Consider the following 72,089-nt stretch of genomic DNA (forward strand, 5'->3'; position numbering starts at 1 on the left):
GGGGTTCTCCTCTCTTTCCCCCTCTCCATACCTAAAGACCAAGTTTCCCTCACAGGGTACAAACTTCCCCCTTTTATCTTTTTTTTTAATACAACCTGGCACACAGTAAGCACTTAACAAATGATATACACATATATATGAATGTATTCTCCATCTCTCAATCAAACCCAGATATAATCCCTGACTAATTCTACATCTGCCTCTGCCCTCTCTTTTTGTCAATATTTGTCTCTCTCCAGCTTTGCCTACTCATACATATCCTCTTCTTGAATTTTGGTGGCTTTTGCAAACATTATCTTGACAAGAATGTGTGGAGATTGATGTTGTTTTCATATTGCAGCCTGAGCCCAGTGTGTCTATGTACAAGTGGGTGAAAACTGGGCAAACATCCCATAGGAGGTCTCTCTGTGGTCAGCTGAGTATATGATATAGGGAAATTGTGTTAGATTTGGTGTCAGAAGGTCTGGGTTCATATCCTTGTTCTCTACTTGGTACTTGTGAGAGACTGAACAACTCAATTTTTCCTCTCAGGGCCTCATCTTCTATTTGGAAAATGGACAGATTGAATTAGATGCGCTCTAAGATTCCTTCCAGCTTGAGCATTCTATGATTAATTGGTCCTTCTCATGTGTTGGCTGAGGGGAGAAGGGAATGATTACAGTGGAAGGATAGGAGAAGGATTCTGAGGACAAGAGTGTAGATTTGGAGCTCACTCTTGAGCCAATATCTCACATTCAGAGACTATGTGAGGGAACCTGGTGCCCAAGACACTAAAATCCCAAGGTGGCTCTGGAAAGTCATTTTGCCTTCTATTCTTCCCCAAATATGCACATGCACATACTAATACTGGCCCTGGGAGGCATGTCTCTCTCAACATTAGACAGTCTAAGACAGTGATGGTGAACATGTGGCATGGGTGCCCCAGATGGCATGCAGAATGCTCTTTGTGGACAATTGACTGTCCCCCCTCCAAGTTTATTACTAGAAAGACAGAGGTCTTAGGTAGAGCTGCTCACTTCCCCCTCTCCACCTGCCTGATGACATTTTTTCACATGCCCTGCCCCTCCACCCAGCAGTCAATGGGAGCACACAGGGGGTAAGGTGCATGGCTTATAGGCACCAAAGCTGGAGAAGAACAGAGAGCTTGGGGCATTCCCCTCCCCCTCTCTACACTCACAGAGGACATTTCTCACTTCACTCATGCCTCCATCCAGCAGCCCAATGGGAATGCTCTCCCTTCCCTGTGTGGGGTAAGGGGTAGTAGGGCACACCCAACACTTGATGGGGGGGAGGGACAAAGCATGCAAATCTGGGGGTATGTGGTGGGGGTGGGGCCCAGCACTCTATCTCTAAAAGGTTCACCATCACTGGTCTAAGGAAAGGCACTCAGCCTCTTAACCTAGGAAGGGGGAACATCAGAGGGCTGTTCTGTCTTTTCCCTTGTCACTTGGGGAAAAGTCAGTTAATAAACATTTATAATGTTCTCTATGTGCCAATCACTGTGCTAAGCATTTTAGGGATCCAAAAAGAGGCCAAAGGCAGTCCTTGTCTTCCAGGAGCTCACAGTCTAATGGGGAATATGATAAACAACTATATAAAAGATAAATAGGAAATAGAGGATACACCTATACAGAATACAGAGGAAAATGAGAGGGAAGGCACTAGAGTTAAGAGGGGTTGGGAAAAGTTTCCTGTAGAAGATGGGATTAAAAAAAACTCAACAAACCCTTACCTTCCTTCTTAGAATCAATACTAAATATTGGTTCTATGGCAGAAAAGTGGTAAGGGTTAGGCAATTGGGGTTAAGTGACTTATTCAGGGTCACACAGTTGGAAGTGTCTGAGGCCAGATTTGAATCTTGGACCTTCCATCTCTAGGCCTGGCTCTTTATTCAGTCAGTCACCTAGTTGCTCCAAAAGTTGGGATTTTATTTAGGACTTAAAGGAAACCAATAGACAAAGATGAAAAGGGAGAGCATTCCAGGCATGAGAAGCAGCTAGAGATAATACCTAGAGCAGAAAGAGGGAGCATCTTGTTCATGAAACAGCAATGAGGCCAGTGTCAAGAGATAAAAGAGTATGTGGTGGGGAGTAAGGTATGAGAAAACCAGAAAGGTAGAAGAGTATAAGGTTACGAAGGGCTTTGAATGTCAAACAGATTCTGATTGTGGAGGTGACAGGGAGCCACTGTGGGACTAGGGTGTCTGGGAGGCCAACAAGACTAAGGCTTATAGAGTTTTTACTCTCAAGAGCACAGATGTATGTCCAAATGTACATATGTGTGGGGTGGCCTGAAATCTTCATGATATCTGACTCCATGAAGTTCTGAGGAAGTAAAAAATGACAACAAAAAGGGAATTTTACTAGAGGAAGGTGATCTTTCCTTTAAGGCTCAATTTGGAAGAGCAGAATTATTTGAGACTCCCAAAGAGGGTGGGACTTAAGAGAAGCATCAATCACATTGTGAGATGAAACTGCCTGGTTCCTCATGCTCCACATGACTGAACACTTGGAGAACAACTCTGTCACAGCTGTCCTGTATGCCTGAGGGGGCAGGACAAGATACAGAATCATTCAGAACATGCATGCTGTTATTCAAACCAGGACACGGGGGTTGGAAAAGAAATCTTGGGAAGCCCAGTAGGATCTGTCTGGTTTTCTTGTGTCAAGGCAACAAAACAACTGACTCAAGTTCAGATCCTGCCTCGGCTGTTCCTTTGTAACATATGTGACTTTGGGAAAATTATTTGACTTCCCAGGACTTCAGTTTCCTCATCTGTAAAATGAGGGAGTTGCATCAGATGACCTCTGAGGTCCCTTGTTTCAGCCCTAAATCTACATTAGTTATTCCCTCTCTTAAATAAAGATATCTGCCCTTGATGGAGACAACTCAGAGGGACCAAGGGCCTATAATAATAGCTAGCATTTACATAGCTCTTTATGGTTTGCAAAGCATTTTGCATGGATTATCTCATTTCATCCCTATGACAATCCTGGAGGTAGTTCCTATTATTATCTCTGTTTCAGAGATGAGGAAGCTGAGGCAGAAGTGAAATGACTTGCCCAGGTGTGGTAGGATTACGAACTCAGGCATTGCCTGACTCCAATTTCAGTGTTCAATCCATTCCACCACCTAGTGACCTTTCCCCTGGGAAGCCTTTGTCCCAGTTCCCTTTTCAGTATTGAAAATCCCAGAGCCTTCCATTAGCTCAGGAGGCTGCCACAACTGCAGCAGAGACGTCCTGTTCCTTTCTAGGTATATCTTGAGATGTGGCTTGGCTCAATTTGGAGTCTAGAAGATTCTCTCATTTGACATTTACTAGCTGTTTTAAACAAGGGCAAGTCACTTAACCTCTCTAAGCCTGTTTTCTCATCTTTAAAATGGGTATTCTTCTGCCTTCAGACTCTACCTTACAGGGTTGTTGTGGGGTTCAGAGAAATGTATATTATATATATATACACACATATATAAATACATTATGTATGTAAAGCACTTTGCTAGCCTTAAATGTCGTGTGAGATGTGATTGGAGACTTTATTACAAGGGAAGGGAATTATGCCTTGTACATGGGCCTGGGGGTTTGAGAGGTTTTGAGGGGGAAGTTCTTTTTTAGAGACTTGGGTGACTTCAGAGGACCAGACCTGGCTCAGGAAAGCCAGCTTTCCATTAGCCTAGTTCTAGGGTCCCAGCCTCTAATGTGTTTTCAAATGAAGTCTCATCTCTCAGATACAGGAAAGGGTATTCCAAGAATTTTAACCTTCTTCTGACCTCTTGAATGCAAATGAAACAATAATAATAGCTCACATTTATATTGAGCCGTAAGGTGTGAAAAGCATTTTATACCTCTTATCTCATTTGATCTTTCTAACACCTCTGGAAATTAAGCAGGGTAGTCATCATTATTGCTGTTTGCTAGGTGGGGAAACTGAGTCTCCTAAGGATGTATGTAGGTTTCAGACCTAAACTTGACCTCATTCATAGAATCAAAGAATATTGAAGTTATAGGAGACCTTAGAGATGGTTTAATCCTTATTTTACTGGAACATAAACTAAGGCAGAGAGGGAAAGGAATCTCCTAGCCCAATGTCAGACAGGGAGTGACAGACAGAATTTGAACCCAGGTCTCTTGACTTCAAATATATCACTTTTTTCACTGTATCATACCACATTCAGAAGAGATGATTTAGTACAGTGAGCATGGTTCAGACATGATACTGAAGCTGGTTATTTGGAATCATTTCTCTGTGCTGCTGTCTCAGATTGTAATGGCTATTGAAACGAATAATGGATTTGGAGTCTGGAGGCTTGCCTTTAAATGCCACCATGGATAGGAAAATAATTTAGATTTTCAGAGCCTGTTTCTTCATTTGCAGAATGGGGAGAATACCTACCTATAGGACTGTGATGAGAAAACCACTTTGCAAATTGCAAGCTACATATATATGATTAAAGCAAATACTACAACCCTTCCTTCTTTACTCTACAACCCCATTAGGTCATTCATTTATGGCAATCGCTTTGATTATTCAGTGATGCAGAACCCAGTCCCCAGCCCCTATCGCTAGAACCTATCACCTAGACACCAATCCGCTTGCTCTCCAATCCATCTATCCAAATTCTGAGCCTAGCTCCCAGACCAACATGGCCTGACCTAGAACAACCCCCAGAAGCTGTGTTCAGAGCAGCTCAACTCTGCCCTGAATCCACAGTGTGTTTTCCAGAGACATACTGCAGCTTGATCCCCAGAGCCTTGACCCCTGAGCCCAAAGGCCAACCCCAAAGGTCAGAACCCTTAACCCCGAGTCTGGAACCCAGCTTCCCACAGTCTAGAAACCAGTCCCAGCTCGCCTTCTAGAACTTGCCCTCTTTTTTTACTAGTAATACTGTAAACTAGTTATACTAAACTAGTAATACTGTAATTCTCTTTTGGCCCAGCAATGGCTGCTGACTACACAGACCAAAATGAGTTTAACCTGCTCTGACTGCTCTTGCCAGAAAATGCGCTCATAAAGGAGCCAATGGGCCTTCAATATTGCTGATGCTATCTGGGTGCTTGCTCTCCATCTCACCCAGCTCCAGAGACACCATGTTTTTCATTTAGGCTGACTGATTGGGTTTGGGAGGAGTGTTTTTGATCTGCAATAATCAGAACTTCAGTGAGTTGCCTGAAGGAAGCAGTGGATTCAGGTGTCCCCAATCTTTTCATTGAATTGCCTCATTATAGTACCAGGAAGAAGACTTTCCTTGAGATTTTCAAGGTCTCTCCAGGGTCTGAATGGACGCTTCAGCCACAATAAAGTTCTTTTGAAGGTGCTTATGCCAAAGATGGTTAGTGCTTCATTTCTAGCTTTTGCTTTGGAGCCAAGCCACTTTAATTAAATCCCACATCCTTTGCTTCCTCTCTAAGCCTTACCTCCCACTGTGGTGACATGGCATGTCATAGAAGACCAGACTTTATAAGAGGTGAGATCACCCTTCTGTTAGATGGAAGCTGGCCAGTCATTAACTGCTCCCCCCACTCCTAGCAATTGAATAGCTTAATCTCAAACTACTGATCTGAAGTCCTTGGATGGAAGGCATTAAAAAAAATACCCCAATTCTCGCAAGAATAATGATTCCATTTTGCTATTATTTGAAGAGCCACAAAGCATTTCTCTCACAATATTCCTGAGAATACAGTCAATTAGCAAGTGTTTATTAGGTGCCTCCTATGTGCCAAATACTGTGCCAGGCACTGAGTATATAAACATAATGAAACAATCCTTACTCATAAAGAGTACCATTACCTCCATTTACAGGTGAAAAAAACCCCAACTGGGATTAAGAAAAGTATAGAGGCTCATAAGAATGTAGAGATTAGCCTCTCCAATCCCCTTGTTTGTAACTGAGGATATTGGAGACCAAGGAGCACCAGTGGTTTGCCCATATGTACTGATAATTAGTAGGGCTGAGATTCAAATCCAGTCAAGTCTTCTGATGCCATCTCTATTGCTCTTGCTATGCTGGCCCATGGCCATACAGGTGGTCTGTATGTGTTAGGTGCCTAGAGCTGACTATTAGTCTCTTGACTCCCAGGACCAGGCTTTCCCCGTTATACTTCCTTTGCTTTAGGGACCTGGATCATAATAGTTTTTTCCTTTTTGTAACTTTTGGCTGGATTTTGTGTTGCTAGTCATAGTTCTTGAAGAGACCTTGAGAGGACATTTGGTCCATCCTACTAACCCTGGACATGATTATATCTCCAACCATCACAGAGACACAGCTGTCTATTCTTTTCCTAAAAATTATCCTAGATAAGGTTTTCCACAATGAAGGATGAATTGAGAACCCATACATTCACATTCTTTGAGCTGTCAAACACTAGCTAGAAGCAATTATTCTCCTTCCTGCACATTGGTCATATTGCACAGTTTTATTCTGCAATTTTTTCCACCTATGTATGTTCCTTATCATCCCAGCAGGTGCATGAATTCTTTGAGGCCAGAGACTAGGTCTCCTCCATCTTCAGCACCTCACATGTAGCAGGTATTCAATAAGGACTGGTTAGGAACAAAAAAACAACAAATTATGAGCTCGAGGGCTGAGGTAGATAAAGCTTTAAGTGCAGTACTATTCTCCACGGCTAGAAGGCTTCAGGATTGTACCTTCTGGTATTTGAACAAAAATATATTAATTCTTGCACATGCAAGGTGTATCAAAAAACATTGAATTTGCAGTCAGAGGACCTGGGTTCAAATCATACTTCTGTCACCTACTTACTACCTGTTTGTACTTGGTCAAGTGGTTTTACTAGTTTACACTAGATACCATCCCAGGTTTCTTTCATTTCTAAATCTATGGTCCTATTCTGTTGTTAAAACCACACTCCCTTATCTGCCTCTCCAAACGCTTTTCCTTCTCCTCCTTTTACGTGCTAAATATGCTAGTTAGTCTTTTGGGATGTACATTCAAGACTCAACTGAAATAATAGAGGAGCCTCAGTATGAATAATTCAAAAATATGTTTCCTTGGCTTTTGGAAACCATCCTCCGACTTTTTCCCCTTTCCTTTCAGTACTAACAGGCTCCTCTTTCCTCATACTTTATTGGGGTTGTAATGCAAATAATCTATCTTCCTTGAATTCACATTGACTGATTGGGGGGAATCAGGCATAAGTTGTTGCTATGTTGGAGGGCAGAAGAAGGCAGCCTGAAATAAAAACTCAGCCCCTGAGAACCACCAAGTGACATTAGGATGCTCACACAGACAATACCAACTTAACTGAATTCACAAGGTAGAACCTCACACTGGGCCCTGCACAAAGTTGGGGTTCAGTAAATATTTGTTAAATGAGGGAATGGAAGATTCTATTAGGGAGCCTTTTCCTGCAGCAGGGATTGACACCCATGGAACATCTTGGCCACCCCTGAAGGCTGGCCTCACTCAACCTCAATTCTAAGGCCTAGAATAATGCACATTAACTCGGCCCACAACTCCTCTCCGTCAGTCTAAATTTCCCCTGGGCTTTCTTTCTGCCCTTGTTAGGGTTTCTTCTTTTCCCTCCATCGAGATCTTCCTCCTGTGCCCCACTGTTTTCTAGCCTAGCGTTGTGTCATCATCCTTGTCCTCAGGGTCCTTTTGGCCTCTTTTTTTCAACTTGGCGATCCCCCCCCTCACTTGCCCTCCCCTGCATCTTCTCTCGCCTACTCTTCTCTACTAACCTTCTGCTGCCTCAGCCTCCGCCTCTGCCGTTTGTTACCTTTGCCTCCATCTCTGTCTGTTTCTGCCTTTGACTGTCTTAGTCTCTGTTGGTCTAAGGGAGTTTAATTTCATTCTCTTCCTCTTCTCTGTTTTCCTCTCTCTATTTCTCTCTCCTTGTTTCTCTTTCTGCTTTCTCGATTTCTCTCCGTCCCTCTGCTCCTGTCTTTCTGTCTCTCCATCCAGCCTCTATCTCCTCCTCCCCGCCCCCCCCTCCGCCCCCAGCCGCCGCCTCCGCTGCCGCCTCCACCTCCTCCCCCTATCTCTCCAGCCCTGTACCGCATTGCTGTAGTACAGGGGGTCACTGCATTGCGCCGTCACCGTCAATAGGTGGACCCCCTCCTAGGGAGATAAAACCGCCAGAGCCGGCGCCGCCAGTCCCTCTGGCTGAGACCTCAGCTCCGGGTAAGATCGCTTATGCCCCCCTTCCTTCCTCTTGGGAGGCCTCTTCGCAATGAGGGCAGCCCCTCGCCTCTGCTCCAGGTCCCTGGGGACTGGGAGGGGCAGGAGCCTAGGGATGGGAGAAAGCGGGGTTAGGACAGGAAGAAGGCGAAGGCACAGAAGTAGATTTTCTTGGGAGTGGGAGGGGGTCAGGGCTCCCCACATTAAGTTCTCTGTCCAGGGTCTGCAGATAGGGGCGCGGGGTGTGGGCGTTGGGAGAAGACACCTGCGGGATACGAGAGCTGGGGGCAGTAGCTGCAGCTTGAGATGGGTCGTGCTGCGTCGTAGCTTGTTTATCGCGTCCTTAAAGCGAGATGCGCCCTTGCGGGGTCTCCCGGGAGCTGGAACCCAGGAGAACGCACAGAGCGAGAGCAGAGGCAGCCTTGACCTTGCGGCTCTCAGAGGGCGGTCGCTTTGGCTACTTCTGAGAAAGGGTCTGAGACCAGGGCCTCTCCAGGGTCACCTCTGCTTTCCCGGTAAGACAATTGCTTGCCCGCCGCAGGGGATTCTTAGAATGGTAAACTGAAGTGAGATGGGGAGTGGAGTGAGGAGGTGGTGGGGTGTGGGGAGTGGGGGAGGCTAGACTGATCTGATCTGGGAACTTAAAAGTAACCTTTCCCATCTGCCCTACATCCTCAGGGTGCCCACTCCTACCCCCAAGAATCTCTTAGGCTTCTCTGAGTTCTAGATATCTGAGGTATGTGTCTGTTTATATGTATGAATTTCTATGCGTGGCGCTCTCTCTCTCTCTCTCTCTCTCTCTCTCTCTCTCTCTCTCTCTCTCTCTCTCTCTCTCTCTCTCTCTCTCTCTCTCTCTCTCTCTCTCTCTCTCTCTTCCCTCCCCATCTCTTCCCTACTCCCCCCTTACCTAGAGTGGGAGACTAACATTAGAAAAGTGTCTGTGGGTGAGACAGGTGGGAGTAGGTTTTGACAGGATCCTAGGGAACTGTCATCCTTTGGTGTCTTGAATTTGGGAACAGACTCGATCCAACCAGATCCTTGGCACCTTTTGGTTCTTAAGAAACCTCAACTCTGCATGGCTAGGATAGGATCTAACCCTAATTTCTCTCAAGGGGTCACTATAGAGCATCACTAGACTTCTCTTCCCAACCAGGAGCAGCTAGGGCCAACAAGATCCCAGCCAAGCAGGCTTGGGTGGTTGGATTTTTTTGGCTCTTCTGGCCAGCCCTGACCCTTCAGCTCATACCCAAGGAGAAAGGGCCAGAGCTGAATCTATTTTGAGTTGTGTCCTTATCTGGACAACACATTGTCACTCAGGTCATGAGCTCCCAATATTGCTTTGGGGGTGGTGGTGATGATGGTTGCTGGAGGAGAGAAAAAATGGCTCCCTTTCCAGAAGAGTCTTGAATTAAAGAGGTGTGTGTGTGTGTGTGTGTGTGTGTGTGTGTGTGTGTGTGTGTGTAATTGATGGGAGGAGAGGACAGCAGCCCTGGATATGTCATCAGAGAAAGTGTGTGTGTGTGTGTATGTGTGTGTGTGTGTGTGTATCAGATGGAGGTAAAGTCTAATTTAGCTGTATGGGAGGAAGGCAGAACCTAATCCTGTTCCTGGAACTGTTGGCCTGTTCTCCCTTGAGCACCTGACCAATGATGTATATATCTGTGGGTTGGGAGTGGGGGTGGGGAAGGGAATGGGAAGTTGTAGGGCTGGTAGAGGTTTCTGGAGCTGGGGTCCAGGAGGATCAGTCATTACCATGAGGAGATATGGTAATGTCTCTCTTGGGCTCTCTGGAATGGTTGGGCTCTGGAAGACTGCCTGACACCCTTGGGAGAGGTGGGTTGAGGCTCTCATCCTATTTCTTTTCCTGAGTGGTTTTAAACACAGTCACAATGAGGTCAGTTCTCAATGGACCCCACTGGCCAATTGTTTCAAAGATTGATTCTTCTTAGACCCCAGCTATTGAATCAGTCAGGACTGATTAGAGATGGCTTTTTATTTGTTTTGGGTTCCTCAATTATCCACTTGTATCGTGACCAAAAAGAACCAGGACACTCCCTTGCTGGCTTCCTACAGAGAGAGAGAAAGAGAGACAGACAGAGAGAAATAGAGAGGCAGAGATTGAGAGGGAGAGATAGAAAAAGGTAGATGAGAGATAGAGAAAGAAAAGAGATACACAGAAAAGAGAGAGATACAGGGGCAAAAAGTGAAGAGAGGAGAGACAGATAGACAAAGAAAGAAACAGACAGAGAAAGAGTAGACAGAGAAAGATACATACACACAGAGAAACAGAGAGATAGAGAGAAGACCGAGAGAGAGAGAGAGAGAGAGAGAGAGAGAGAGAGAGATAGAGATAGAGAGAGAGAGAGAAGAGAAGATAAGAGAGAGAGTGTGCAAGCACCCAAGCCTGTGCCAGTCCTAGAGCTACTGGCAAGGTCTTCCTGGATGGAGCTTTTGTTGGGGACTCTTTTGAGCCTTTGTTACCTATTTTCTCTTCCAGGCTACACAGAAACTCGGCTCAGTTTCCACTGTCTGAAGAGCCCCTACCCCACCTCATATCCTAACCTTTAGGTTGAATTGGCCCCTTCCCCTGCCCCCAACACACACCCTTCAAGATGGGTAAGGAGAAGACCCACATCAACATCGTTGTCATAGGCCATGTAGATTCAGGCAAGTCCACTACTACGGGGCACCTCATATACAAGTGTGGGGGCATTGACAAGAGGACCATTGAAAAATTTGAGAAGGAGGCTGCAGAGGTGAGTGAGATTCTAGTGGTTTGTTGTATCTACCCCATTACTCATCACCTTCTTCTCCTACTCTTCCCCTTTCACTTTTATCCCCATCCTATTCTTTTCTTCCCCCTCTTCTATCTTCTTCCCCTTGTCCCTCTTTATCCTCTCCCCTCATAGTCATCTCTCTCTCTTTTCCTGCTAATTTCTATTCTTTTTCTACATTTCCTCCTGTTCTCCTGTCCTTTCTCCTTCCCACCTCCCCACTCCTATAGTTTCTCCTCCCTTCTCCCTGTTATCTTCCCCTTTTTCCTCTTTTCTCCTCTTTTTCCTTTCCTTTCCTATTCCTATGCCTTCTTCTTCCTCTCCTCTCTTCTCCTCCTTCCCTTTTCTTTTCCCTGTCTTCTCTCCTGTGCCTTTCCCTATCTATTCCTATATTTTCTTCTCCCCTTCTTCCCTTTCTTCCTCCCCTTTCCTCCTTCCTTTCTATCTCCTCTGTCCTTTCCCTCTATCCACTCCTATATTTTCTTTTTTCCTGCTTCTTCTTTCCCTTATTTTACTTTCTCTCTCCTCCCCTCCTCTCCTCTCCTCTCCTCTCCTCCATTATTTCTACCCTCCTTTTTCTCTCCTCCCCTCCTCTCTTCTCTTCTCCTCTCTCCCCTCCCACCCCTTTTCTCTTTCTTCCCCTCCCCTCTCTTTCCCCCTCCCTTCTCCCTTCTTTTCTCCTTTCACAGTCCTTCCCCTTTCTCTTTCCTCTCATCTTCCCAAGTCCCCTCTTTTCCTTTTCTCTCTTTTTTTTCCTTATCCCCTCTTCCTCCCCCATCCTCCCCAGAGGACTGGTTTTCTCACAGACAGAGCAGATCAGTGGGCTTGACCCCACTCTGTTCTAGAGCTCATTTTACCTCTTTTTGAAGGCAGGACAAGTGTGGAGCTTTGTATGTTAAGTACACAATGCATGAAATCTGGCATCTATGAGTCTATGATATTATCTCTTGGGTTCTGGCTGGGGGAAAAAAGCAGCGAAGAACAAAGGTTTAAGATGAGGGAACTCACTTCACTGCTGTGCCTCAGGAGCCAGATTTGGCTGTTTGTCACTTTGCAGCTGAGTTTTTCAGGCTTTAAGTGGAGCTGGGAGCCTTTGGCCAGTGATGCTATTGAGTTTGCTCTGCAGAGAACCTAAATAGCCTTCCACAATAATTATATCTCACTTGATTGCCAACCAACGCTACAAACAGGGTGGTTATATTCAGAATGAACCTTGGTATTTGAGAAATATTTGTTGATTTTGTTGAATTCAGATCAAAATTGTTTTAATTGTGTTGGTAAAAATAAGATCCCCGAGGTCCCCCAAATGTTAATTGACCTTCCTCAAATAATGCTTTCTTTCTGGTGATTGAAAGCAGAGACTGGTGTACCCAAAATGCTTATGGGCTGGGCAGCTCTTCACCTCTCCCAGAGACCAGCCAGAATATGCAGGTCTCAGAGTTACTATTAATAGCCAATTGACTGAGCTTCCCGACTCCATTTTCTGATGCTGAGCTGTGGAAGGTTTTTCTTTCACAAGGTTGCATTACTAGGAAATGGAGGCCTGGAGAACATGTAAAAAAATCAGACTGCCAAGGCTAGAGAAGCTGCCCTAGCCAGGGAGCCCTGAAGCAGCTGCTGGGTGGGGGTGGAGAAAGACTGGGAGTTTTTCAAAGGTGGTGGGTCTGAGCCTTGCGGCTCTTGTTCTGTGTGGCCTTAAGAACACTTACCACCCATTGCTTATCTTAGCTAAGCTGAAAAGCCCTGTTGTCCTTCTGGGCAGAAATCAGTGGTTTCCTTGTATGGTTTGGTCTCAAATTGGCTAGGTCCAAGACTGTGTTTGAGGAGAACTCTGTACCTGACTTAGGGTGGGCATGGCCGACCTCAGAGTCCTGAGCAGAAATGGGGACTCAATGAGTCAGGTGGATGAGGCCAAGGGGTCTGTAAATATCTTCCTTTCTGTGGATAGGGGCGCAGTTAGGCAGTAAGTCTGGAGTTGGGAGGACCTGAGTTCAAATTTGACTTCAGGCACGCTTTTGCTCTTGGCAAGCCACTTAATCCTAATTACATAGCCCTTACTGCTCTTCTGCTTTATAATTGATAAGATACTTAGTATTGAGTCTAAGGCAGAAAGTAAAAAAAATTTTTTTAAGACTCTGCTGGCAGGAATGTGTATGCTGGAGTTGGTCAGATGGGCCCAAGGGAGAAAGTTTTCAAGATACCAGCTTGCATTTAATAACATAGTTGGCTCTCTTGAGATCAGTGTGCTGAGGGAAATGACAGTCACATGCCCATGACAAACTACCTCATAACCTTTTTGGTCAATTCCCTAAAGAAAACCGGGCACCCAGATGTTCTCAGCTGTTTGTCAGTAATTAGAGCATTAAGAGTGTCACTATCTCTGTCTTCTTTGAGGCCACATCTTTAGGAAAATTCAAAGGCATTTGTCCTGGTTTTTAGACTGGGGGCCTCAGAACCTCCTAATCTTAGGCTATAAGCCTTCTAAAAGCTGCCTTGTCATATGAGCTGTGTTTCCCCTCTTCCCTCCTTATGTTCCCTTCATCTGCCAAAGAAGGGAGAAAGTTATAGCATGCCCGAGAAAACAGGGAGCTCCCTCCAAAAGCTGAGACTTACTTCGTTGGCAGGAAGGCTTTATATTCCGAGGAAAGCAAGACCCATAGTGGGACACTATATCCAGCCACCTGTCCCCCACTCTTCTCAGCTCCAGTCTAGTGCAGTTTGGGGTGCTCTAGAACAGCTGATTTTGGGCTGTTGGCCTTTCTCTGCCTTCCTTTGCTACTTGGAGTCATTGCTCACCGAAATACTGTGTTCTGCTCAGAAAGTGTGAATCCTCTACCCCGGAAAGGGTTGTGCTTCTGGGCCAAGCAGTTGAGGCTAATGAGGGAACCATGATCACTACTTCTGCCCTTCAATTGGGCCTGGAAGAGGGATAGACACAGGAAACATAGATCTAAGTGGCAGCAGGTTGTAGAGGACTGAAGGACAGACCTGGCAGCAGGAGAATTGGGGTCAAGCTCTGACTTTGATGCTTATGAACTGTGTGTTCTTGGGCGAGTAATTTTACCTTTCCTGCCCTCTTTTCCCCTCTCCTATGGGACTGGATGATCTTTAAGAATCCTTCCATGTGGGGGCAGCTGGGTGGCAAATGGGAGGTCCTAGGTTCAAATCTGGCCTCAGACACTTCCCAGCTGTGTGACCTTGGGCAAGTCACTTAACCCCCATTGCCTAGCCCTTACTATTCTTCTGCCTTGGAGTCCACACACATTGACTCCAAGATGGAAGGAAATAATTTTTAAAAAAGAATCCTTCAATGTATAACATGCTAGGACTTCAGGGAAAGCTGGAAAATTAGTTGATATTTCTTGGATTCATAAGGTTTTAATGTTAGTTTAATAGATGGAAATACCTAGATGCATTATCATTTCTTAGATTGATGCAATATAACCCATGACCTCTGGGGAAAGCAGAGCACTTATCAACATTAGTTAATTTGTTTATCTATCTTTGTTTCCTCTACCATTTAATTCTTCTATGGTCCTGTTTGCTCCCCCTACTGGGGTATTTTGGAATGAACTCTATTGAGGAAATGCTGACTTGACAGTTGTATGAGCCAGGGAGAAGAGAAGGTGGGGAACACAACATTTCATGTTTTCCTAGATCTAGAGCTAGAAGGGACGTCAGAGGCCATCTAGTCTAAGACTCTCAATTTCTATATGAAGAAACCGAGCCCCAGGGAGGTCTTGTGACCTGTCCCTTGCCTTGCCCAAGTTCATGCAAATAGGAAGTTATCACATGAAGGGATTTGAACCCAAGCTCTGTGACTTCAGAGCCTACCACTTCTCTTACCAGTATTCCATATTGCCTTCCTAGAGGAAGGGTAGTGAGCCTTACAAATCATGTGGTCTAGTCCCCTCACTTGGTGAAGAAGGAAGTAGGTCTCAAGAGAGAAAACAGATTACATAAAATCACACAGCTAATGCCTTCACCAGGACTAGAATTCAGGCTTCCTGGAATCTAGTTTAATGCTCTTTTCCTTTAAAACCAACTGCCACTATTTACAAAGATATATTTTTTGGTCATTAGTATTTATTATCAATCACGTAAGATCATGCAGTATCCAGTGTCTCCTGATGCATCAAGATTGAATCTGTCACCCTGTTGTTTCTTTCCTAGGATAACTTATCTCTTTCTATTACTTCTTCCTTTCTTGACCAATATTTAGATGGGGAAAGGTTCCTTTAAGTATGCCTGGGTCCTGGATAAGCTCAAGGCTGAGCGTGAGCGGGGGATCACCATTGACATCTCTCTCTGGAAGTTTGAGACGACCAAATACTACATCACCATCATCGATGCCCCAGGACACAGAGATTTTATCAAGAACATGATCACAGGAACTTCCCAGGTGGGCAGTAACTCTGGCTGATGCTGAGGAAACTAGGGGATGGCAAAGGGAGAAAGTGAGAAACTGGGAATGGGTTTGAGAAAGTAGAGGTTTTGCTGTAACAGCATAAGTTCCATGAATAAAGATAATCATCATAACTAACAATAATAGCTAGCATTTATATTGCACCTACTGTATATCAGGCACTATGCTAAGAACTTTACAAATATTATCATATTTGATTATCATAATAACCCTGAGAGGTAGGTGCTGTTATTATTTCCATTGTACAGATGAAGAAACTGAGGCAAGCAGAAGTTAATTGCTTATCCAAGGTCACATAGTGAGTAAGTATCTGAGGACCCATTTGAATCCAGGAATTCTTACTCTAGGTATAGCACTTTATCCACTATACTACCTAGCTGGCATAAAAGTAAAGTGGATGTTGGTGAGATTCTTTGGGTATCAAACTCTTCAGTTACAGAGGAAGTATTCTTGCCATGTATGCGCAGCCGCCTCCTCTTCTCCCTTTTTCAGATATAAGATCTTACATCTTTTGACACTGTCAACTTATGCTAACCACCACCACCACCACCATTTTGATTAAAGAGAGATGGGTACACATAGTGCTAGTAGGGAGTTAATCAAGAGAACTTTATAGGATCTACCTAGGGGTTTATAATCAAAGACAAGTTAATATGGACACACACAGAAAGATTAAAGCATTAGTGGTGATGCTTTCCTGTACATTATCTCCAATAGTGAAGGAGGCAGAGTAGTAAGTATCAGTTCCTTCTAACTGACGAAGAAACTGAGGTCCATAAAGGCAGCATGGCAGCAAAGATGGGATACTAGACATAGAATCAGAGAACCTGGATTTGCCTCCTTGCTGAGCCACTTTCTGCTTGTATGACCTTGGGTGGTGCAATTAGATACAGCTTGGGGACTAGAGTTGGGAAGACCTGAATTCAAATCTGGCCTCAGAACCTGTCTGGCTTTGTGACCCTGGGAAAGCTCCTTAACTGTTTACCTCCATTTCCTCACCTGAAAAATAAGAAGGAAATGGCAAACCACTCCAGTATCTTTGCCAAGAAAACCCCAAATGGGGTCACAAAGAGTCACATATGACTGAAATGACTGAATAGGAAAACATAAGGGAAGTGGGTGGTCTAGAAGGCTGCTGAAGCCCCTTCAGGTTTAAATGGATGATCCTATGATCCTTGATACCTTCCTAAAGAGTGGCCTGAGACAATCATTTACTTAGTGAATGGATAAGCTAAGACTAGGCTATAGTACTTCATGTCATCAAGATACAGCATTATACTACCTTCCTCCCCAAATCCAGGCAGATGTCAATAAATTCATCCTGTTGGGTCTAGGTTCAGAGCATGTGGGAGTGGGAAGTAGGGAAGTAACTGAGATTTCTGTGACTAGATAGGGAAGATCAAGGGAGAGACATAACTTCTTCCCTGATTGTTCCAGAAAACTATTTTGGAAGACACAAAAATTTGGGAGCTATTTGAAAGGAAAAAAGCATCCTTTCAGGAGGAAGCACAGAAGTAGAAATAGGAAAAGGGGATGACCTGAAGCATCATGAAGGCTTTGAATGTGGATCTTGGCTGAGCAAATAGTATTTTTCTGGAGCCTTAGGACAGTTCTCTAATTCTATCTAGCCAGTACCTCTTTGTACCAACCATCAATGAGTGTGGGAGCTTTGGTTAGGCCATAGGGAGACCTACTTAGTGGTGAATTACAAAGTGGCCAATGATACAGGCCCATGTACATCTTAGCACATATCCATCACTGTGATTTAATTCAGAGCTGGCATTGAGAAGTCATCTGAGCAGGAAAAATGCTAATGACTCAAGTTGTTTGGAAACAGTGGCAGTGGTGTTTAATTGCTCTCAGGGAAGGAGGCTGCTGAGACTAACCAGAGAAAAATCATTGCTGCCTCTCCTATTTTCCAGTGAAGTCCATTTTGGAAATGGACATTAGAGGATTAGGAAAGCCTAGTGAACTATGCCCAAAGAGTGATAAAAGAGTGTCTGCCCTTTAATCCAGCCATAGCACTGCTGGGTTTGTACCCCAAAGAGATCATAAGGAAAAAGACTTGTACAAGAATATTCATAGCTGCGTTCTTTGTGGTGGCAAAAAATTGGAAAATGAGGGGATGCCCTTCAATTGGAGAATGGCTGAACAAATTGTGGTATCTGTTGTTGATGGAATACTATTGTGCTAAAAGGAATAATAAAGTGGAGGAATTCCATGGAGACTGGAACAACCTCCAGGAAGTGATGCAGAGCGAAAGGAGCAGAGCCAGGAAAACATTGTACACAGAGACTGAAACACTGTGGTACAATTGAACGTAATGGACTTCTCCATTAGTGTCAATACAACGTCCCTGAACATTCTGCAGGGATCTAGGAGAAAAAACACTATCCACAAACAGAGGAAAGCCTAGTAAGTGCCTGGTTCAGTGATGAACCACTGCTCACTTCAGTGAGCAGCAAATGGGAGAAGGATCATGTCTGGGAGGTGATGCCCATTTGCCAGTGTATTACTAGAATAGCTCTGCCCATGGGCATTCAGACAGATTGCTCCTCCCTTCCCATGATCTTCTTCTGTCTCCAGGGCTGAAGCCTATAAACCCATTCCTATTCAACTCTCTCTTCACCTTATGTCCCACAGTAGTAAAAAGTCTGATGGAGTCTGATGGCTGAATATCTGGCTTCTACATGCAGAAACGAGAGCAGATGTGGCAGGAAGGGTACTAGTTTGGTGTTGGTAGGGCAGTGACCTTAAGCCTTCCCGTTAGTGACCTGACTATTAGATCTGGCCTCAGTCACCAGGAAGCCAGAGTTAATTAGCTTTCTCTTTTTCTGAATAGGGGACTTGGAAGAGATGTATCCATTAGCAGTCTTGATCTATAGATAAGGGGAAAACATGGAATGCTTTGGAGGGTAGGGTTGGAAGGTGGAGGGTGATTGTAGGAAGAGGAATAGTAGGAGACATGATGGATACAGCATTGTTTTGAGTCTGAGAACTTGAGTTCAAGTCCAGTCCCTGCCATTTATTACCAATGTGACCCTAGGTAATAATAATAGATAATATTTATAAAGAATTTTAAGGTTGACCAAAAGTACTTTATATGTGTTATGTCCTTTGATTCTCACATCTACCTTGGAAGGTAACTGTGTTATTATTATCCCCATTTTATAGCTGAGAGAACTAAGGCAGACCAAGATTAAATGACTTGGCCAAGAGAAATACAGGAGGTATTGAACTTGGGACTTTTTGATTCCAAGTCCAGTGCTCTAATTTATGAAACCTCTCTGTGTCAGTTTCATTATTTGTCAAATGAGAGGGTTGGATAAGATGGACTCTGAGTTTTTTTTAGCTATGAATCTGATTCTCTGAATGTGAGACTAGGTCAACTGATCTCTCCCTACTACATGTGACTAAATAGTTCAGTGGATAAAGCACTGGGTCTGGAGTCAGGAAGGCTTGAGTTCAAATCCAGATTCAGATACTAGTTATCTATATGACTTTGGGCAAGTCATTTATCCTTAGTTTCCTCAACTGTAAAAGAGATACGATAATATTAGCACTGATCAACCAGGGTTGATATGAGGAGCAGCAAATAAGATAATATCTGTAAAGTACTTGGCACATAGTAGGAGTTTAATGCTTGTTTTCTTCTTTTCTTTTTCTTCTTGCCTCTCTGCTAGGCTGATTGTGCGGTGCTGATTGTGGCTGCTGGTGTGGGAGAGTTTGAAGCTGGCATCTCCAAAAATGGGCAGACCCGGGAGCATGCCTTGCTGGCTTACACTCTGGGTGTGAAACAGCTTATTGTGGGGATCAACAAGATGGACTCCACAGAGCCCCCCTACAGTGAAAAGCGGTATGATGAAATTGTCAAGGAGGTCAGCGCCTATATCAAGAAGATTGGCTACAACCCCGCCACAGTCCCTTTTGTGCCCATTTCAGGCTGGCATGGTGACAACATGTTGGAACCATCCCCAAATGTAAGTGGCTTTCCCAGAAATCCCCTGGGTACCTTGCCTTCTTCAGGAAGGGCCAAAGGGGCTTTTCTTGCTTGGATGGTCAGGCTTCTGACACCTGTGTGGGAGGGAGAAACCTTTACAACCCCCAAATCTGGGGTAGTGTCCACTCCCTCAACAGAGAAGTATCATGATTATTTCAGAAAAGACAGAGTGCTCCTGACCAAGGATTGGTCTGTTCTGCCGCGATACTGATTCAGAGTAGCCCAGCAAAGCTTTGGTTCAGACACATGCAGAGAGAAGCCAGACCATTTGGGAGGCACATGGACTAGAAAGGAAAGGTTGTGACATGGTCCAGTGATCGCCAACTTTTTTCTATGAAGGGCATGGAGAAAGGAATAAGTCAGGGACATGTTCCTGTTTATTGGCTGGCCATTTCACCATGGAGAGAGGCACAAAAGTGAGCTGTGGGATTTCCATTTCACTGATGTGGGTGCTTTCTCTCTTGACCCAGATGGTGACTCCTCCATGCCCTTCACCAGTGGACCTTCTACAAGTTTCTGTGACCAAAACTATTCAGCAGCTAGTGGCCTGCCTCCCAGTGTGCTTATCTAGACTGGCCCTCAGACACACAGATCATCACTGAGACTGTGCTTGAAGCGTTTCCAGCTAGTCAGAGCATCCTAGAACTTGTTAACGGAAGTCTTAGAGCTGGAAGGGAGCTTAGAAGCCAACTAGCCCAATCCCTTTGGTTTACAAATGTGGAGACTGACTGGGTCTGGGTTATCATGGTATAGGTTGTTTAGTTCTCTTTGCCACTGACTGGTCTTGATTTCTTCTCTTCTTTGCCTCTTTCTTGTATCACAGCAGGATAGAAATACCTCCCCAGAGCAGCCTATGCATTGGGGCCTGATATTCAGAGACTCAGGGCTTTGCTGTACAGTTTCTTCTAGGAAGCTGGACTAGGCAGTTGCTAAAGTTGCTTCCGTTGCTAATGTTCTATGCCTCTATGCTCTTTCCTTCCCAGGAAAGACAACAGGGCAGGCAGGCTCCCTCCCAGGACACATGCCCCATGTCCAGAACAAGCAGCAGCAGCAGCAGTAGCAATAGCAGCAGCTCCTCCCTCAGCTTTGCTCCAGGAAGGTGGCCTGCCAAAGTTCTCTAGTTGCTCTACTGGAAGATGATCCTGGACATTCCTTCCAAGAATAGCTTATGGGTGGAAATGATACCTGAGCCTGGGGACTGATTTGAATTTTGTTCTCCAGGAAGGGTCTGGCCAAGGGTCTGGGTCTTTTCTTCCTTTTTCCTTTCCAGTTCATGGGATTATAGAACTAGGAATGAAAGGGACATTTCATCCAAATTCATCATTTTGCAGATGAAGAAATTGAAGTCCAGATGGGTGTAGGTGACTTGCCCAAAGTCATAAAGGCAATAAGTGGCACAACCAAGCAAGATCTGACCCCAGGACCCCTGACTCCAATCCCAAGTCTCATTCCTACCACACCAAGCTCCCTTCTAGGCAAACACTAGCAGGAAGGAGGGAGGCTCATCAAAGCAGATTCATTACTCCTCTCCATTGGTGTGGTACTTGGAATAATAAGATTATTAGTTAGAGATGTAAAGCCATATTACCTGTTGTGAGTGCCTGAAAAGGGGAATCAGGTGGTGCAGTGGCTAGAGCAGTGGGCCTGAAGTCAGGAAGTCTCATCTTTCTGAGTTCAAATCTGGTTTCAGACGCTTACTAAACTATGTGACCCTGAGCAAGTCGCTTAATCCTGTTTGCCTCAGTTTCCTCATCTATAAAATGAGCTGGAGAAGGAAATGTTAAGCCACTTTATTATCTTTGCTAGGAAAACCTCAAATGGGGTGATAAAGAATCAGACACAACTGAATGACAACAAAATTTGGGGAAAGCAAGCATTCCTGTGATTTCATTCATCTAGGGAATTCTAGGCTGAGGAAGCTCCATCTGCTAATTCAGGTTGGTTCTTCCTCTTCAATTTATAGTTTTAGAATGCCACCTATAAGATAAGTGACTTGTCCAGGGTCACACAACCAATGTGTGTCAGAGGAAGAACTTGAATCCTGATTTTCCTGGATATGAGACTATCTAATCACTAATCAGTTCTATTATATTTAATATATATTTGTGTATAATATATATTCAAATATATGCATATTTACCTGGGTGCTTATGAGTATACACACATACCCCTAATCTCAATAGGAAGGACCCTTCTTTGTGTTCTCTGTCCTCTCTCCTTGTTGGAACCCAAACTCAGGTCATTATAGTTATTCCTTCCTTCTTCCTGTTTCCCTGAGTCTAGGCTTCTTAGATAATACAGATTGGTGGGCTTTGCTTCTTTCTTCCCTGTTCTAGGAGCCAGGCAAGGTGATTTTCCAGGGTGGCTGGGGCTCTCAGTCTGAGAATGCTGCCCATCTTGTCCTTCGGTAGCAAGGAAAGGACAGTAACTGTGAGCATAATTCAGCAAAGGGGGCTCTTGCTGGTCACCATGCTACAGATCTTATATTTAGTGGCAGCTTTGGAATCTGTCATTTTCTGGTAACTGGGAAGCCCAGCCTTCAGTATCTACTGGTCAGACAATGACAGAGGAAATAGGAATGGCAGTTTTGCAGAAAGCAGGGAAGGATGTGGTTCCTTAAGCCTCCTGGACCTGGGACAAGGAGAAGATTGTGTATTAGGTATGAAGGGGCACTAACTCTATTTCTGAGTGCAAGAAGGCCTCACAGGGGTATTGGAGGGTCATGAGAGCACAATGTGGCATAGATGGTGGGCTGATAATGAAGCCTAGTCTTTTGGCCCATCCTACCTTATGGGATAGAACTGGGCATTCTTTGATCTAGAAATCCTGAAACCCTGATGAATAATTTGGGTAGAGTTTCCAGAAGCTTTCATGCATGCAATATGGGCATCCCAGAAACAAAATGAAGTTTGGTGGTTAGTCTTCTGTGCCCCTCCTGCCTAATGCTCAGTTTATTTTTACTGTGCTCCCCATACTGAACTTCTTTTGCCTATGTCTTCTCCCAAGGTATTGGCTCCTAGGTAATATGGAGTGCGCTACAGTAGAAAGAGAGCTGACTTTAGAGTCAGATAAATTAAATTTGAGCTCTGCTGTCATTACTCATCATCTGCATAACCTTGGGCAAATCACAGCCTCCCTATGACTCAGTTTCCTTATCTGTAAAATGAATAAGTTGAACTAGATGGCTCCTAAAGTGTCTACTAGTTCCAAATTTATGATCTTATTATGGGCACCTTTGGGAGATGATGCACCTGAATGTTGTCTAACTGGTCAGGATTTCAGGTCAGAAAGGAAGGGAGGGTTGATACTAAACCCTGTCAGGTCAATGGGAAAGATATTCAAAAGTGGTTCAGGAGCTTTTACTTGTTTCCCAGATTATATCACATAGTCAGCCTCCAATCTAGGCGATATATAGGGACAATTCTTCATTAATGAATTGATCCATTTGACACAAACAAGTCAGATTGCTATGAATATGAATTACTTTCTACACTCTACTGCTTATCCTTTCTGCTATTTCTTTCCTCCTGCCTGGGTGAAGAGATTCAGGCTCAGCAGCCCAACGGTTAAAATGAGTCAATCTGCGTCTGCCTCATTCTTTCTTCTTTCCCCTAACTGATTTGCATTCTCTAGGTCTCCCTCATCTTTGGGTCTGAGAACTCTTTGGGGAGATCTTGGTTTCTGAGACTCTCAATGGAAATGCTTATTAATTTCTTCTGCTTCTTCATTGCCAGCCCTGATTTCTTTGAAGATAGGCCTTCCCTTTTGGCTTATCACCCTTGTAGATGAGTTTGGGGTCAGTGGGTAGGAGATGTGGCCACTACCCTGTCATTTAGGAAAACTAAGCTATCATTTTCCCTCCTCCTACCTTACCTTTTCCAATGTTTTCTTCTCACTTGGAGGAGGCCTGACCTACTTTTCTTCTCAGAGAAACCAGATAGGGACCTTCATTTCAGCCATTCTGAGCAGAGCCCTCTCTGGCTTCTTTTCTTTTCTTTTTTTTTTAATTAAAAAATTATTGTTTTTTTAAACCCTTACCTTCTATCTTAGAATCAATACTATGCATTGATTCCAAGACAGAAGAGCGGTAAGGGCTAGGCAAAGGGGGTTAAGTGTCTTGCCCAGGGTCACACAACTAGGAAGTGTCCGAGGTCAGATTTGAACCTAAGACCTCCCGTCTCTAGGCCTGGCTTTCAATCCACTGAGCTATCCAGTTGCCCCTAGCCCTTTGGTTTCTTATAGCAGTATATCCTGGGTGTAAGAATTAAATAATATTTCTACCCATATATATATTTTATAAAGTTTATTGGAAGTGTAGACAAATATTCCTAAGTAACCTGACCTCATGGTGCCTAGCCTGCCAGTCTCTTCCTCATTCCTTCCCTCACCTTCCTGCTCTGTTCTCTTCTTGGGTCTCCCCCATTCTCTCTAGATTCTCCCCCAAGCAGCCCCCACCCTTGACTTTTATTGATGTACAGAACATACACAGATGCAACCCTGGGGCAGCTGTGTTATGTCAGGAATGTTTGATAGACAGGTCAAGCTCTCAAGAGGGGGAGGGGATAAACTTCCTTGACACTTGGGTGTGGGACAGTTGCTTCTAAAGAGGTAACTGGAGAGAGCTTAAAGGCCAAATTCTCATCATATCTTACAAGTTAAGTTGGCTCAGTGACTACTGCTAATTAATAAGAATTCCAGAAGCACAGACTTCTGAGGCCATCTCTTCCAATTCATACCTAATCTTGATCAGTGACACATGTAAAACCCAGTGGAATTGTGCATTGGCTATGGGAGGGGGTTGGGGGGAGGGAGGGAAAGAACACGAGTCTTGTAATCATGGAAAAATATTCTAACTTAATTAGATAAAAATTTCCATATTAAAAAAAATAAATCAGTGAAACCAATTCATACCTGAGCAAGAATCCCTTTTATGGCATACTTGACAAGTAGCCATCCAACCATAGATTGAAGACCTCCTGGTAGAAAGTCTATTCCTGAAGGAGCCTGTTTCACTTCTGGACAGCTCTAATAGTTAGGAAATTTTCCCGTCACAAGGAACCCATCACCAATAATTGCTCCTGGTTCTCTGGTTAAAGAGAACAAGTCTAATCTTTCTTTCACAAGACAGTTCTTCAAGTATTTGCAGATAGCAATCATGTCTTGCTAGAAGGTCATCATTGGGCCCAGGTGGGAGTGGGAGAGAGTGAGTAAAGTTGGAATCAGAAAGATCCTGAGCAGCTTTGGAATTTACTCATGCTTCACACCATATTATTCCTCGAGATGCTGTGGGCCTAATAGTGAACTTCTCCCACCTTCTCCTTCCTTCTACTCCTCTTTCTCCTTCTTTTCAATTTTTATTGGTATTTTTCATTTTTATTCCACATTTCCCAAAGTTATTTCTCGTCCTTTCCCTAGAGCCATTCCTTATATCAAGGAATTAAAAAGAGGGGGGAAAAAGTTCAGCAAAACTAAGCAATATATTGAAAACATGGGACATTACTGGAAAGTCCAATACCTGTAGTCTCCTACTTCTGCCAAGAAGAGAGAGAAATGCCTTCTCTTATCTCTTCTGAGATCTTTTGGATGGGGACACTCCTTTGAATTGTGCAGGTCCTGTCCCATCCTTCCCTATCTTCTCATCCTGGGTGATTAAATGAATCACCCTGTTCTTATTTAATGCCTCCATAGGGAATCTGCCTGTCCATGGTGCTGGAAGCTTTCTTATGGAATCTTTAACATTCTACTCAGAGCCTCAGTGCAGCACTCAGGCTGTCTCTTAGCAAAGGATAAGAGAAGTTCTTCCTTATCAAAGCTTTTCTTTTTCTTTTTCAAATTTAAAATAAATTTTTTCCCAAACCCTTACCTTCTGCTTAGAATTGATACTAAATATTGGTTCCAAAGCATAAGAGTAGCAAGGACTAGGGAACTAGGGTTAAGTGACTTGCCCAGGGTCATACAGCTAGGAAGTATCTGATGTCAGATTCGAATCTAGGTCTTCACATCACCAGGCCTGGCTCTCTCTATTCACTGAACCATCTAGCTACCCCTTAAAGGTTTTCAAATTTTTTTTGAAACCTCAAAGGTTTTTGGATTTTCAATTTAGGTTTTGGGAAGCTTGCTTTCCCCACTTTGGGAACACATTTTGGATTTCGCAATGGAATACCATGGATCTCGCTTTACAGAAAATAATTTTAGTTGGCTTTGTTGGAACTGGTCCATATTATCAAGTCAAGGACTCTTGTGGATTGGGTTATACTTGCTTGTGTGCTATTTTGTGTGTGTCCCTAAATCCTTATCCCGTGCTTGTGCTGCTTCTTCCTTTAGATGAGGGGCTCCTCACCGGTCAGGGCCATATTTCCTCCCTTCCTTGGACCAGCCTGTCAGTGCTCATGAAAGCTCAGTCAGAGGTTTCTAAACTGTGAGCCCTAGGCCATAGAGGGTTGGAGTCTTAGTTCTAATCAATGGCCTCTCCTATGCCCAAGAGAAGGGAATCATCTCAGTGTGGGCCTTTCTTGTTCCAAGTGCCTATGATTAGCTGTTGAAGAAAGAGAGATGTGACTCTGAGTCATCCTGAGGGAGAGAAAGAGGACACCTCCTTCATGGTGCAGTTTGGTTTATCTTAGGAAGAAGTGACGTTGGAGGCATTTTGGGAACATTTCCCTCATCCAAATCTCCACCCTCCTTCATCTGTGTTGCAATTCCACTCTAACACTGTTCTGATGTGGAGGAAAAGCAAATGAACTTGGAATTAAAGATAATCTGGAAAGAACCCAGAGAGGTCATCTCATTTACCTCCTTACAACCCCTGTATTTCTAGCCACTAGATGAGCAACAGTCCAACTTTTGAAGTGATTACAGAGAGCTTTCTTTTCTTATTCTTTGTGAGCCAGGAAACCTCTCCATCCCAGCTCTCTCCCCTGCCCAACTGAGCCATCTGTCCTTAGGAGAAGGAAGCCATAGGGCAGTCAAGGTGAAGGGCATCTCAGGGATCTACTCCAACTCATCCCTGGCTGGGATCCCAGGAGCAGCCTGGGCTGCTCAAAGAACACCACGATAGAGGGGAGACATCTGAGCCATAGCTTGGGAGTGGGAGGAACAGAGCCTGGCAGAAACCCAGCTCACTGCAGTGAGAAGAGAAAATGTGAAGTGAATGTGAGGAGCTCCTGAGTACATCTGTTGCCCAGGGCACTAGAAACTGCTGGGATCGTCAGGAAAGCCAGAGTTGGGGAGAGTTGGGGGCAGCAGTGTGTGTGTGTGTGTGTGTGTGTGTGTGTGTGTGTGTGTATGTATGATTTGCTCCTAATATCACAAGAATAAGAATGTGTGCCTGCAAGGATGCTTGTGGGTCAGATCTTGCCTTTCCAATCAGAGCATTTCTTCACAAGGTTTTCAGAGGCATTCAGAGAATGTTATCTTAAAGACTAATGTTGAATGAATGGATTAATGATAACTTGAACTATAAAGGATGTTAGAAATAGAAGAGAAAGACCTTAGAGATCATATGGTTTAACCGTTTCAATTTATGATTGTGAAATCAGAAATGTGGGATAAGAAAGTTCCTATAAATCAAAGTTGAAAACCTTTGAGGGGCAGCTAGATGACTCAGTGGATAGAGAGCCAGGCCTGGAGATGTGAAGTCCCGGGTTCAAATCTGGATGCAGATACTCAGATACATTTATATAGCACTTACTATAAACCAGATACTATGCAAAGGGCTTTACAAATATTATCTCATTTGATCCCCACAATTTATGGAGGAAACAAAGGTCCAGAGAAATGGCTTGTTAATGTTACCCAGCAAGTTACTTTATATGCTTTCTATTTCTTCTTCTTCTCTTCCTCTGTCTCCCCCTCCCCATCTTCTCCCTTTTCCTCTTCCTCCTCTTTCTTCTCCCCTTTCTCCTCTTCCTTGTATCTTTCTTTCTCTCTCCTCTCTCTTTCCCTTTGTCTTTCTTCTTCCCTCCCTTTCTTTTCCTTTCTTTCCCTCCCTGCCTCTCTCCCTCTTTACTTTCCTTTTTCTTCTCTCCTTCCTTCTTTATTTCTCCTTCCCTCTCTCCCTTCTCCCTCCTTCTCTCCCTTCTTTAATTTTTGCTTTCTCCTCTTTCATTTTCTTTCTTTCCCTTCCCCCTCTCTCTTTCTCCTACTGTCTCTTTCCCTGTCCCTTCTCTATCTTCTATACACTCTCTTTATCTCTGTCTTCTTTCTTCTTCGCTCTTCCTTCCTCTCCCTCCTTCCCCTCTATCTCCTTCTTTCCTCCTCTTTCTTTCCTTTTTTCTCTTTCCTTCCCTTTCCCTCTCTGTCTATCTCTTTTTGTCTTTGTTTCTTCTCTTATCATCTATCTTTAAACGAGATTCTGAAGGTAAGCCACTAGGATTCGCCCTGGTAGGATTTGGAGGTGACACTTATTTTCCCTTTCTGTTGCAAATATCTTTATGCTAAAAGGCATTTTGTTTTAGAGAAGTTTCAAGAAAATAGGAATATTATTATAATAGCAATAATATTAATTTAACATAGCAACATATATTTTATTGATATGACATATCAATATATAACATAATAATATAATAATAAAACAATAATAGATAGCATTTATATAGCTCCTACTATGCTAAGGGCTTTACAATTATTACTTCATTTGATCCACACAACTCCACAAAATAGTTGCTCTTATTATCCCCATTTTACAAGTAAGGGAACAAGCAAATAGAAATCAAGTGACTTGCCCAAAGTCAAACAACTAGTGGCTGAAAGAAGGAAAGAGAAAAGGATGAGGAGAGAAGGAACCTAGAGAAATAGGAGAATTAGAGAGGTGGAGAAGGGAGAAGCAAGAGCAGGGGAAAAAAGGGAAGGAAGGAGAAGAGAAAAGAGGGAGAATAGGCAGGAAAAGGGAAGGGAGAAGGGAATAGGGTTGTTAAGGCTGCCACAGGAAATGCAGATGTGGAAATTTTTGAGCATCCAGTGTCTTCAAGAAATGGAAATGAAGCAAATTAAAACAAATATTTCAGCAATTAGCCATCTGTCACTGAGCCCAGCCTGAGAGGCATGAAAGGAGATAAAGGAGAAAAAGATGGAAAAGCAGGGAGGATAGGATCCAGTGAGTATTGGTGTTTTGCTGACTTCTGAGCTTGGAAGGGCTAGGATGTTCAGGCCAGGTTTCTTACTCCAACTACTTCCTTATTCACCTTAGCACTTATCCTTCTTCTATTTTTCTCTTATGTCTTCTGCCTCATGTGCTCTGTCTGTGAGCATATTATGCATATGGAAAAAGGGCTGGATGTGGAGTCAGATGTTCAGGGTTCAAATCCCAACTCTGCTACTCTGCCATGATAAATAAATAAATTTAATCAATATGTAATCTTTGGTAAGTTACTTCACATCTTTGGGGCCTTAGTTTCCTCATGTGCAAGATGTGGTGATATGGACTCAATCACTTTTTTCTTCCATTCTATCTCAACTGTATTTGAATCCTGACTTTTCTAGTCCTGGGCAAGTTACTTCAACTTCAGATTTCCTTTGTCTGTAAAATGAAGGAACTAAACTAGTTGGTCTCTAAAGTGTATCTATCTATCTCATTGACTTAATGGGAGGCAAGAGCTACAATGTCTCTGGAGATTAGAGAACTCTGTGCTTTTGAGGAGAGAGAAGAGCTGGCTGGTAAAGGAGCCATTAGGAACTGTCCATGATATCCTTGATTCATGAGTAAACTTTCCTAGGGATCCAGAGGGAATGACTTGTGGTTAATTGGTCCACCCTGTACTTAAGGATGACTAGCTCAGCTTTTTCTTGATTTAGCTCAGTTGAGCTCTTGCTGTGGCTTTCATTTCTGTCTTTTCTGTTCTACAGATGCCTTGGTTTAAAGGTTGGAAAGTGGAGCGGAAGGAAGGAAATGCCAGTGGTGTATCCCTGCTGGAAGCCTTGGACACCATTCTGCCCCCCACCCGTCCAACAGATAAACCCTTGCGCCTCCCACTTCAGGATGTCTACAAGATTGGAGGTGAGAATTCCAATCTTTTCTCTGCTGTTCCCTGTGTCTGGATTTATCTCAAAGAGTACACTATATGCTCCAGGAGACAGGGAATGGATTTAGTTTATTTCCTCCACCACAGTAGCTACTGTAAAAGTCTTATACACATTAGGCACTTGATAAATAGTTGTTGACTTGACCTAGACCTAAAGAAAGCCTAGATAGGACTGTGCTAAAGATAAAAGAACCCTGGATTTGGGAGTTCTAGCTTGTGGGTTGGCCAGAGTGAATGCATGGATTTCAGTCTGTTTCTGTTCCATCTGTCTGGCTATTTCTCTTTCCCAGTTTCTGGTTTCTCCTGCTACATTTTTATATTGTAGCCATTTCAGTTGATTATCATCATCTTGAGCATGATTTAATATACAGGGCGTTGGAGCTGGAGCTTCCTCATCTGAAAAATGATCAAGTTGGACTTGACCTTTAAGATCCCTATCTGTTCCAAATCTATGATCCTATGATCTAGAAGCCTTCTGGAAACAGGAACAAAAAATAAAACTCAAGTAAATTTATTTGACAACTGATAAAAAGTTTGGAAAAAGAGATGGGAAGTTTTGGCTGAAATGAAATCTTTGGATTATTGATGGATTTCCAATGACCCTTGTCCCAGTTTCATATTGGACCCTGGAATCTCCCTTCATAGACTTCAGGATTTCCAGAAGCTTCTCTTTTTGTGGATTATTTGTCTTTTCTTGATTTTCCTGTCCTTCACCTCTTACTGTTTCCTTTTAGGTATTGGAACAGTGCCTGTGGGCCGAGTGGAGACAGGGATCCTTCGGCCAGGTATGGTGGTGACCTTTGCTCCTGTAAACATTACTACGGAGGTGAAGTCAGTGGAGATGCATCATGAGGCCCTGAGTGAGGCCCTTCCTGGAGACAATGTAGGTTTCAATGTGAAGAACGTGTCTGTCAAGGACATCCGCCGTGGCAATGTCTGTGGTGACAGCAAATCAGACCCTCCCCAGGAGGCTGCACAATTCACCTCCCAGGTATCTACAACCATCTTGCTATGCCTTATGGTAGGCAGAGAACTTTGGGTTAGGTGGAGGGGGGGAAAGGGAAGGTGATGGGAAATATGACTGATGAGATAGGAAGAAGGCAATTGGTAGGAGGGATGGAATGTAGAGGACTGGCTGGGCTGGTTGTTGTTGGTTGTTGTTGTTCATCCTTTAAAGAGGACCAATGATATCTTGGGGGGGGGACTCAATTTTGGGGCCTCTGGAAATACTGGAGGGTGGCCTCTCAACATTAACAAGATGATTTCCTGTTACCTTTTCCCCAGTGATAGAATTTATGATATAACTTAGCCCTAGTGATTTCCCATAGAAGTCTGACTTACAGTTTTGGCTGTATTTATTTGTTAATTATTATATCATTTACTAAATATTATAAATAATAATTAAAAATGACCCAGCTTGGAGATGAGGGTAGGATACTAAAGGCTGGGCTGTAGAGTAGTGACTCAAAAAGGAGAGGGAAACTAATCTTCTGGTAGAACTATGGACTGTGAAGCTGGAGACTTGGAACCCTTTCCCCTTTTATGACATTGCCCCATTTTTGCTGCATGAACTTCATAGAGTCATTGGGTTTCAGATCTAGAGAAAGAAAGAATGTCAGAGGCCATCTAGGCCTTTTCATTTTATAGGTGATGAAATTGAGACCCAGGGAAGGTAAGTAACTTGCTCAAGGTCACCAAGGTGGTGACTTGGGGACAGGAATACTCTTACTCATGAGTGCTAGAGGCATGAACCTATAAGAGTTTTTGGAAGAAGGATATTCTCCAACTATCCAAGGTAGTAAGTGATATTCAAGTTCTTTTGGCTCCCCCCCCCTACCCACCATGGGTCATTCTACTACAATAATTCTGGGAACATGGATGGTAACCATCCAAACTCTGGTGCCCTAAGTGATCTTTGATACACAGAGCTTCTGATTTTCTAGAAGGCCCTCCTGGTGGTTAAGCTGTGGAGGCAGTACTTCTTCAATAAAGAGAACTTCTTCTGACCTCCCCCTCATTTTATTTCCTCCCCTCCCCTTCCTTCTCCCCTCTCTTTTTCCCTCTCTCCCCTCTTCCATCCTCTCTCCTCTTTCTTCTCCTCTCCTCCCTTTCCCTTCTCTTCCCTCCCCTCCTTTCCCCTCTTTCTCCACGAAGTCAAGCCAGGCATTCATGTGGCCTGGCAATGGAGGGATCCAGTATTAAGCTGCAGCTGTATATGGGAGGGACCTGGGGATGATTGATTTAAGAAATAAAAAAGAAAACACTCTTAGTTTGTCCACCTGGCTGTTTGCCAGTGGTGATTCCTTTGTTGTAGATGAGATCTAGTGTAGGTATGGTCCCCTCCTCAAGCCTAACAGGAAATTACAGGTTGGAGAGATGGATATAGCCAAGTTCTCCCAGAAGGCAATGAGAAGTATGCATAAAGGCTGAGACTTTCCAATACAGGAAACAGGACTCCTTGAGGGTTGGTCTAGGTCTCCCTTATCAGATTCAGGACTTCCTAATGGTTGGACTGTGTTTCTCCTCACACCAGGGATTCTCTGATGATTGGACTATTTCCCTTGCATTTCAGTCAATCTATAAGTACTTATTAAAACCTGACTACTAGGTTTTTGGGATAAAAATATTAAATACTGACTGCCTGGCACTTGGGATACCAATACTAAGAATGACACAATCTCCAATCAAAAGAGATGCATCGCTACATATATCACATTATATCTGGGGCAGCTGGGTAGCACAGTGTGTGGGAAATCCAGTTTTGGATACTTACTAGCTCTATGACTCTAGGCAAATCACTTAAGCTTTGTCTGCCTCAGTTTCCCTACCTATAAAATGGGGATAAATACTAGCACCTATATTCCAGGTTTGTTGAGAGGATCAAATGAGATAACATACATAGAGCACTTTGCAGACCTTGAAGTCTTATATAAATGCTAGCTATTATTTTTCTGATGGGAGAGACAACAAGTACATAAGAATATGCAAAATAAATTTAAAAACATTAAAGAGAAATCAGTTAAATCCAAGGTAGCCTGGGGGGAAAGGCCATTATCAATTTCAGGGTGGGAAGAGTAGGAAGCACTTCCTATAGAAAATGGTGTTTAATAAATATTCATGAAAGAAGAAAGATATCCTATGAGGTGGTCTTGGGGGAAACTTGGTCAGAAGCTGACCTCATCCTCCTCTTATGCTCCTTAGGTCATTATCCTGAACCACCCAGGGCAGATCAGTGCAGGTTACTCACCTGTCATTGACTGCCACACAGCCCACATTGCCTGCAAATTTGCTGAGCTGAAAGAAAAGATTGATCGTCGCTCTGGCAAGAAGCTGGAAGATAATCCCAAATCCCTGAAATCTGGAGATGCTGCTATTGTGGAAATGATTCCTGGGAAGCCCATGTGTGTGGAGAGCTTCTCCCAGTATCCTCCCCTTGGTGAGAGATTACTTGGCTTCTCTCTTTCATTCAACAGACATCTTATCAGGAGTGACAGAAACAGGGAGACTGTATTTATAACCAACTCTCCATTTTCTACACATGTGAAATAGATAATTGTAAACAACAGATAATCCAAAACAGCAGATAACTCCAAAGTAAATTATTTTAGGAGCATGCTTTCTTGTAGTATATATATCTTTCTATTAGATTGGGCTCAGAGTGTTGGTTTTCTCTTAGAAAGAATGCATGATGGAATGTAGGAGCCTGATAGGACCTGGGGCAGTTGGAGAAATTGACCAGAAATTAAAGATTTGCTGTGAATAATCCATCATCACTAATTCATACACTGAGGAATGGCTATATTTGGTGAAAACCTTATTTTGCTCATAGTTAACCCAGGCCACTTAAATGCCCACTGGTTATTAGGACAAAGAGTTATGTGCGTATAGTAGGGGTCAGTAGCCTGAGAAGTTTCAAAATGTTCTCTGATCTATCAGTTGAAAGCATTTTAGAATGTCCCTGGGCTTGAGAATGAGGGACCTATCTCTTGGGGATGACTGGGGGAGGATCTATCTCTTAGGAATCATATCCCTTCCTGAATTCCGAACTTGGCTCGACTCAAAGGTCTGGTATAGACTTTGGGAAGGGAGGAGGAAGAAGACCAGAGAGCAGAAAAGAGACTAGTTCCCAAACAGACAGATGATTCTTCAACTCAGTCTGTAATTAATTCTCTTGAACCCTGGTTGCTAACTCCATAGCCCATTTTTTTTTTAAACAATTTTTTAAACCATTACCTTCCATTTTCAGACTCCATACTGTATATTGGTTCCAAGGCAGAAAAGTGTTATGGGCTAGGTAATGGGGGTTAAGTAACTTGCCCAGGGCTACACAGCTAGGAAGCATCTGAGGCCAGATTTGAACCCAGGACCTCCTCTCTCTGGCTCTCAATCCATTGAACTACCTAGTTACTTCCTACTCCCTAGGAATTTTAATGCTACTTGCCAGGGTCAGTTCTATCCCTGCTGCAGGCCTATAGATGATTGGGGCTTGAAGGGAGTCATGTCCAACTCAAGGGTAGGATTCCCGAAAGATCAATGAGGAGAATCCTTCGGGGAAATAAACCTGGTGTGGAGTCTGAAGGACATTCTAGCCTGGAGGCCCTTTTAAGAATTGAACATAAAAGGGGGCAGCTGGGTAGCTCAGTGGATTGAGAGCCAGGCCTAGAGACGGAGGTCCTAGGTTCAAATCTGGCCTCAGACACTTCCCAGCTGTGTGACCCTGGGCAAGTCACTTGACCCCCATTGCCTAGCCCTTACCACTCTTCTGCCTTGGAGCCAATACACAGTCTTGACTCCAAGATGGAAGGTAAGGGTTTAAAAAAAAAAAAGAATTGAACATTAAAAAAAAAAAGAATTGAACAGAGAGGTGACTTGGCTTAGTGGACAGAGGACTGCCTTTGGAGTTAGGATAACTTAGGTTTAAGCCTTGCCTTTGTCATGTTCGGGCTGAGTGGCCATAGGCAAACCATTTAACCTCTCAGAGCTCCAGGGACTGTAAGATTATAAATGAATAGATGAGTTGCTGATTCACATTAATGAATTTCCACTAGGGGTGTCCCAAACACTATTGAAATAACAGGTAGAAACCCCCCTTTTGGGGAGAAACAAATAATTACAAGTACCTACTGTACGAAGTACTGTGTTCAGTGCTTGGTGTCCAAAGACCTAAAACAAAGAAGGTCAAAACATGATAGTCCTTTACTCCAAGAAGCTTATATTTTACCAGGAGAACACAACATGTATCTAGGCAAATATAAGGGAGTGATAGGGGAAGGGAGAGAACGGACAAACCACTGGAGCAAACCTGACAGGAGAGCATACTGAGAGCAAGGGAATCAGGAAAGGATGACAGAGCAGATAGTATCTGAGCTGAGCCTTGAAGGAAGAGTCTAATGGGAGACAGCATGGGAAAGGGCTCTCACCTCGGATCAGAGGGCTTGGGTTCAAATTCCTCCTCTGATGTTTATGACCAGGGTGACTTATGGCAAGTCTCAACCTTCCTGGGCCTTGGTTTCCTCATTTGTAAAATTAGCAGATTGGACTAGGTCCTCATCCAGTCTTAGATCTAAATTCATACACATGCCTCTGTTTTCTTCATCTATAAAAGGGAAGGGATTGGACTAGAGAAACTTAGTTTTAAATCTATAATCTAGATAAACTTTAAGGCTCCTTTTATCTCTAGATCTAAGCTTCTATGATAAGATAAAGATACTGAGAGGTAGAGGTGAGGGGAGAGTACATTCCAGACAAAGGGGTGACTAGAGCAAACTTTTAGAGGCAGGATATGGCATGTCAAGCTTGAGGAACAGGTGGAAAGCTGGATCCTTCAGGTTGATTAATTGGAGATCAGTCAGAAAAATTAGGAATTGTGGAAGGCCTTCAATGTCCAGCTGAGGATTATGTATAGGAGATAGGGAGCCATGGAGGGTTTTTTGCAAGGGAGTGGCATAATCAGACCTGTTCCTTCAGATGATTTTTTGAGCACCTACATGGAAGATGGATTGGAGAGGGCAGGGACTGGAAGTGGAGACCAGTTAGTAGAGCGTTAGGGAAAGGGATAGGGCTTGGACCTGTGATTTTATTAATATAGGAAGCTTCCACATGAGGAAACTCCCTCTACCAATGCAGCTCAACCCCCTGCAACTTAGTCTTAGAGTTGTCCAAAGCCCTGAGACATTAAGTGATTGACCCAAGGTCATATAGTTATGATATGGTAGAGTTGAGGCTTGAATCTAGGTCTTCCTACCTTCAAGGCCAGTTTTCTTTCTCCACTGCCTTTTGGGAGGCTACTACAATCTATAAAATAGGCTATGTAATAGTTTGAGCAAGAAGTAAGAGAAGAAAGCAGGAAACTGGCTTCCTAGCGATAGCCCTGCTGGCTCTTCTGTGGATGTGGATGTGGATGTGGATGGGACCTGTTCTGGGCTTTCTCTCACTCTCCTCCACTTCCCCTGCTTTACAGGTCGCTTTGCTGTGCGGGACATGAGACAGACCGTGGCTGTAGGTGTCATCAAGAATGTGGAGAAGAAGAGTGGAGGGGCAGGCAAGGTGACCAAGTCTGCACAGAAGGCCCAGAAAGCTGGGAAATGAATTGTGGGCTCCCTGTGCATGGTGCAGAAGCCCTCCCCAGCTCCCAGACGCTGCCACCTTCTCCCCCCCGAGGCGCATGTGTGCACATCCGCTTGTAAGAGTTTATATGTCAACGACTGGATGCTCATTATCAAGGTCCAGTGGAAATTCTTTAAAAGGAAAAGCACATCCCAGCGTTCGTGAAGCTTTACTGTCCCAGCATTTGTGAAGCTTAATGTTAATTTTACCAATAAACTGGTCTGACATCCACAAAAGTGGCAGGCATGCGTGTATATGTATGTGCGTGTGTGCATGAATGTGAGTGTGTATATGTGTGTACGTGTGTTGTGTATTCATGTATGTATGTCTGTGGTGGTCTGGGATAAATCCACTGATTCAGTATTGGGATTTAGCATTGGGCAAAGGGAAGGGGATGATACTCTTTCTGGTACTTTCTGGGGATGGAGAATTCTACCCTAGTTGTGAGGTTAAAGTATAAAAATATAGGTAATTTGTGAGTTGTATGAGAAAAGAAGAGAATGTCAGAGTGGATAGCAGGTTGGTTTTAGAATCAGGAAGAGCTGGACTCAGATTCTGCCTCTGGCACATACTAACTGTGTAACAACTTCTCAGTGCCCTAGGCACCTCTCTAAGGGGTACAGGTTAGTTGCTGATCTGCATTGGTGGAAGGATTTTCCATATTAGGAGATCCATACATCTATAATATCCCAGGTCCATATCAATACTCCTCTCTTCTCTTTCCTGCCTCCCTCTACATTCCTCTGGCAAAATCAATACTTTCTTGGAGTGAAAGTCCAATGAGATAGTGTTTATTCCTGAAGTTAGCTCTCCTTGAAGTATGGAGTCAGCTCACAAGTTCATTGTTCACACCCAAGGTGGAATTCCAAGAATGGGTACAAGGGCTAATAATAACTTAACACATTTATCAGGTCATTATATGTTTCCAGAGCACTTTCTCGGCCATTTTTTCAGCAGTTCCTTACAACAGCTCATTGAGGTAGGATTAGCAAGTGTTTTTAGCACAAGAAATGGGACTACAGAGAGGTGCCATATATGTATTCCATGCCCAGGGCAGTGGCCAAGAGATGAACTATCCCAGAAGGAACATTTGGGTTCCAATAGGGCACCAGAATCATTGGGCTATTAAGACATTCCACCATTCAAATAGAAGTGTGATCATGACAATGATATACCTGGGGCAGCTGAGGGTGGGGCAGGATGGATGATCTGAAGAATTTACTGCTAAGTTTCCATTGAACTTGTTCCTGCATGTATTGGAGAGCTTCCAGCAAGATGGTAGCAAGATAAGATTTAAAGGGGTTGAGATTCCCCATAAAGATACCAGGAAAGCTCTAAAATACACCAGAAGGAGCCAAGGAATAATTGAAGGTGTCTCTGACCTTTTGAGTTATCCTCATCATCAGGGAGTGGGGGCTCTCACCTTGACTTCCAAACCATTATTCAGTATTCCTACTGGATTCAGATCTAGGGTTAGAAAGACTCTTGAGCTGACCTTGGACTTTGCTCACGGAAGTCTGTATTTGTGACAATGACTCTCATTTGACAATATGACCCCTTTGAGTTGGACATCCAGTTATGCATGGGTGTTAATTCCCTCCTCATGATACCTTAATGATCTAGATGCCCTGCCAGAGGGCAGTGTTCTCTGTGGTTCTGACTAGCTGAATTCTTCCAGGCCTGGGAAGATGGTCAGGACATATTTATAGAACTTGTCCAAAGCAGGTGGATGATTCAGAAATGTGCTTAATTTTCTTGGAGCAGAATAAAACTTAAAGAGGTCAACTAGCCATACTGGGTTGCCACGTCAGACAGTTTTCCTGGAATAAGGAGAGCAAGATTGGACCAGGAAGTTATACAGCTTAGAGGCTATGTGAGGGAAGAAGGCTTGGGGTGGGTCAGAACTGACTGAAGAAATATATAGGGTTGGGGCAATGGGGACACTCACAGGGGAGCAGTTGTAGAATCACCTAACCACCGAACATCCCTGTTCTTTTAGAAGCGCCTGTTCAATTCCCCTCCTTCTCCTTCACCTCCCACTGACATCTTTCACAGTGAATTCCTTTCTCTAGAAGCTATGTCCAGACTCAGCTTTTTCTTACTTCTCCGGAAGAGTCTAACCATGGGGAATATGTTGAACTGAGAATCAGGACACCTAGTCTCTGTTCCTATCTTAGTCCCACTGAAGAGCCTGAGATAAATGGACAGGTCATCCCTTTAATTTTTCCATCTTTGAAATGGACGTACTAGAGAGCTTCCAACAAGATGGCAGCAAGATAAGACTTAAAGGAACTGTGGTGGGGGACAGCTGGGTGGTGGCTTAGTGGATTGAGAGCCAGGTCTAGAGACGGGAGGTCCTAGGTTCAAATCTGGCCTCAGACACTTCCCAGCTGTGTGACCCTGGGCAAGTCACTTAACTCCCATTGCCTAGCTCTTACCACTCTTCTGCCTTAGAATCAATACACAATATTGATTCTTAGATGGAAGGTAAGGTTGAGGACAAAATATATGTTGAACTACCAGGAGGATGAGCCAAACCCAAGAATTCCTTCAGAAGATGGAGTCTCTTCTTAGTCACTATATCCGTGTAAAGCATGGTTTGTGGGGTACAATTCAAGAATATGAAGGAGCAGAATCTTTCCAAAGCACGTAGTCCCAAAGCAGAAACTGAGGTTTTGAGATATGAGTAAACAGAGGGGGGGGAAAAGCCAGTGAGAAATACTAGGAATTGAGAGAAGCCCAAGAGGTAAATCCAGAAGGGAGGAATTTCATAACAAGTCTAAATATACCCTCAGGGAAAAGAATGGCTTGGCTACAGGCTGCAAGAGTACTTGCATGAAACAAAGCAAGAGATACAAAATGTAATTTTAAGTGAAATGAGCGCTGTGGAAAAATGAGGAGAATTAATGGTTTAGAGAAGAAGGTGATAAACCTGATGCATGAAAAAGACTCCTTGAAAATTAGAAGGTGCCAAACAGAAAAGAGTGACTTAATGAGACAGGAAGAAATACCAAAGCAAAAATCACAAGGTTAAAAATAAACCAAAATAAAAATGCATCAACACCCCAAACCTTGATAAAGATGGTGTGAAGACAAATGAGAAAACCAAACCCTTAATCAGTCTTGTAGTTTTGCAAGGTATATACTAACTGTTTATAGAGTCTGGCCTAAGACTTGAATTACAATTTCCAGTGACAGTGAGATCTTGAATTTTTTAGCTCCATTGGACATGGTTTTATTGGGTTACAAATAGAAAAATCTTAGGGTCGGTCATCTCTTCAATAAGAAAATAACCTTTGGAAGGCCAAGGATGACTCAGTGCTGTAAAGCAATGATTGGAGCCAGAGAACTTGAGTTCAAATCCTGTCTCTGCCTCTTAAACCCTATGTGATATTAGACAAGTCTCTTTATTTATCCCTTTAGGCCTAGGTTTCCTCAACTGTCAGATGATGGAGTTGAAGTAGGTGACATCTACAGTCTCTTCCAGATCTAAATTTATGAGTAACACTTGGTGTTTCTCAGACTCTGCTTTTCAGTTTCGAGGAGTTCTTAACCCTCTTTGTGACCTTCACTTTCTTGCGTAATCTATAGACCCCTTCTCAGAATAATATCTTTAAATATACAAAACAAAATCCATATAATTACACAAAATACACAAAATTACATCAGATAATAATTTATATCAAAATACAGTTATAGAAAAATATTTAAAAAAAATTGTGGACTCATGTTAAGAATCCTTGCTGTAGTTTGTATCAATAGGGGTCACTAATTTCTCCACAAAAATATAGAAGAGAGATTTCAGAATGCCAAACCAACTTAACATGAGAGCTTTGGAAAAGGACATTAGATTTGGGGTCAGAGGACAGGGATTCAAATCCTGTTGTCCAGGGTCCCGTTTTCAAATGCACTCTTTAGATGAGTAGTCGCTGCATCTCTATGGGCCTTGGTTTTGTCGTCTATACAACGAGAGACTTACACCAAATGATCTCTAAAACCCTTTCTAGATCTAAATTGATATGATATGCAGATCCAGGATCCCCTGCCTGTCCTCAGTGAATGCATGTCCTTGGGTTTGCTATGAAGCTGGCTCTATCTGAAATAAGAGCTGATTATCTGATTGATTGTAGCCCTCTGAAATATGAGAGCAAACAGTCATTTTTCTCCTTGGGAGAAGAACTCTTTGCTGAACAAACATGTTGGATGGGGGGGAATTACAGAGAATAATTCCATGAACAAATTAAAGTTTCTAAAGTGACTTCTTCGAGAGCCCACTAGGGGGTAGCAGATGCACAAGGACAGTCGGTGGCCACGTTGTTGCTAAATAAAACCAAAAATGGGCTCCATCCTCTTATTCACTGCCACGAAAAATGAAATTCCCTTCTCAAAATGACCCAAGCAGCCTGTGTGACGTGTTTGGCACAGACACTCACTCTCTAGAGAGGTGATAATATAATATAATATAATATAATATAATATAATATAATATAATATAATATAATATAATATAATATAATATAATATAATATAATATAATATAATATAATATAATATAATATAATATAATATAATATAATATAATATAATATAATATAATATAATATAATATAATATAATATAATATAATATGATATGATACGATATGATATGATATGATATGATATAATATGATATGATATGATATAATATGATATAATATGATATGATATAATACGATACGATACGATACGATATGATATGACATGACACGATACGATACGATATATGATATGATATAATATATGATATGATATAACATAACAATATAATACAATATACCATAATATAATAAATATAATAGTGTATATATATATAAATAGCAACTTGCTTGGATATAAATTATATATATATATATATATATATATATATATATATATAAATGCAGGCAAGTTGCAATTTCAATCCAGACCTAAGAGAGAAGTCACATTTTTTTGAGGGGGGTGGTGGGAGTGGCATGGAGTCACTTTGAGGGCTATTTGCCTCAGAGAATGCTGTCTGACATTCTCATCTCTCCCTTGCTTCAGTCTCCAGCTCCATCTTTAGCTCAGTTAATATGGCTAAAATAGGTGTCTGAATCAGAAGAAAAGCCAACTTCCATTTTTTCTCCAGAAATGTCAAGAGAGCTTTATAGTTTGCAAAGTTTCTTGGAATAGAAAAGACATTTATGGGAGCTTTTGGTTGAATATATAATCACAAATATATTGCGGTTTTTCATATTCCCTTTTAAAGAGCTAGATAATAGATAATTTACCTGATAGGGAGGTGGGAGATGGGTGGATAGAGACTAGGACAGAACTTCATAAACTAAAGGGCTCCATTTCCCACAAATCCCATTCACACCTCCATGTTCCACCAGAAACATTGGTGAAGCATTTCAGAAGTGATCCTGTATGAATGGGTAAATAGAACCCAATTTATGAGACTTTAATCTATATTTGACAGTTTGGGGAAGCATCTGGAGAGGCCGTGAATCACTGCTCTTTGTCAGTTAGAACCAGCAAGTGGGAAGGGTTGGCTGGGCCCCTCTCTTGGATGTGGCAAGCAAATATAGTAGAAAAAGCATCATGATGTATTCGGAAGCTACATCACCCAAATGGGAGGGTCTTCACCAAAGCCCACTTCATTCTGATAATTGAGAATTAGTGGTAATAACAGTGAAACTCTTCAACCAATCAAACTGAATGCCAACCAGATTGAATACCATGCTGGAAATAAAAAGCATATTTGATGTCCTTCAAAAGGCAAGAAAGGAGGCTGTAGGACTGTCAGGTTCTCTTAAAGAGCAGCTCTTTCAAAACACTAGATGATCAGGAGGACTGCATTTGACTTCTGGTTCTGCCACTAGCTGGCAGTGCAAGAATGGGTCATTCCCTGAGTCTTCATTTCCTCCTTCACAGGGTTAGGAAAAAGAACTATCTGGTCCCCACAATCACTTCCAGTTCTAAGATGCAGATTCTAGAAGCCAAGGAAATTGCGTTATATTTAGTCAGATGGCTGGGATGTGCTATCCATTTGCCCTGGTATATTTAGGAGCCTCTGAGAATTCCTGAGTGTGTGTGAGTATCCTTGTGTCAGGTTGCAAGCCTGGCCGGTTCTTGGTCTCAGGGCTGCCACCTTGTGGAACTCTGCTAAGATGTCAGGAGAAAAGAAGAGCAGTTGTTAAGAGGCTGCTTATGGTTGGCAAGGATAGGTGATGAACCCCAGGGCTGGCTAGGTTGAACTTACCCAAAGGGTAGTTGCAGGTTTTTCTCTCATTTTGTGACCAAGAAGTCACTCTTTTGTTCATTTCAGAGCCCCTGAGGTCTAAGGGTGAAGAAGGATCTCTCAGGTCTCTGGCATGGAAATGAAAGTCTGGGAAACCCAAGTACTGTTGCAAAACAGGAGTGACAAGGCTGGCCATTTATATAGGGGCAATTGGTGATGTCATGTTAGGAGAACTGGGCAGGACTTCGTGTCCTCCAACAGACCTCTGGCACCTTGTTGGCAACTGAAATTCCAGCTTTCTTTCATTCCTTTGGATCTTGAAAGCTTTACTGGCCCTGAAAGTAATTTTGAATTCATTAGGATGCAAATACTCCTAGGAGGGGTAAAGCCATTATAAGTCATAAATGTTTCATAGAGGATTAGTTACCAGTTATCTGAGTGCAAAGCCAAACAGAAGGGAGTTGGTGGGGAGGTCAGTGGGGAAGAGTACTTAGGTCTTCATTTCCTTTTTCCTCTTCTACAGAGCATTCTAAAGTCAATCCTTGCAAAGTAAAAAATCTTCTATATTCAGCTTATTAATATGTAAGTAAGTAGGGCTTGGCTATGTGTTATGTATAGTGTGATTATCTGAATCACTACAACAAATTCCACATATCATGGCTACAGTTTTGTTTCCTTGGTAAGTCTTTCTCTAGGTTCAAAAGATAATCTAGGGCAGTGATGGCAAACCTATGGCACAGGTGCCAAAGATGGCATGCAGAGCTTTTTCTGTGGGCATGTGGCCAGCAGCCTATCCCCCCCATGAATTCATTATTAGAAAGGCAGAAGGACTTAGATGGAGCTGCTCCCCTTCTCCTCTCCACTCCTCTGCCAGCAGCCAATGGGAGCACACAGGGGGTAAGGTGGTTGGCTCACAGGAGGCAGAGCTGAAGGGGAGCAGAGAGCTTGGGGCATTCCCATCCCCCTCTCTACACATCCTGAGGACATTCTTCACTTCACCCACTTCTCCTCCTAGCAACCCAATGGGAGCACTTCTTCCCTCCCCTGTGTGGGGTAAGAGGGGTTCAGGGTGCACCCAATACTCAATGAGGGTAAGGTGTAAGGCATGCCATTTGGGGGGTGGGCAAAACACTTGATCTGGGGTGGGGTGGGATTGGGGGTAGGGCTTGGCACTCTATCTCTAAAAGGTTCACCATCACTGATCTAGGGCATAAATAATCTTAAGGATATTACTGAAATTGAAGTATACTTTTTAATTGGCTTGTTACCTCATACTGCAAACTGAGCTGGGAGGAAATACAAATCTCTTCTTTTTTGAGTTAGACTCCCTTTTCTTGATCTTAACCTGTACCTTTATAAACTCAGAACAAAATGATTAAAGATGACCATAAACTTTAATAGGAAATTTCAAATAGTATAGAAATAGGAACTGGCATCAAAACAAGATATGGCTGACTGTTAGAGGATAGGCAACTGGAGAGAGTTTAATCAATTTATCAATAAACATTTATTAAGCAACTACTATGTTAAGCCAGATACTATGTTAAGTGCTAGGGATACAAAAGAGGCAAAAAAACAGTCCTTGCCTTTAAAGAGCTTATAATTGAATGGAGGAGATAACATGCAAACAAATATGTACAAAACAAGTCTCATATAAAAGAAAGAATTATTAACAAGATAATAAAGAACAATAAAAACAATAATTTACAAGATAGATAACGAATAGAGGGAAAGCTCTAAGATTAAAGAGGGCTTGAGGAAAGCTTTCAGTAACAAAGAGTACATGTCAGGGAGTGAGACATAAAAGAACACTGGAAAAGTAGGAGTAGACTAGATTATTAAGGGCTTTGAAGGCCAAGCAGAGCATTTTGTATTAATTTTAAAGGCAATAAGGAGCTACTAGAGTTTATTGAGTGGGTTGTGTGGGTGTGTGCATTTGTATGTGTGTATGTGTGTTACATGATTAGATCTGTGCTTTATTTTATTTAAAACCCTTACCTTCTGCTTAGAATTGATACTGTATGTCAGTTCTAAGGCAGAAAAGTGGTAAGGGGTAGGCAAGGGGGTTAAGTGACTTGCCCAGGGTCATGCAGCTAGGAAGTGTCTGAGGCCAGATTTGACCTGGCTCTCAATCCATTGAGCCACCCAGCTGCCTCCAAGGATCTATGCTTTAGAAAAATTTGTCCAGTTAACATTCCAGGGTAATGAATGGTGAACCCTTTAGGGACTGAGTGCCCAAACTGCAACCTCAGGCTGTATGTGAGTCTCCCCTTTATCCCAGATAGAGGAGGGAGGAAGTGCTCCCATTGGGCTTCTGGGAAAGGAGGCAGGTAAAGTGAAAGATGTCTTCAGGCTGATAGAGAGGGGGAGGGGAGCAGCCCCCTCTGGCACTTGTGCCATAGCTTTGCCAATGCAGCTCTAGGGAATCAGTGGAAGATAGTCTCCCAAACACAAGTCTGCTGGTTTGGTCCCATCTTGCTCTTTCCACTTTAATTTGCTCTCACTAGCCTGAACTATTGTATTTATTTTCATATGATCACTTGTGCTCTGTGCTGTTTTCCGCCATTGGTGGTACATCATATCCTCCTTTTATTTTGCCAGGTTGGGGGACAAGGAGAGGAGCCAAAATCCAGGAATTTTATTATTTCTTCTTCTTCTTCTTCTTCTTCTTCTTCTTCTTCTTCTTCTTCTTCTTCTTCTTCTTCTTCTTCTTCTTCTTCTTCTTCTTCTTCTTCTTCTTCTTCTTCTTCTTCTTCTTCTTCTTCTTCTTCTTCTTCTTCTTCTTCTTCTTCTTCTTCTTCTTCTTCTTCTTCTTCTTCTTCTTCTTCTTCTTCTTCTTCTTCTTCTTCTTCTTCTTCTTCTTCTTCTTCTTCTTCTTCTTCTTCTTCTTCTTCTTCTTCTTCTTCTTTCTTCTTCTTCCTTCTTCCTTCTTCTTCTTCTTCTTCTTCTTCTTCTTCTTCTTCTTCTTCTTCTTCTTCTTCTTCTTCTTCTTCTTCTTCTTCTTCTTCTTCTTCTTCTTCTTCTTCTTCTTCTTCTTCTTCTTCTTCTTCTTCTTCTTCTTCTTCTTCTTCTTCTTCTTCCTCCCCCCTCACCTCTTTCAGAAGCCCTTTCAAAATTATGGAGAATGAATAGACATGTGGATTTCTCATATGACCTATGCACATTCTAGCTGGTGGTCCTTCCCCATTCTTGTAACAATGTCTGGCATATGGTCAATGCCAGAAAAGAACTTAGAGGCTCAATCCCTTAAATTTATGGATGAAAAAACTGCTTTTCAAGTTGACACTACATATAGGGACTTTGGGATTCACCTTTTGTATAGTCTCAAAACAAACACAGGTTATGCCAAGGTACCCCATTAACATGGAAAGTATGGAAATGACAGTATACACATCTTTGTTTCTTAGTTAGTTTATCCATTGCAAATAAACTACTCTACTCAGTTTCATTATATAAAATATCAGTTGTGTTTTTTTAATCTTTACTTTCTGTTTAAGTAACAACGCTAAGATAGAAGGGCGAGGGCTAGGGAAATGGGGTTGTGTGACTTGCCCAGGGCCACATAGCTAGGAAGTGTCTGAGGTTGGATTTGAACCTAAGTCTTTTGGGCTCTAGGCCTGACACTCTATTCACTGTGCCACCTAGCTGTCCCTAGAATATGTTGGAAAAGAAAAAAATTCTCAAGTAACAAAAAGAAAGTCTTTGTAATCATTGTAGGCAGTTGGGGGACATTAATTTCTCAAAACTTCTTTAGACAACTCTCTAGCTTATATGTTACAGATGAGTGGTTGATCTGCATCAATATAGGGAATTTTCACATTGAGATTCACAGGTTAAGGGCTCTGCTCTTTAAATGTAAAAAGCTGCTGAGGTACTGCTAGGCAAGATGCTGAGGCAAGTAGTTTTCTCCTTCCCAGACTCAGTTTCTTACATCTATAAAAATGAATGATTTGGACTAGATAATTTCTGAAGTCTCTTCTAGGGGCAGCAAGGTATCTCAGTGGATAGAGAGGTAGCTTGGAGACAAGAGGTCCTGGATTCAAATTTGGCTTCAGATACTTCCTGGCTGTTTGACCCTGGGTAAGCCACTTAACCCCAAATGCCTAGCCCTTACCACTCTTTTGCCTTGGAACTGATTGTAAGACAGAGAATTAAGCAATCTGTCCGTGGTCATTAACATGCATCAAAGGCAAAAACGTGGCCCCAAGTCTTCATGTTCTCTAGACCTTTCCACATTTCCTTATGGGAGCCTCAGAAAATGTTTCTTGAATTGAATTAAACTGCCCAAGTTCACAAGTAAGTAAGAGAGCCAAAGTGCCATAACCCACAAGATAATAGCATTGCCTGTTAAATGCACTTTGAGTTGTGGATAAATGGTCCCCAATACAAAGACTTTGTTACTTGAGAATTTTTTTCTTTTCCAACTAATATTCTAAGGTTTGAAAAAAAAAAGTCACTTCTGACTCTCAGTTCTATCATCCTATGTACCATTTTTCCATGAATTGAGTTGAGCTGTCTGTCTAGGTAAAGATCAAATTTTGATTTGGGTTCATTTGGACCTTTGTGTCCTGGGAGCTTGTCAATGTTGAAGTTTTTCTAAGAAAACTGCTTGCTATGAGACGGGTTAGGTGTTTTGAACTTGTTTGTATCCCCATTGCCTAGGACAGTGTCTGGTACAAAGTAAGTGCATAATAAATGTTTGTTGACTGATTGAGTGACAAAGAGTGTGCAGCTTGGTGGTAGTCTTATACCCTGAGTTTGGATGGACACTACAGTTGGTCATCAGAGATAATTGCTGCCTTTGGGATCTTGAGGTTTATACGTCTTAATAGTAGGGAGATGATTTTTATCTTCTTTGGAAATGAAACTCCTTAGCTATCATTAAAGGAACATGAGCTTTGATTTCTAGTTATCTTTTTTTTTTTGCAAGGGAAGGAATTAAAATTTAATTCATTTCTCTTTTTTGCTTGTATCCCTTTGTGACAAAAAAGCACATCTCTGCAAGATGTTTGTTTGAGATGCTCTATGGGAAGCTGCCATCCTTTGGTCAGGCTTATGTCAGTCTATGGCCATAATTAGGTCAGTTTGTCAACATGGAATGGAGAAAAACTATCTAGTATATATATATATCTATATATCTATATCTATATCTATATCTATATCTATATCTATATCTATATCTATATATGGAAGAGATTCATGATGTTGATTTCTTTAGTTTCATAGTATTCTAATAATTGATCTAACCATTATGATGATGATAATAGTAATGATAATAAATAATCCAATATATCATCTGCTCAAAAACTTTCAGTAATTCCCTATTGCTCATCCTGGCATTAAGGACCTTCATCTGACATCAAACTTTTCAGTCCTATTTCTCTCTACTCTCCTTCATGAACTCTGTGTTTCAGCCAAATTACACTGATGACTGTTTTCTGACCTCATCCTGCTCTTTCTTCCTTCAATGCATGTGAGCACACTGGGATCCAAGCCAAGAATATAGTTCTCTTTATCCTTACTTATTGAAATCTTTCTCTCCCATCAAAGGGATGATGCAGAGACTACTCCCCCCAATGAGCCTTGCCCGATTCCCTAAGTTAAAAGTGTTCTCTCCCTCCTCATGTTTTCACAAAACACTTTTTTTTCTGGGTCAGGATATTTTCTATCTATTGTATTTTACTTTGGATCATACTTGTGTGGTGGTTATGCTTCCTCTATTAGATTGCAAGCTTTTTGAGGGCAGGCACTATATTTTTAATCTTTATATTATGTAAATCTTAAATAGTGCTAGGTAGTAGTAGGTATTTAGCAAATATCAGTCAAATTGGATTGAATTAAACTTGAGTTGAAAGGACCCTCTCAATGATATCAGGAAATAGTCTGGGCAAGTATTGCTATCCCTATTTTATAAGAATTTGGCTAAAATTACAGAGCTAGTTAAGAAACAGAGATGGAACTAGCATTGGAGTTTCAAGCAGTTGGTAGGTACCCACAAAATGTCAAGAATTGTGTTAGGTGCTGGGCTAAAAAAATGGTGTCTGCCTTCAATGAGCTTGCATTCTCTATTTAGAGAAAACATATACATGTATAGGCATAGAACAGAATAGATAGAGGGTGATTTATCTTGTGTAGGTGCCTAGAGTGGAAATGTTAAGAATAGCCTTTGTTATTGTTTAGTTATTTTTCAGTCGTGTCTGACTCTTTGTGACTTCCATTTGAGTTTTCCTTGGTAAAGATATTGGAGTAGTTTGGTATTTCCTTTTTCAGCTCATTTCACAAATTAGGAAATTAAGCGACTTGCTCCTGGTCACACAGGTAGTGTTTGAATTTTTTTTAAAACCCTTATCTTCTATCTTAGAAGCAATATTGTGTATTGGTTCCAAGACAGTAGGGCGATAAGGGTTAGGCAATGGGGGCATTAAGTGACTTGCTTAGGGTCATGAGCTGGGAAATATCCGAGGCCATATTTGAACCCAGGACCTCCTGTCTCTAGGCCTGGCTCTCAATCCACTGAGCCACCCAGCTGCTCCCAAGAGGAGTCATCTGATTCTTGACTTCAACTCTATTTATTGCACCATCTAGTTGCTCATAATAGCAGTTTAGATGGGCTAAAAAGGCAAAAATGACAATAGTACTTGTCCTCAAGAATTCTGTAGGGACAGACAGACAGACATACATATATAAAAATGGATACAAGGAAATTCTACATGTGTGTGTGTATAGGAAGGCATTAGCAGTTAGAGGATCAGGAAAGGGGGCACTAAATGTGAGTTAAGTTTAAGGAAACTAGGGATTCTTAGGGACAGAGAAGAGGAGGGAGTGCATTCCAGACCTGGAGCAAACCAGTGCCAAAGCATAAAGTCTAGAATAAATTTGGAGTGGTGGATGGAATCTGCTTGTGAGGAGCCTTTAATGCCAGAAAAAAAGAGTTTCTACTTGATGCTAGAGATAATAAGGAGTCACTGGAGCTTATTGAGTAGAGATTTACATGGTTGGATGTGGGTTTCTGGAAAGTTTCTTTAGAATCTGTATGGAGGATGGATTGGAATGTGGAGAGATTTGAGGAAGGAGGTCAATCAGGAAGCTTTTGCAATAGTCCAGGTGATGATGGACCAGTTGAAGATTCTTCTCCTCTACAGCATTCTGGTTGATGAGGACACCAAAGAACATTTTATTGGGCAGCCTGCATTTCTTTTTTTACCCCACCCCCAGAGTTATGGACTTCTCACTTCATGTCTTCCACAGGTCCACCATCGGGTGGGGGTGGGGAGTGGGGGATGAAGAATTCTGCCAGTTGTCCCCATTGTTTGTCTGGGCTTGGTGAATAATTTAAAATCTTTTTACTAAAATCTGAGGCTACTGATTGGCAGACTCAGCAGGCACTTTGGACTCTTCTAAAAAATTCATAAGGTGCTAGAGAAGCTGCAGGCACAGTGTCCTCTCTAGTGCTGAGCTGGGTGAATCTGATCTGTGCTCTGGCCTTGCTGCACTGGGGGTTGGGGGGACTGGTGAAGGTTTAGCATACCCGCCCATCATCCTTGAGGAGGGAAAAATCCTAGGGGGATCCCAGGACAAAGGAGGGGGAGCAGAAGGCTCTGCAGGCTGGGGGAAATGATGAGAATATTGCCATCACTGTCCCAAATCTTGCTTTAGATTTTGGTTCTACTTTAGATTTTCTCATCTTCTGTCTCAGGGCCAAGCATAATACTCTTTTTCTGGGAGGCGCTGAAATAAGGGTCTGTTGAAGAAATGAATGATTGAATGTGATTTGTGTAAGACCATTCTAGAATAGTTTGAAGACTGACAGTTTCTTTCACTGTTCTTGCTTACCCAATTCCCTTTAGTGTCCCTTAAGTGGCATAGCTACTAGTATTGGCCTATTCTAGCCTCTCTCCCTTTAAAGTCATTTTCCCTTCAGTCCTCAAAATTAGATGAGTCTACTCTAGGGAAAGTAAGATTGATGCCTCATGCAATTTACTTATTTCTCAGGAACTGAGCCCTGCCAAACTGAGAAAGATGGGAGAAAGGGAAATCTGTCTCTTTACTGCCTCTTTAAGAATAAAGGTTTTTTTTTTTTCCTTTTGGTGGTGGTGGTTGACAAGCTTCCTGGCTTGGGGAAGCTAAGTGACACAGTAGATAGACCTCCAGGTCTGAAGTCAGGAAGACCTGAGTTCAAATTCAGCCTCAGACACTTATTAGCTGTGTGACCCTGGGTAAGTCACTTAGCTTTTATTTGCCTCAGCTTCTTCACTTGTAAAATGAGGTTGATAGTGCCTACCTTATTTTGAGGACTAAACGAAATAACTGTAAAGTGCTTAGCATTTTGGCTGCCATTGAGTAAATGCTATATAAATGTTAGTAATTGTTTTTATTTGCTTAGGTTGGGAGCAAGGGAAGCATTTCACATTTGACTCCACTTCTTTCCTCAAGTTTTCTCAATCTAGTCCTGAAGCATCAGAAGGAACTAACTGGGGAGGCTCCTATCAGGCAGTTTGGCTGTAGGTAATATTTCAAGTGGTATTTCTAGCCTACTTAGGTCAGAGATGGCAAAGTAAAGTGAATTAGCTTTACTTCCTCATATCTGGGGCTCTGAGTGGTACCCAGATGCACATCCAGGGTGCTAGAAAGGAAGGAGAGAAGGAACACTCCTTTCTTCTTCCAATGCTACATGGGAAACCAAAACCATTAATTGCCTTTAGAAGATGTGGGATGCTAGTTCGCATTCATTTTCCTGGCTTCTGGTGTCACAGCTGGGGATTAGCAGGGGCATGGTGATGGAGGGAAGCCAAGGGTTGAGAAAACAAAAAATGATGATGAAGAATTCTAAACGCACAATGCATGTCAGCTCTGTCGGAGGGAGCAGGAAGGCTGCGGTGTTTGGTCACTATCCCGTCCTTGAAAGAATGGTGGTTAGTTTGTGTGGAGGCAGAGGCACCAGCAGAGAGATCCTCCTTGCCTCTAAGACAGGAGTCCCCAAACTTTTTACACAGGGGGCCATTTCACTGTCCCTCAGACCGTTGGAGGGCCGGACTATAAAAAACCAAAACCTATGAACCAATCTATATACTGCTGTCTGGGATAGTAGAGGCTGCAGTGCTGGCTGGGATGGGCCTGTCACACCTTGCACAGACCCATCACCACTACCACTATATTGGGCAGCAGTATACACAGTGCGGAATCCCCTCCCCCAGATCACCTCTCACCATGCTGATGTCTTCCATTGTGCAGCCACATAATCCTTTGTGTGGCACCTTGTTCTTGTTCAGTTACTCTCAGAATAAGGCATGGATTATGTCACCAGAAGTAGTACTGTATGTGAGCAATGCCACACTTTGCTGTGCCACCACATACAGTGCTCCTCTCACTGACTATCAATGAAAGCATTGACCATTCTGAAAGTGTGGTGGGGGCTGGATAAATAGCCTCAGGGGGCCACATGTGGCCCATGGGCAGTAGTTTGGGGACCCCTACTTAAGAACTGTGAGGCTAACTTGAATGCACCTGAGGTCAAGGAGAGAAGAACCCCAGCATGCAAGGACAAAATAGTGACAAGAAAGTTTGAGTTTCAAGATTTAAAAATGCTTGTGAAACTTTAGTTGTGCCTGCTGCTTGCATAGTAAGAAGTAATATTATATGGGAACTCGGGGTCTTTGGGGTCCAGGACACGAAATGAAATGAATAAGCATTTATTGAGCATTTACTATGTGCCAACCATTGTGCTAAGTTCTGGGGATACAGATATTAAAGCAAAGACAGTCCCTGTCACTATAGAGCTGATGCCAATTTGTAAGGAGAGTTTGATAAATGGACCTGCCTTATTTGGAATTCTGTCAGATTGCAAATTCAATTCAATTCATTTCAATTCAACAAACATTTATTAAGACATCCTGCATGCAAGGCAGTATGCTGAACACTACGAATCCAAAGATACATATAACAAAGAATATGTTTTCAAAGTCTTTTCAATTTAATAAAGAAAAAGACATATACTCAAGTATTTATTATATGAGACAGTGAGATAAGTTGTTAGTAGAGGTCCAGGCAAAATGACTGAGTAACATTTGGGCAAGTCACTTAATTTCTCCCAGGAAATAGGTAAGTTTTGTTAGAAAAGGCCTAGAGGGAGAAAGAGGAAGAATTAAACAGAGATGAGATTAGATAATCCATTTATGCTGAAATGCAGTGTCTGAAGGGTAGTAGAATGAGATAAATTTGGAAAGACAGATTGGATTGCCAATACAAATGGCAGTGTCAGGCTTCTTAGACCTTGTTTAGCAGACCAGGAGGAACCATTGAATGTTTTTAAGTAGAGGAGTAACATGTTCAGGGAGGACTAGTAATTTTGAGCCTTTTTCAGAGCTGCTCATTCACCTTTGGTGTCTACCTTTTACCCAATTCTCACTTGTGGCTCCAAGAGCTTTGTTCTAGCAGGGGTAGTGGCCACCTTCCTATTAGATTATCTCAGCAGATGGGCTAGACCAGGTTGAGGGTAACTAACAAGTCTCAAACCTGTTGGTGAGCGAGGGGTATGTCTTTCCTAAGCATGTGAAGACCTCCTCAGGTGGAATGGATGGATGAGAACAATTTTCTCCCATGGCCATGAAATCAGCGGAGACAGAAGTGTTTAGAGCTCGATCAGACATTAGAGATGCCAAGGTCATTCACTGCATCCCAGGCCATCATTGGTCATCCTGACTTTTGTCTTGCCACTGGACTTAGATGATTTTGGAAGAGAAAGTGAGGCTGATGATTTTGTGCAACAGCCTCACTTCAATCCAATTCATTATCACATTAAAATATCACCCCATTATGTCATTGATCTTCAAAATGAAATCTGAACAACAAACAACAACAACAAAACCTAGTTAAAAGTGTTAGTAGAGTAGTATATTAGAAAGATTACTAGAGTAATATGAAGGGTGCAGTGAAGAGGGGAGAGACTAGAGGCAGACAGGGAGATCAGTTTGGAGGCTGTTACAATAGTTTAGGTGATAGTTTAGATGAGAACTTGAACTAAGATCTTTGCTAAGAGAACGAAGAGAAGAATAATAGAGATGAGCTACAGCAGAGGTGAGTTCAAGGTATTGTTTATTATTATTATGTTATTATTTATTTATGATTTGTTTCATTGGTACTGAAGGGCAAGCACCTAGGAAACTCTTAGTCCATAAGACAATATATTCAGAAATATAAGGGACCTTAGAGACCATATATTATTATTATCATAAGATACTGGAGCTAGGGATCTCAGAGGCCATTTGGTATAGTTCCTTCACATTACTTCCAAGGAAACTGAAGCTCCAGGAGATTAAGTGACATTGATCAAGTTACCCAACTAATGTCAGAAATAGTATTTGGACCCAGGTTTTCCTGACTTCACACCTGGTCCTTTATATGCTACAGCCCCTGACTTTCCAACCCCAGTAAGAAGTAAAAATACTATCCATTTGTTGGAAGCAACCCTGGTATATGCTCAAAGAAAGAGCCCAGTCCATGACGAGCATGAGAGCAGATTAGTAGAATGTAGCAGATGAGGGTGGTAGCACAGGAAACCATCTACACCCCCTTCCATCTGCCAACCCCAGAAAATTTTTGAGAAAATAGCAAGCAATGAAGGAGAGGAGAAACCAGGGGGCTGAGAAGTAAAACCTTCATCAACCAATAAATAACAAACCAAGGAAGTGGGGCATTGGGAGGTGGAGTAGGATTCATGACAATACAGATGGAGCCAGGCCATAAGAAGCAAAGTAATGGAAGTCTCTGTAGAGATTTCTCAGTATCTCCACCTAGGCATGAGCATCATTTGACAATTTTGAAGATAATGATTGTTGTCCAGAAATCTAAAGAGCTCTATGTTAAATGGAAACATCTTTATTATGATTTATTTCACTGGTGTGGGAGGGAAAACCAGCTAACAGATTCTGCCAACATGTTTTATTAGAGAATAGGATGACATTAATAGTGGTATAGGGCCAACATTGGATTGACTGATTGGACCATTTCCCCCACCCCTGATCTAATCTGTATTTTGGCTCCTTTTTTCTGGAAACCTTTTGTAAGAATAGCACCCTGCCCCATGAACTTTCTTGGGAAATGGGAGCACCTTGAGATGTTTTTATCAAAACCTGGTTGTTTTCCATGTAACTAATAGCCATTTATTACTGAGAGTACTTGGCTGACACTCTGGGACAAGGAAGACAGATCATTCTTTGGTGAGGAAATGCTGGAAGGCTTCTAAGAGACAGAACATTCTGGGGTGTTAGGAAGAAAGTTATGTGATTAAACTAATTTATACTAAGATGTAAATGACTGGTATTCTCAAGTCTTCCAGGACTGTCCTGTTTTTAAAAAAGGACTACATTGTTAGCCAAAATGGATTCCTAACTGGTGGAATATCAGGCAATAAGAAAAACTAATAGGAAGCAATTTAGGCAGTATGAAGGAGATAGCTTTGGAAAAGGAACCTACAGATAGTTATGTGTAGTAAATAATGGGAGGTTTTCTAATAAGCTAAAAAAGAAGGGCATTTCTTAGCCATGGAGGAGGGGGACTGTATGTCTCTTCTGGCCTGAGGAAGTGATGTATATTTATGAATGAAGCTCCAAATGAAGCCAGTGAAGGTGGTTTGGCTTGGTCATACCTGGGCAGTTTGATACCATGTCTTATGGGGCCTTCCAAAAAGCTCTGGACTGACATAAATCCATGCTAGTTCCAATCTTCAAAGGAACAAAATTTCCTAAATGTGACTCAAAATTGCTCATTGGAAAGTTATCTTCTTTTTAAAGACGTTTCCCCTTTCTCCTCCACTCACAACAGAAGGAAGAATGAAAAGACAAAGTAGCTTTCTTTATCCACATAAAGGCAGCAAAACATCAAAATATTCAGAGTAATCTATGAATTTGAGTGTGAACATGTGTGTAAGAAACTATGCTGTATGTATGTGTGTATGTGCATGTTTGTGTAAATGTCTGGGAGTCAATGTTTTTAACTTACATTCTGTCTTATATAGTTTCTAATATATATTAGAATCTAAAAATATATAATAAATGTATATAATATAATATATAAATTCTAATATATAATATAGTTTCTAAGGCAGAAGAGCGGTAAGGGCAAGGCAGTTGGGATTAAGTGACTTGCCCAGGGTCACACATCTAGTAAGTGTCTGAGGCTAAATTTGAATCCAGGACCTTCTGTCTCTAGACCAGGCTCTCAACCTACTGAGCCACCTATCTATCCTCGATATGTCATAAATGTTAGAGATCAGTGGGACCTTAGAAGACATCTAGTCAATTTCCCCATTTTACAGATGAAGAAACTAAGGTCCAGAGAAGTTAAATAACTTGTCTAAGGTCACATAGGTCATAAGTAATAGAGGTAGGATTTGAGCCCAGATTCTCTGATTCTAAAGCAAGTACTCTTTCCATTGTACCATGATTCTGTGGGTTTGTGATAGTGTAAGTGTACATTTAGAATAAGTATTTGGAAGTATGTGTTGTATGAGTGTATGAGTTTTTGTGTAAAGGTGGATGAACATATAAATATATTTACATGTATAAATATTTGTATTTTGGGGAGTATGCTCGATATAAGCACATGTCTATTGTTATGAATATATTGGTTAAATGTGTGGGAGCTACATATGATTATGTGTGTTTGTGAATGTGTATGTGAGGATGGGTGAATATGCCTATGTTTGTACATGCTTTGTTTAGAACCTGGTGTGTATATTTGGTTAGTTGGTTGGTTAATGTCCTTTGAACTTGAAGAGGACCAAAATGACGTCACTAATTTGGGGTTAATGTACAATACAATGTGTCTAACTGTAGCTGCTCAGACCAACATGAGATTGGAAGGCCACCTCACACTGGGCACAAATAATTCATATAAATACTTGGGGGTGTATACTAAATATAGATGGTCAGGTAGAGTATTGTCAGAGTATATGTCATGGTTGGACAAGCTGTTTCTTTAAGGCCAATCAGGTAACAAGGAGACTCCTCCATTTGAAGTCCATAAGAAAAGTGTGACCTCAATATCCTTCTGTTTCTTGGGGGCAGCTGGGTAGCTCAGTATGTTGAGAGCTAGGCCTAGAGATGGGAGGTCCTAGGTTCAAATCTGGCCTCAGACACTTCCCAGCTGTGTGACCCTGGGCAAGTCACTTGACCCCCATTGCCTAGCCCTTACCACTCTTCTGCCTTGGAGCCAATACACAGTCTTGACTCCAAGATGGAAGGTAAGGGTTTAAAAAAATATATATCCTTCTGTTTCTTGTCCCCAGATTGGATTGAGAGTTTCTTATAAACTTCAAACCTTGTTCTTGAGTTTTGGGATCTATGTTCAAATCCAATCAAACATCTTGAGACCCATCAAGAAAAAAAATTCACAACATTTATTTTAACATTACTTACATTTCTAAATATATCCCAGCTCCTCCATTCTCTGAGAGAATATTTCTTCTGACAGAGAATTGTGTCAAGGAAGTTTGTCCCCTTCCCCTCCTGAGGAACTTTACTTGTCTATCAAACATTCCTGACATACTATAGTTGCGCCAGGGTTGCATCTGTGTACATTTGACACATCACTAAAAGTCAAGGTTGGAGGCTGCTCAGAGTGAACTGTGGGAGAATTGAAAGGGAGAACCGAGAAGAGACAGAGCATGCAGGTGAGGAGGAGAGAAGAGACATGCAGGCTAGGCACCATATGGTCAGGTTACTTAGGAACGTTTGTCTATGATTCCAATAAACTTTATAAAATATATATCTGGGTAGAAATATTATTTTAAATCTTACAGGATGGTGAACACGAAGGGACTTTTTTTTTTAGAACCTTAATTTTCTACTGAGAGAAATTTTGAGTCTTAGGTAAAGCTTAGGTAAGATAGAAGCCACTTCAGTTTGCTGGTCTACCTTCAAGGAACCTTGGCGGAGAGAGGGAACAGGCTGCTGTTTTTCCCGGACTACATTGGATTGTTGAGAAAAGCTCCTTTCTTGGTGGCATACCCCCACTCCCCCCCTTTTTTTCTTTCAGCTTGAATAGGGGTGAAGGGGCCTTTTTGCCCATACAGAATCCAGTGGGATTTAGGACCCAACAGGAACTCTTGCTCTTTTATTTTCCACAGCATGCAAAGTCCTAGAGTTCCTTCTTTCAGCCCAGTGCAGTGTAGGTGGGGGGGGGGAACCCCTTGAACAAATCCCAGGGATCCTTCTAGGCTGTGGAGTAGAGTTAGGGACTCCCTGGGGCAGAAGAGAAGGGTAAGCATGTTTTTGCCCAAAGCAGAACTGGGGAACCAGGGAGGAAAGTAACTGCTTTATATTAAATGGTAGGATCTAGTGGCCATGAAAAATGCAGACTCCTGTTTCTTCCCAGCCTCTGCACTCTCCCCACATGCCCCCCCAACCCGACCTGACCCATTTTTGGACGAGAGTGGGGTGGTAAAGGACAGTGGCCCCCTCACAGGATGGCCCTTGCAGACTGGGGGAATAGTGCATAGGGGTGACCCCCTAGGAATTGGTATAATACACCCCCCCACATTCCAAACAGGCCCCCTAGGATTTTTTTAAACCAAGGGACACTAGAACCCAACAGGTCTTTTCCAGCCCAGTCTGTGGCAGGGACCTGCTTGGCAACACCCTTTAAATTAATCCTGGGGGTTCTTTCAGGTGGTAAGGAGCTTCCTGCCCACCCCACCCCCCAATTTTGAAAAAACGTGGCCATTACCTAATCTCAGTGGGAGGGGAAACGGCATTTTACAGGGAAATTCTCTTTAAAATTTTCTCTCTCCCTCCCTCACCCTCAAACTTTGTTTTTTGACTGCCTGTCTTCTTTAATATATTAAAAGACATTTTTTTTTGCCTTCTCCTTATCTGATTGATTGTCTACCCACAGATTCCTTCCACTCCCCATGCATTTATAGCGCCACCTACCTTCGAGAATTAAAACTGCAGGAAAATAAAAAAAAGAATTCCTTTGCTACTGCTACTAGTGATCTAAAATAATGCTATTTAATTGAATACATTTAAATAAAAGGATTATTAATAGGAAATATTGATAATATTGAATTTAAATTGAAACCAAATGTCTAAAATTGAACAAAGCCAACATTAAATAAAATTAATTACATGCAATATTAAGGAATAATTTTAGAACACAATAGTATTAATAATACTATCAATGACAATTATTAATTTTCAATAACTATTATTAGTCATTATTATTAATTACTAGTGGTTATTATTGATTATTGATACTTGTTTATGCCTTATGGCTATTAATTATTAATAACAACAAGTATAAAATGCATATTATTATTAATTATTGATAACATTATTGATAATTATAACAAACACTTACTATCAATTATTAATAACATCATTAATAATTATAATAAATTTATATTGTTATTAATGATCATAATAATGCTTATTAAACTAAATACACATTCATTATTGATACTATTGCTGTGCAACAATTGCTATTTCCTTACATTAGCCTTTTGTTTTAAGCCTCCTCTTATTGCCTTCCACAATAACATTGAAGAACTTTGTGTCTCCATTTTTTTTTAATTTTAAGAATTTTCATTGTTAAGCTGACCATTTAGCAACCCACACTAACTTAAATAGGATATACAGATTATACAATATGGGAAATACTGCAACACATCAAAGGAAATCAGGAACTATTCTTTCTGATTCACCCCTGCATATATTTCTAAATTGATGGAGTGATCCTAATTTACCTAAGGAGAATTGGATGACAAAGAAAGAAGATAGAAAGCTTTGTAAGGCATGGATGGACATATATTTTACCTGGCTAAAATATGGCTCTTTTTCTTAAAACCCTTACCTTCCGTCTTGGAGACAATACTGTGTATTGGCTCCAAGGCAGAAGAGTGGTAAGGGCTAGGCAATGGGGGTCAAGTGACTTGCCCAGGGTCACACAGCTGAGAAGTGTCTGAGGCCAGATTTGAACCTAGGACCTCCCATCTCTAGGCCTGACTCTCAATCCACTGAGCTACCCAGCTACCCCCAAAATATGGCTCTTTTGACGTCAAAATCTTAAAAGATTTGAAGTTAGCAATTAAAAACAAAGAGTTCAAAGAGTAAAAAATACTGGTACTTATGGGAATATCATGGTGATAAATCTACCACCCCCTCCAATGAGGAAACCTTTCTCTCTTTGGAACCAAACCATTCTAGCTTAACTCCTTCAGTGAACTCTAGCAAGAAACCCACCCTATCATCCCACCTGGCCTGTGAGGAGGTTTCTCCTCATACTGACCTAAACCAGGACTTGAACCCCTCAGCTCCTCTCCCTGTCAGACTTCATTCATCCCCCATTCCTCCCATCCCCTTTAGAGCCAAACTACCTCTCTACCCTCCTTTTCCCACTTATCTTCCCTATCCTCACCTGTACCATTCCTACTTTAATCCTTTTCCATACTCTCCTTCCTACCCACCTTACTATGACCCCTTAAACCTCACTCACCCTACTCCTCTCTACCTTGTACCCAGTCCCACCCCCTTCCTCTCCACACTGCCCCAAGCCCCTCCCCTGTTCCTCTCCACCCCGCCCCATCCCCTCCCCCATTCCTCTCTACCCTGCCCCTAGCCCTGCCCCTGATCCTTTTGCTCTACCTCCCCACCTGCTGACCAGCTCCATTCCACCACCCCATCCCCTTCCCCTACCAACCTCACAATAACCCATTCCATTGAATTCCAGTACATAGGTCAAGCAGAAGTTACCACAGATGATTCAAATAAAGGTCTTTTTCCTCTAAGAGTTGTCCCTACATATAACAGATGTGGAGATTTAGTAAACATTATACATCATACACCTTTTTCTCCACAGGACATTGAGAGATTTAAAGAAAAAACACCTTCATATGAAGTTGAACCTGTGGTGGTGATAAATAAGTTTGAAAGCATTTTTCACACATATAATCCTACATGGTTCGATGTGGAAGATTTGCTCCAGGCCTTGCTAACAGGAAGGGAAAGGAATAATATTCTTTCTCTTGTTAATGAGGCCCAAGGAGAGGGAGCAGCACATTGGCCAACTGAAGATCCCAAATGGGACCCAAATTCAGAGCAAGATTACTTACAACTGTGCCAGGCTAGAAATGCATTGATAAAAGCTATGAGAGTCTGTTCTGATAGGCCTGGAACATGGACTAAATTTGAAAATCTTAAGCAAGAAGATAGCAAAAATCCCGCCCAATTTATGGATAGACTTATTGAGCTAGGAGGAAGATATATTGAGCTTGATCTTGATAGAGAATGGGACCTTAGACAAGTCAGAATGCAATTTGTGAAAAACAGTTTTAAGGTAATTAGGAATTATTTTATGACTAGCTGTCCAAATTGGCCTACCATGGACCTTGAAGAATTGAGAAGAGTGGCAGTTTATGCTTTTGAGGGACATAAGGAAAAGGAGAAGGAGAACACTGATTTAGTGGAAGCATTAAGGAAGGAAATAAAGGAATTTACTTCTAAACAGGGTGAGAAGGATAAGGAGAATGCTACTTTAGTAGAGACATTGAGGAAGGAAATAAAAGAATTAACTGAAACAGTTGTAATGGTAAAGCAAGGAGAGATCATAGCTCCCTTACAAGAATCTACAAAACAACCACTAACGTGTTATTTTTGTGGAAAGGTTGGTAATGTAATTATGAATTGTAAGAAGAGAAATCAGGAAAATAGGAATAGAAGTTTCAGGAATAGTAATCTTGATAGGAGGAATAGTTATTCAAATGAGGAAAATCAAAACTCACACCCAAACACTTGTACTCAATGTGGGAACTCCTCTCAGCATGGGAGGCCCCAGAGGTTTGGACAAAGAAATTGTGATGAATGATGGTACTTGGGAGGGGAAGGAACCTCAAAGAGTCTGGAAGTGAATTTTTAAGCCTTTTCAGACCTCATTGCCTTATTGATATTAACTGTTTCAGTTTGTTCCCCTCCCCAGAATGAAGAAATCTCTGTAATTCAATTCTAAATACAAGATGTATGTAATTCAATGTTAACCGATTTATAAGTTATCAAAATTGAAAACATTTTGTTACACTGTTACATTGCCTTTATTTGTACCTTCCCCTATGATTATGATTGTACTACTGAAGAATATCATTGTAAAAAGCCCATAAACAGCATTTTGTTCCTTTTTTTGACTTTGTTAATTGTTATACAGAGCTGATGGATGGACTCCATCACATTGGTTTCAACCTGTATAATGATTTTGGAGAATTTAATTGTCTAATATTCTCAATGGATTTTAATGAATATTCAGACATGGTTTTCAGATATGTGGGAGAATCCCTACCTCTGATCATTTATTTGCTTGCCTCTTGAGTTGTTTGTAACAAGAGGTAAGTGTCTATTTGTAGTTGAAGTAGAGTGCAATGGCATTGTTGTATTTTCCCATCTCTGCATTTATTGTAAATGTAATGGATGACATATCTTCAGTGATTTTCAGTTTTTAGTCCTTGGCTCCATGTGAAAATGGGTGAGACATATTGGAGACAGTTCTGTTACACTGTTATAGTCTCATACCAAGAGAGAGGGAGGTGCCCAAGTGATTTAGTTAACTTGTGATGTGTTATAATCTCATACGGAAGGCGGGCATAATTTTTCCTGTGAAGCCTAGTAGCTTTGAAATGGATTTCTTATATTTGTATTTTTTCATCAGCAGTACAGAGGTTTTTCTGGGTTTCCCTCCCACTTAATTTTGGAATTATGGTAATGATAGACTTTGTTAACTATATCTTTGCCAAAGTTGAAAGATTGGCTAAATCTGTAGAACTTGTGAGAAATATTCATGATTTGAAAAGGGTTTTTTTTTGGATGTCACACAGCAGGTCATATGAATCCTAATGATATATGGCTTGTTTGCTGTGGTCATTAAATGGGCTCTTATAATTTTGGGGATTTTGGTACTTTTTAGAATCTGTATTAGTTGTTGTACTACTGTTGTTAAAAGGTTTTTACCTGGTGAAAAAATTATGTAGGTAAGAGTGATATACATTTCATTTTTTAGTAAGCACCTTTTGTGTTGTGCCTCTGCTTGGCTAACATATTGTCACATGGAATTTGAACTATGAAATTATGCTTTTTAAAAATTATTTTTTTCTCTTTATGTTTTTAATAGGATATTTGATTTTTTTCTTTCTTTTTTCCTCCTAACCATGGTGATACTTGAAATACATGAGATCAGTATTAATTTTTTTTACTTGAAGGATTAAGTTTATAGTATCTATTAGCCCTAGTAATATGCACACCCAAAAAGGCTTTCAACGATGAAAACCTGCCATTTATTATAAATGTTATGGGACTTTGTTAAATGATTATATCTGATGCCAAGAGAAGGGAACAAAAGAGCCAATATACAGTGCCAAGTAGCATGAGGTCAAAAAAGACCAAATCCAATCCAGGGAGGACTGTTGAACTTCTATGCCAATACAAAAGGACTTGAGCCTAGTGTGAGAATCGAGGTAGCAGCACTTAACATATGTTAAAATGCAGGACTCCCTTGAACTTTGAGTCAAGTACCTCAGGTTGGCTATCATGCAGGCTCTCCCTATCTCTGATAATGATGGTACAAACAGACCAGAGAATGATTTTTCCCATTTGCTACTGAAACTTAGTCCTTTCTCTCTTACAGTTTGGCAATTTTCTGTAGTCTTGGCTGCAAATGGGTAAAGTGCTGTATTGCTGCTATTGTCCTACAGACTTGTGGGACATACGCCACTTTAGCTGGTCCTTGCTGTGATTCAAGAATGTGTTACAGTTTTAATATTTTTTTACTCAGAATTTTATACATGTAAGATTTTTATTTTATTTTTATCATTTCTGTACTTATTTTTATACAGAATTTAATTTTTTTTACTCTTTTATTTGGGATTTTTTGGGTGGTTTGTTTTTCTTTTTCTTTTGACAATTTCTTTTGATAATTATTTCATTCATTACCCCATCACTCAGTCATGTATCCCAGTGTGATTCTGGTGTTGGTCAACATCCTCCTCAGGGGGGATTGTGTAATTATCCTAAAAATCCAAGGTTTAAAATTTTTTGGAGAAATTTCAGGGAAAGAAACTTGCCAACATCCTGAATCAAGAAAGTTGATCCTTTTGGAGAAGGGGCTGTAAAGATGCCTGAAGAAGCTACACACTACATCAAAAGATCCAGAATGAACTTTGGGATAAAATGAACTGAATTGAAGGGGATTGAACATACTTTTTCTGAATGAAAACTCTTATGCCAAGGGGGACTTCCCTCTAATTGGAATTTTGTCAATGTGTCTAACAATCAGTTTTTGTATTTTACTCCCATCTCTAACTATTGTAACTCCCTTTTAGAAAAATGCAATAATTTATGTAATTTTAGTAGAAGATATTTAGAGTTATAAGATAGTTATATTTAAATGATACATTGGGAAGATGGGTCTCCCAAAGGATCACAGGGGGATTTGTGTCAATGAAGTTTATCCCCTCCCCCTCCTGAGGAGCTTTACCTGTCTATCAAACATTCCTGACATACCACAGCTGTGCAAGGGTTGTGTCTGTGTATGCTTGGTACATCAATAAAAGTCAAGGTTGGAGGCTGCTCAGAGAGAACTGTGGGAGAATTGAAAGTGAGAACTGAGAAGAGACAGAGCATGCAGGTGAGGGAGGAGAGTAGAGACATGCAGGCTAGGCACCACGTGGTCAGGTTACTTAGGAACATTTGTCTACCCTTCCAATAAACTTTATAAAATATATATCTGGGTAGAAATATTATTTTAAGTCTTACAGGATAAAAAAGATGGGAAAAAGTTCATCAGAACTAAATAACATCAACAAAATCTGATATTATAAAGTGTTCCCTATTCATCATCCCTCATCTCTGTATAGAAGTAAGGGGGTGGTAGGATGCTTTCCTATCCCTCTTCTTTGACTAATCTTCATGTAATTGATATAATTTTGCAGCATTTAATTTTGATTGTTTTGTTGTGTTTTTCTAATGACATTGATATAGTCTTTCCTTCTACCTATCTGACTACTCTTTTCTCAGTCTCCTTTGCTGTGTCTTCATCTAAAAAGTGGCATCCTCTAACTGTGAATGTCCCCTGAAGTTCTATCTTGATCCCTCTTCTCCCTCTCCTATTTTGCTTGGTGGTCTCATCAACTCCCATGGATTCAAATCCAATCTCTATGAAGATGATTCTCATATCTATGTGTCCAGGCCTAATCTCTTTCTTAAGCTTCATTCTATCTTCAGCGGCCTATTTAGCATCTCAAACTGAGTCTGGGGGTAGGGGTGTGCTGGGGGCCATGAAGTTACAATGTTTTGACAGGGTCACACATGGAAACCAGGAGATCACAAAGTGGCTCCTTGGAAGGATGGAGACATCCACTTAGCTCCCCTCTATGTGACTTCTCCCACTAACATCCCTTACTATTGAAATTGCTATGATTATTGTTCTCTCCCTACTTTCAGGAAAAATAGTATGAGGGCAAAATACTTGCAGGATTAATACATATGTCCCACTTTAATCCCCCCAGAATATCATTAAAAGATCATATTTACAGAATTAAACCCAAAGATTCTTATGTACCCAGTTAGGTGAAATACTCCCCCTCCTTCTTCCTAGGCTTAAGCCTCTCCACCCCCACCCCCCACTGCTAGCCAAGGATGAAAGGCATTTTAATCATCTCTTAGGCACAGGCTGGTACATCACACTTTGCTGGTTTGTTGTGTTTACAGAATCCAAAGCAACATTTCTAGGATACCTTAATGAAACAGAAGAAAAATGAAACCTGGAAATTAGAACATACTTAATCTGGATTGTATTGAATAGTAGCAGTGTTTTTGTTAGCTATCTCCTAAGTAATTCTGATTGATTATGTGAGTTGATTAAAAACAAGATTGATTTTCTTACTTGGTTTTCCCACAGGTCAGTGGGAACTGACCCCTGGTTACTCTGCCTGTGACATTTATCTCTAGCAAGTTTTGCTTTATTTTAGCAACTTGGTATGCAAGATGGTCATAGAGTATTAAATGATTTGTTAAAAGTTAATGTGTGACATATCCAATTATCTGTAAAAAATCATGTATGTTGGAAAAACGAGACTGTGTGCCAAGAAAAAATGTAACCAATAAGGTATAAAAATGAAGACAACTCTGTGCCAAGTGGAACAGCTCCTTATGATGCCTGTGCAACAGGTTTGAAACACTCAGCTGTCTCCCACTCCTTATCTGCCTTTGTTGTAACACTTTGTCAGAAGGAACCCCTGACTTTGTAGATTGCTGAATAGCCTTTGAGAAGGGTGGAGCCAAGATGGTGGCTTAGTGGCAGTGAATGTCTGAAACCATTCTGAATATCCTTCAAAACTGATCTTTAAAAGGTGTCTCAAAAAGACAGGAATCAAAGCAGGATGAGTGAGGGTTCCCTTCCACTGAACACAATGTGAAAGGTAGGGGGGGGGGAGAGAGAGAGAGAGAGAGAGAGAGAGAGAGAGCGAGAGAGAGAGAGAGAGAGAGAGAGAGAGAGCGAGAGAGAGAGAGAGAGAGAGCGAGAGAGAGAGAGAGAGAGAGAGAGAGAGAGAGAGAGAGAGAGAGAGAGAATTGCCACAATATAAGGGGAATCTGGAAGCAAAATTGCAAACAGAAAAGAGCAGGTCGACCACTCCCCCATCTACTATGCCAGAATTAGAACCAATGTGTTGGAAACTTTGGGATCCCAGGTCTTAGGCTATACCAACAAAAGAAAATCTCAAACCTACTCCTGAAAGCCCCAGGCTCTGGCAGTGAGGTCCAGAGGTCCATAGTGCTGGGTACTCTCAAGCCTCCTCAGCAACAGTGAAAACAGTCCCAGGGCAAAATTCTGGATCATTGCATTTCTACTAGTAGAGTAGTCCATTACATTTGAATTTACAGTCTCTGTATCTGCATCAGTCTCTGTTATAATGTTCTCCTGGTTCTGCTCCTTTCTCTCTGCATCGATTTCTAGAGGTCATTTCAGTTCACATGGAATTCCCCCAGTTTATTATTCCTTTGAGCACGATAGTATTCCATCACCAACATATACCACAATTTGTTCAACCATTCCCCAATTGATGGGCATCCCCTCATTTTCCAATTTTTTGCCACCACAAAGAGTGCAGCTATGAATATTCTTGTACAAGTCTTTTTCCTTATTATCTCTTTGGGATACAAGCCCAGCAGTGCTATGGCTGGCTCAAAGGGCAGACAGTCTTTTAGTGCCCTTTGGGCATAGTTCCAAATTGCCTTCCAGAATGGTTGGATCAGTTCACAACTCCACCAGCAATGCATTCATGTCCCAACTTTACCACATCCCCTACAAAATTCATTACTTTCCTTTGCTGTCATGTTGGCCAATCTGCTAGGTGTGAGGTGGTATTTTAGAGTTGTTTTGGTTTGCATTTCTCTGATAATAAGAGATTTAGAACATTTTTTCATGTGCTTTTTAATTGTTTTGATTTTTTTTATTTGAAAATTGCCTATTCATGTCCCTTGCCCATTTATAAACTGGGGAATGACTTGATTTTTTTGTACAATTGATTTAGTTCCTTATAAATTTGAGTGATTAGATCTTTGTCAGAGGTTTTTGTTATAAAGATTGTTTCCCAATTTTTTAGCAATTTATTAATAAAATATAGAAAGAGTGAAAGTAAGAAAATCAAAGAGAGGATAGGGTAAAATATCTAACCTAACTCACTAAGTATTTTGCTCTGGCCCATGATTCAACCAGGTAGGGCTAATAAGTCCTCAGCCAAAGGGGCCTCAGCCTTGAGTGGAGGACCCAGGGATGAATAAAGCAAGGGCTTTAGTCACCAAGCCTCTCTCAAGAGGGGGAGGCCTCTCCTGAGGCTAGTCCCTTCAGAAAATCTGGGAAAGGAGTCAGTCTTTTTTACTCATCAAGTCTAAGGTCTCAGGACCAATAAGCATATTCTTCATCAGCCTCCAACTTGAATTCAGAACTTTGAAGAATTTGAACTCCCTCACCAGAAGTTATAACTCCTTTTAAAGATCCTTCTTTGTGTCATTTCCTGAGTCTTTCTCAACTTTTTATGTGGACAAATTATAGTCTATAGTTTTGCTTAGGACTGCCCGGGGGCAGTCAGTAGTTTCTGATTTGTCACCTACTTTCTCACATGTGGGTCACAGACCTCCCCCAATCAAGTGTAAGTGGGGGTGTATATGCTTCTGGTGATTAAATCTAAAAATGGGCAAGAGAGAGTTAATCCCATCTTTACAGACCACAAGGCATGGAATATGATATTTTGGAGGTCAAGAGAACTGGGTTTACAACCAAGAATCACCTACCCATAAAAATTGACTATATACTTTCAGGGGAAAGTATGGGTATTTAAAAAAAAAGAAAATTTCCAATCCTTCCTGAAGAAAAGATTAGAATTAAACAGAAAATTTGATATCCAAATAAAAAATTCAAGAGAACCAAAAAAAAAAAGGTAATGAAGAAAAAAATTTAAGGGCTTCAACAAGGTCAAATTATTTATATTCCTGTATGGAAAGGTGATATTTGTAACTCTTAAAAATTGTTACCATTATTATAGTAGTTAGAAGAAGTATTCATAGATAGCTATTTAGAATGATATGTAAAAGAAAACTAGGGTTAAAAAATAAGAGGATCGTACTAAGACAAATGGTAAGGAAGAAGTAAAATGAGGTAAATTGTATCACATAAAGAGGTACTGGGTGGGGGGGAGTAGAACTATTACAAAAATGGAAGAATGAGGGTGGTGACAGGTAATACTTAATCCTTACTGTCATTGGAATTGGTTCAGGGAGGGAAGAACAGCTAGATTCATTGGGGTATAGAATCCTATCTTACCCTATAGAGTATAGTAGATATAGAGTATAGAAGGGGTATAAGTAGGGGAGTAATATAAGGGATGAAAAAGTTGGGGGGTGATTAAAAGACCCTATAGAGAAGTAGGAGGGGAATAAGAAGGGAACTGGTGGGAAGGGGAATAAAATAAAGGAAGGGCTTGGGGGGAGTGATTAAAAGCAAAATTCTGGTGTGGAGGGAAAGAGAATAAGGAGAAAGGGCAGCATTAAAAGAGGAAATCAAGATGTGTAAAATTTAAATTAGTTTCTCTCTTAAAAGTATTACATTTTTAGAGGTTTATTAAAGACTATTAGAATTAAGAATTAAAGAAAATACAAAATAAAAAAAGCACATGCCACCTATATCTTGCCTGCCTGGTAGAGAGATGCATGTGCCTAGAAGTGGAAGCAGAGAGCCCAAGTAGGTGGTACAGTCAGTTTAAATACAAATTTTGTTCTTGGCCCAGGTGAGGACTCTGATGAGATTTTAGGGAATTCTGGGAACTAGCAAGGACTTCTGGGGATTGAAGTCTGGGGTTCAAATCTCCATTTTTACAGATGGAGGGGAATACACAGATGGTAATCATAACTATGAATATGAATGGGATGAACTTACCCATAAAACAGAAGTGGATAGCAGAATGGATTAAAAACCAACATCCTACCATATGTTGTATACAAAAAACACATTAGAGGCACGTAGACACACATAGAGTACATCTAAGAGGTTGGAGCAGAATCTATTGGGCTTCAACTGAGAAAAAGAAGGCAGGAATAGCAGTCATGATCTCTGACAAAGTTAAAGCAAAAATAGATTTGATTAAAAGAGATAAGGAAAGTAATTACATCTTTATAAAAGGCAGTATAGACAACGAAGAAATATCAGTACTCAACATATAGGCACCAAATAAATGTAGCATCCAGATTTTAAAATACATACATACATATATACATATATATATATATATATACATATAAAATTGTCCACAATTGTTTGTACTGTCTCCCCCATCATGCTACTTTAAAGTAGGAACTCTGTCCCTCCTTTTTTTTTGTGAACAGTTTGAACTATATAGTAGGTATTTAATGAGAGGCAGTTATGTGGCACAGTGAATAGAATGCCAGGCCTGGAGTCAGAAAGACTCATCTTCATGAGTTCAAATTGGGACTCAGACATTTACTAGATATGTGAACCTGGGCAAGTAATTTAACCCTGTTTGCCTCAGTTTCCTCATCTGTAAAATGATCTGGAGAAGGAAATGGCAACCCATTCCAATATCCAATATCCAACATTTGTCAAGAAAACCCCAAATGGAATCATAAAGAATCAGATATGACTAAAATGATCAAAACAACAAATTGATAACTTTATAGTAGTGATTGAAATACTGTTTAATTGATTCTTCTTACTTCACTCTGCATTAAAATATACAAAAATGTATTTATGTCAGAAGTATATTTGGATCTTGTTTTGAGCATGTTTCATATGTAGGCTGACCTCCATGTTGCCAGTGATCCAGGTTTCCATGAAATATTTTGATTCTAGAGTCTCATTACCACATGTTTGAGATCTGGTATCCATGAGACCAATGGTTTCAAGAGTTCTATGTTTGTTACTGATTACTAAAAAAGGGCATATTTTACTAGGGAAGCACCAATGTTTATCTATCCCTACCTAAAAGAGCTCTGGGTTGGGAATCAGGATGTCTAGGTTTTGGTCTTGCATTTTCATCAATTTTGCTTTGTAACTTTGGAAAAGCCACTTATTTTCATGGGACTCACCTTCCACATATATCAAATGAGGATTTGACTAATGAAAAAGCACATGCTAGTGGCCTTCACATAATTGAATGGTTGTCATATGGATGTCAAGATCACATAATAAAAGCTATAAGGGAACTCGGAGACAATCTAGTCAATTTTTTTTCATTTTATAGATAAAGAAATAGTACCAGGGAAGTTAAATCTCTTCTCCAAGGTCACACAGGTAGAGTCAGCTATAGAACTTAAATCTAGCCCCTACAGCTCCACAGGCAATGCTATTTTCCCTCTACCATGCTTGTTCCCAGAACAGGGAAGTAATAGCCTTGGGTGGAAGTTGCAAAGAGGCAAGTTAAGGCTTGGTGTTAACAGAGTTATTGAAAAATGGAATTAATTGTTTTGGGAGAGATTGCATTCCCCTCACTTGAAATCTTCAGGTAAAAGTAGCATCAATTTAATCCTGTTGTAATCAGTTCAGTTCTCTTCAATTCAATAGATTCTGCTTCAGTATCTATTATATGCAAAGCACAGCTAGACTCTCAGAGTAGAAAGACAAAAATGACAATAGTCAATGCTGCAAGCAGTTTATATTTTTACTTGGTAGGTACTTAAAACATACACAGATAAGGAAATACAAAATGTATGCAGCAGGAGGCAGCTAGGTGGTTCAGTTAATTGAGAATCAGTTTTAGTGATGGGAGGTCCTGAGTTCAACCCTGGCCTCAGAAACTTCCTAGCTATGTGACTTTGGGAAAGTCACTTGACCCCAATTTTCTAGCCCTTACAGCTCTTTTGCCTTGGAACCAATACTTAGCATTGATTCCAAGATGGAAGGTAAGGATTAAAAAAAAAACACAACAAAATGTATGTAGTTAATCCATGAACAAGCATTTATTTAACACTTACCATGTTCCAGGCACTGTGTTAAATTTTGGGGATACAAAGAAAAATAAAACTGTCCCAACCATCAAGGAACTTAGATTCATTTGAGGACACATGTATGTATGTAAATATAAACACATAATTACAAAATAAATGCAAAGGAAATTGGGAGAGAAAGGTGCTCATAGCTTTGGGGAGATCAGGATAGGCCTTATATAGAAAATGGCATTTGAACTAAGTTTTGAAGGAAATTAGGGATTCTAAGGAATAGAGATACTGAGGGAATACATTATAAGTGTATGAAAAGGTATAGGGATGTCTGTGTGTGAGAAGGCAAGTTTTACTGTATTGTGTGCATGAAGGGAAATAATACCTATTAAGGCCAGAAAGGTAGTTTGGGCATAGATTATGAGGTCTTAGAAGTCAAATAGAAAGATTTATTTTAGATTCTAGGCATAATACAGAGACATTGGAGTTGGGGTATGCGACATTGAGGATATGGAGATGCTCTGTAGAGGGAGATGTACTTGAGGCTGATAGACCAATTAGGAAACTCTATTACAATAGTTTACACTAGGGTCTGAACTAGGGTGGTGGCTGTGGGGGGAGAGAGACAGACAGACAGACAGACAGAGACAGAGAGACAAAGACAGATATAGAGACAGAAAGACAATGACAGAAAGATAACGACAGAGAGAAAGAAAAGAGAGATTTAAAGACACAGACATATAGAGAGACAGAGACAGAGAGGGACAGAAAATGAAAGAGATATAGACAGGCAGAGACAGAAAGAGAATGACTTAAGATAGAAAACCCCTGGAGGAGAATTTTTGGGCATGATGTGGAGGTAGAGGATGTACAGTTATGGGATTAACTCAGAGGACAGAACCAGAAGCAATAGAAGGAAAGCACAAAGGGTCAAATTTAGTCTTGAATTCAGAAACAAAATTGTTAATATTTAGAGCTGTCATAAAGTGGTGGATGATTCCTGTCATTGGAAGTCTTTAAGTGGAAGATGGATTACCATTTATCAAATATATTATAGTGGGTATTTTTTCATAAATGAATTAGAATAGATGTTCACTGAGGTCCCATTTAAGTCAGAGATTCTGACATTTTTCATAATGCATAGGGATGATTATTTGAGAAAACAGATATGGAAGCATTTTGAAAGCAACGGATTTTATATAAAGAGAAGACATTATTATCATAATAATGATAATAACAGTAGTACTCCTATTTATTTGACATTATATAAAAGTCCAGGCCAGGTAAATAGAGGTATAGGTGTAACTTGGATAGGATAAAGAAGATAAATGCATTCATGACATAATGAAAATCTATTAAATGCCTTCTGTAGTATATTTACTTAACTAGATTGATACTGTT

General features: G+C 41.4%; 1 protein-coding gene across 7 annotated transcripts; it reads left to right on the forward strand.

Annotated features, from left to right (window-relative positions):
- The first annotated feature begins 7,486 nt into the window (after positions 1–7,486).
- Positions 7,487–36,200, forward strand: EEF1A2 (eukaryotic translation elongation factor 1 alpha 2). Of its 7 annotated transcripts, XM_056812828.1 has the most exons (10): positions 8,022–8,142; positions 8,489–8,654; positions 8,818–8,875; positions 10,637–10,895; positions 15,136–15,315; positions 19,023–19,319; positions 29,183–29,333; positions 30,093–30,349; positions 32,560–32,794; positions 35,819–36,200. In XM_056812828.1, the coding sequence occupies exons 4-10, from the start codon at positions 10,752–10,754 to the stop codon at positions 35,944–35,946; spliced, it is 1,392 nt and encodes a 463-aa protein (XP_056668806.1). In that variant the 5' UTR covers positions 8,022–8,142; positions 8,489–8,654; positions 8,818–8,875; positions 10,637–10,751; the 3' UTR covers positions 35,947–36,200. The 7 variants fall into 7 exon arrangements, with proteins under 7 accessions (XP_056668804.1, XP_056668810.1, XP_056668807.1 ...); XM_056812829.1 differs by lacking the exon at positions 8,489–8,654 and having other exon boundaries at positions 7,680–8,142; XM_056812827.1 differs by lacking the exon at positions 8,818–8,875 and having other exon boundaries at positions 7,736–8,142.
- Positions 36,201–72,089: the final 35,889 nt, after the last annotated feature.

The sequence above is a fragment of the Monodelphis domestica genome, chromosome 1, assembly GCF_027887165.1.
Source record: "Monodelphis domestica isolate mMonDom1 chromosome 1, mMonDom1.pri, whole genome shotgun sequence".
Classification (NCBI taxonomy): domain Eukaryota; kingdom Metazoa; phylum Chordata; class Mammalia; order Didelphimorphia; family Didelphidae; genus Monodelphis; species Monodelphis domestica.

Bases quoted from the DNA above. Each gene is read 5' to 3' on its own strand.
- EEF1A2 (XM_056812826.1), top strand. From the start codon at position 10,752: ATGGGTAAGGAGAAGACCCACATCAACATCGTTGTCATAGGCCATGTA. The intron at 15,316-19,022 runs GTGGGCAGTAAC...CCTCTCTGCTAG, and splicing joins TGATCACAGGAACTTCCCAG to GCTGATTGTGCGGTGCTGAT. The intron at 29,334-30,092 runs GTGAGAATTCCA...GTTTCCTTTTAG, and splicing joins GGATGTCTACAAGATTGGAG to GTATTGGAACAGTGCCTGTG.